At 37.6% G+C, this 65,000-nt stretch overlaps 1 long non-coding RNA gene across 1 annotated transcript; it reads right to left on the bottom strand.

Moving 5' to 3' along the window:
* Positions 1-13,559: 13,559 nt before the first annotated feature.
* Positions 13,560-27,160, bottom strand: LOC118767418. Its single transcript, XR_005003337.1, has 3 exons — positions 27,021-27,160; positions 18,660-18,662; positions 13,560-13,569 (listed from the first exon to the last, which is right to left on the bottom strand). It is a non-coding gene; the product is annotated as an uncharacterized LOC118767418 (long non-coding RNA).
* Positions 27,161-65,000: the final 37,840 nt, after the last annotated feature.

Below are 65,000 nucleotides of genomic sequence, written 5' to 3'. Positions count from 1 at the left end.
TAAATCGTTTAGTGGCTAGAGATCTATCTATCTATCTATCTATCTATCTATCTATCTATCTATCTATCTATCTATCTATCTATCTATCTATCTATCTATCTATCTATATATATATATATATATATATATTATATATATGTATGTATATATGTATGTATGTATGTATGTATGTATGTGGTATGTATGTTTGTGTATGTATGTATTTATGTATGTATGTATGTATCTTATCTATCTATCTATCTATCTATATATATATATATATATATTATATATATATATATATATATATGTATGTATGTATATATTTCTGACACAAATAAAAGATGAAAGATGAAGAATATAATATATACAACCTAGCTTCATGCGTGTGAGTCGGATTTTGGTGTGTACAAATTATGCTTTGGTGTATACAAAATTGCTCTACTTCTATATAAATACCTAAATGTGTGTATGTGTGTGTGTTTTTGTAGACACACAGTAAGATGTTATATAAATCTGTGGCTAAACGCAAATATATCGCTCCATTTCACCCAACTCTACCATCCTACATCTGCAGGAGTGTGATGGCTTAGGAGGTCTTTATTATGTCCACTTAGCCACACTTATGCAAACACACGCACACTCAGTCGCATATACTATCAACAATTCTGTAGTGTCTTTTACTTTTCGTAGCATAAAGAAGTAAGTAAATTAAAATATCCGTGTAATTAATTTGCACAGTTATTTGACACGACGTCTACTTGTTATGTTGGGTAGCGTACGTTGATCAATTAGAAAGCCATCACAAGTTCTTGCCAGCTGTATTTGTTTCCGTCTCCATCTCATTCTCTCTGAATTTCTCTTCCGCCTCCCTCTTTTTCCCTCCTTCTCTTTCTCTCTGTGTCTGTTTTTGAGGACCTCTTACCGACTTGAGAAACGTCGTCTCTGTTTTTCTCTTATTATCAATAAGTCTGGTAGCAGACAAATCCTTTTGAAATTTCCTCTTTTCATCGTTCAGTTCTACGTCTTGTAGTTAATTGTACTTATCACTTCCTTTGTAAAGCTGTCGCTTTGTCTGAGTCGTCGTCCAACTATGTAAAATATATTGGTTTGTACCACATAACACACCACAACAACAACGACAAACGCTTTAAGATAAACCCCCGCCTTGCTAACGCAAGATGTGTTTCTTTACTACCCACAAGGGGCTAAACGAAGAGGGGACAAACAAGGACAGACAAATGGATTAAGTCGATTACATCGACCCCAGTGCGTAACTAGTACTTAACTTATCGACCCCGAAAGGATGAAAGGCTAAGTCGACCTCGGCGGAATTTGAACTCAGAACGTAGCGGCAGACGAAATACCTATTTCTTTACTACCCACAAGGGGCGAAACACAGAGAGGACAAACAAGGACAGACAAACGGATTAAGTCGATTACATCGACCCCAGTGCGTAACTGGTACTTAACTTATCGACCCCGAAAGGATGAAAGGCAAAGTCGACCTCGGCAGAATTTGAACTCAGAACGTAGCAGCAGACGAAATACGGCTGCGTATTTCGCCCGGTGTGCCAACGTCTCTGGTTAGCTTTGTAGACCCCATGATATTCATCCCGATTTTTTTGGTGCTTATCCTGGTTCCTCTTTCGAGACACTATTCTTCATCCTTCCAGCCGCCAAAATTATTAGTTTCCTCCTATGAGACAGAAAAAAATCTGGGTGACTATTTATATGTGATATATATACAAGAAAAAGCGCTACAAGGATAGTCTCATGGTCTCTCTCAAATACTTCTCCATCGGAACAGAGACCTGGGAGACACTTGCTGCCAACCGCTCATCCTGGCGCAGCGCAATCACCGTGGGAGCAGGGACAGCCGAGGAGGGACGGATTCGGTCAGCGGAGCAGAAACGTCAGATGCGTAAAGCCAGAGCCGCCTGCACCAGTAGCACGGCCCCTACCCACTTCTGCCCCACCTGTGGGAGGGGCTTCCTTGCCCGGATTGGCCTCACCAGCCACCTCCGGTCTCATGGCGCCAGTTCAATCAGATGATGTCAGTTGGTCATCTTCGAACCGAAGGACGAACATTATTATAGATACAAGATCACACATATAGGATAGAAATAGACGCGTAGCTGAAGATAAGTTAAGTTAAGTTAATTTTTTTGGCTCAAAAAGCAAAAAGCAAGGCCATGTAGGGAGACATGGAGTTATGTACAGGGAGGATGTTCATGCAAAGAGTTCAGGCCATTTCTGGTCAAGAGAGACTTTGAACCGAGCGGTCGTCGGCATCTTCACTATCTCGTCCAGCAGCTTATTCCACGGATCCACAACCCGGACGGAGGAAGCCCCTCTCCTTCGATTGAGCTGAAATCGTCGCAGATAGAGCTTTTCGGAGCGACCCCGCAGCCGACGCTCTGGAGCATTAAGTTAAGATACCTTTCTTTCACTGCTCATGTGTTTACGACCCAGACCTAGCCTATACTTGACTTGCTTTTTATACTTTCCGTCTGACGTGGCATAGTTCTAGGCGTACATGGTCTAGTAATACTGCTATTGTCCTGATTCTCATCCATTAATTATCTCCAACTGTCAGGTAACGTTCTGTTGGAAGAGAGTCACACACTTAATCTCAAGTAAAAACATTCAGGGGATTACTCTTCTGTTCTTTTACTTGTTTCAGTAATTTGACTGTGGCCATGCTGGAGCACCGCCTTTTAGTCGAGCAAATCGACCCCAGCACTTATTCTTTGTAAGCCTAGTACTTACTCTATCGGTCTCTTTTGCCGAACGTCTAAGTTACTGGGACGCAAATACACCAGCATTGGTTGTCAAGCGATGTTGGGGTAATAAACACAGACACACAAACATATACACACACATACATACACATATACATATATACGACGGGTTTCTTTCAGTTTCTGTCTACCAAATCCACTCACAAGGCTTTCGTCGGCCCGGGGCTATGGTAGAAGACACTTACCCAAGGTGCCACGCAGTGGGACTAAACCCGGAACTACGTGATTGGTAAGCAAGCTACTTACCACACAGCCACTCCTGAAATATGTATGGCATTTTGCTTGTAGTTTTTGTCAGAGGGGGAAGGATAATGGACATGGCCCTTAATATTTTCATTCAGCTCGGGCTTGAAATAGCTCAATTTTATATTTTGTTGTTTAATATGTGGTGCCATATCTAGTTTAGTTATTGCAGGCCTCCCAGTGCTTTTCGAATGCGGAAACCCTTTTGTGAGTTGATAATGTGTGCGCCAAGATATTTGAAGTGTTTTACCCTGTTTACGATGTTGACGGATAGTGACCTCCATTCAAGCTCTAGTTGATCAAATTTTGATGTGTGGAGCAGAAACGTAGACATAAACAACTGGATGGTACATTCACCAGCTTCTTTTTCAGAGCACAAACCATACACTAGAGTGATCATAACACACCCATAACAAATATATGGAAAGCTGAAGTCACTATGTATGCGTCTCTGTCAGAGATACCTAGAATTAGTTACTCTTACTCTTTTACTCTTTTACTTGTTTCGGTCATTTGACTGCGGTCATGCTGGAGCACCGCCTTTAGTCGAGCAAATCGACCCCCGGGACTTATTCTTTTGTAAGCCCAGTACTTATTCTATCAGTCTGTTTTGCCGAACTGCTAAGTAACGGGGACATAAGCACACCAGCATCGGTTGTCAAGCAATGCTAGGGGGAACAAACACAGACACACAAACACACACACACACACACACACACACACACACCACACACACACACACACACACATATATATATATAAACATATATACGACAGGCTTCTTTCAGTTTCCGTCTACCAAATCCACTCACAAGGCATTGGTCGACCCGGGGCTATAGCAGAAGACACTTGCCCAAGATGCCACGCAGTGGGACTGAACCCGGAACCATGTAGTTGGTAAGCAAGCTACTTACCACACAGCCACTCCTGCGTCTAGTTGGTTATTTTTTATTTTATTTTATTTTTATTTTTTTATTTATCTAGGTTCAGTTCACGATCTGTGACCATGCTGGGGCACCGCCATTAAAGAAGTCAAGGGTCCCTACTAAGCACAGACCATAGTAGCTAAAGCCCATGCAGTAGAACAGTGTCTTCAAGTAAGTCAGTGTGAGAAGTACACGTAAGCCTATGCTATCGTAATACAGCAGTATTACAAAAGCCTTAGAGTGCCTTTAGTAAATTAGAAGAGGTACACCAAGGGAAGATGAAAGAGGCTAAATCGGCTTAGCAGGAACGGACTTAGCAAACGGAAAGATAATTTCATCATACACTTATTGAGGCCGACAGGGTCTTCCAAAAACAAACTGGCTTTCGTAGGGATTTGGCTTCCTTAGTTATTGTGCATAACTCATAAATTGCCATCAATGATCTTGGAGTTGCGATGAAAGATCGAGAGGTGTGGAAATCGATCGAACTAGGAAACGCGACTGGTTGAGATTGGTTGTTCAACCAGGTGGAAAAATGATGATGATGATATTTTCATGGCCTCTGATGCTGATAAGAAGAAAGATCAATGTTATCGTTAAACTTCAGTCATTGCCCAAGTGTTTGCCAGAGTGGGAATAAATAAGATATGCAGAACCAAAGATCACGCAATTAATGGTAAACACTAACCTCACTACCACCAGACCAACCACGAAATAATAAGGAGGGTATTGATAAAAATATGAGAAGGAAGAATGGGCATATGAGATAAAGTGGATATGAATAATTCAGTGAAAACAAGAATCGTAATTATCGTTGCTGCTGCTACTGCTGCCGCTGTTGCTGCTTTTGTCCTTGTTATTGTTGTTTAAGAGATATACCCTTCAATATTTACGGATGTGGGATGCACCACATTATTATTAAACCTAGGCGCAGGAGTGGCTGTGTGGTAAGTAGCTTGCTTACCTATTTCTTTATTACCCACAAGGGGCTAAACACGGAGGGGACAAACAAGGACAGACATAGGTATTAAGTCGATTACATCGACGCCAGTGCGTAACTGGTACTTAATTCATCGACCCCGAAAGGATGAAAGGCAAAGTCGACCTCGGCGGAATTTGAACTCACAACGTAACGCAGACGAAATACCGCTCAGCATTTCGCCCGGCGCGCTAACGTTTCTGCCAGTTCACCGCTTACCAGCTTACCACCGCTCACAGCTCACCAGCTTACCAACCACATTGTTCCGGATTCAGTCCCACTGCATGGCACCTTGGGCAAGTGTCTTCTACTATAGCCCCGGGCCGACCAAAGCCTTGTGAGTGGATTTGGTACACGGAAACTGAAAGAAGCCCGTCGTATATATGTATATATATATATGTTTGTGTTTCTGTGTTTGCTCCTCCCCTAACATCGCTTGACAACCGATGCTAGTGTGTTTACGTCCCCGTAATGTAGCAGTTCGGCAAAAGAGACCGATAGAATAAGTACTAGGCTTACAAAAGAATAAGTCCTGGGATCGATTTGCTCGACTAAAGGCGGTGCTCCAGCATGGCCACAGTCAAGTGACTGAAACAAGTAAAATGGAAAAGGGAAAGGGAATATATGCACACATATGCGCTTGTAGGTTCTGATGAGAGGGAGAGCATGCACTTGACAAAAAGCACATCAGTGATAATGCGAGTCCAACCCGACTGTTAAAAAAATCTAACGTAGAAACTTAATGATGATGACGAAGAATATTGTGATAATGATACATAGATACTCATGCACCTACAGATATATATGTATACTCACATAATATATGTGTGTATGCATACATAGATACATACATACATACATATATACATACAGGCGGCGGGCTGGCAGAAACGTTAGCGCGCCGGGTGAAATGCTAAGCGGTATTTCGTCTGTCGTTACGTTCTGAGTTCAAATTCCGCCGAGGTCGACTTTGCCTTTCATCCTTTTGGGGTCGATAAATAAAGTACCAGTTACGCACTGGGGTCGATGTAATCGACTTAATGTCTGTCCTTGTTTGTCTCCTCTGTGTTTAGCCCCTTGTGGGTAGTAAAGAAATATATATACATACACATCAAGTGAAAGTACAAAAGGCAAGATATCATTGTGTGGGATCACAAAAAAGATGATGTACTATTATGAAAATCAGTCGCCCTCTGGATGCGAATGGGGTTAGAAAAATATAAGAGAAAGATGACATCTATAGGCCACTGATGAGGAATTTGCACGTCCAGTACCCAAGATACCCTTTCAGTTTCAAACCTAATATTATTGAAGCATGCATTCATACATTCATCTTTGAAGCACTCCGTCGGTTACGACGACGAGGGTTCCGGTTGATCCGATCAACGGAACAGCCTGCTCGTGAAATTAACGTGTAAGTGGCTGAGCATTCCACAGACACGTGTACCCTTAATGTAGTTCTCGGGGATATTCAGCGTGACACAGAGAGTGACAAGGCCGGCCCTTTGAAATACAGGTACAACAGAAACATGAAGTAAGAGTGAGAGAAAGTTGTGGTGAAAGAGTACAGCAGGGATCACCACCATCCCCTGCCGGAGCCTCGTGGAGCTTTTAGGTGTTTTCGCTCAATAAACACTCACAACGCCCGGTCTGCGAATCGAATCCGCGATCCTATGACCGCGAGTCCGCTGCCCTAACCACTGGGCCATTGCGCATCCACTCATTCGTCTTACACACAAGAAGAAATCATTTACGTTCAGGCCGAGGCTTCCTCTAGAATTCGCAAATAATTTCACCAGAACCTAAGGAGTCATCAAAAGTATCACAGAAATATACGAACTCAGACAATCAGACATACAAACACACACACACACACACACACACACATAAGCTCACACACACATATAAGCACACACACACATATATAAGCACACACACACACATATAAGCACACCGGTATAAGCAAGCACACATATAAGGACACACACACATATAAGCACACACAGACATATAAGCACACACACACATATAAGCACACACACACACATATAAGCACACACACACACATATAAGCACACACATATAAGCAATCACACATATAAGCAAACACACACATATAAGCACACACACACATATAAGCACACACACACACATAGAAGCAAACACACACATATAAGCACACACACACATATATAAGCACACACACATATAAGCACGCACACACACACACACACGCACAAATATATGTATATACACCATTATAGGCGCAGGAGTGGCTGTGTGGTAAGTAGCTTGCTAACCAACCACATTGTTGCGGGTTCAGTCCCACTGCGTGGCATCTTGGACAAGTGTCTTCTACTATAGCCCCGGGCCGACCAATGCCTTGTGAGTGGATTTGGTAGACGGAAACTGAAAGAAGCCTGTCGTATATATGTATATATATATATATATGTGTGTGTGTATGTTTGTGTGTCTGTGTTTGTGCCCCTAGCATTGCTTGACAACCGATGCTGGTGTGTTTACGTCACCGTCACTTAGCGGTTCGGCAAAAAGAGACCGATAGAATAAGTACTGGGCTTACAAAGTATAAGTCTCGGGGTCGATTTGATCGACTAAAGGCGGTGCTCCAGCATGGCCGCAGTCAAATGACTGAAACAAGTAAAAGAGTAAAAGAGTAAAGAGTATTACATTCCGCTATGGTAGACAACATTTATCGTAGGTAAAGTTTAATGAGATCGAACCCGGAACCCTGTGAGAGCGATGTTAGTTTTCCAGATAGTATAATATACCTGATTTCTATGCAGAAATCTATAGAAATAATCAAATTACTGTAAACACTGCAGTTGATATCTGCGCCAACGAGCCAACTGCTCTGAATATAAAAAAAAAAAAATACTACAAGATAATCAATTAGACAAGTATCTCACACAATCTAAAATAATTACGGAAGAAATCTATAAAACTCTCGTTATTGAAATTAATTAACTTTGAAATAGCAAAGTATTCATGCAAACTATGAAAACAAGGAAGTGTAATGAAGAAGTAGGACTGTTAAGTTTGATTAATTGTACAATGTTTATAGGTGTGTGTGTGTGTGTGTGTGTGTGTATGTATATATGTATGTGAGTTTACATATGAGTATGTATGCAATAAATACATGTAAATATGTAAATATATGTATTTATATATATCTATATGTATAGATACACACATATATACACAGCTATGTACATATATAAATACACACAGATATGTATATCTACATATGCATATGCATTTATATATATACACACACATATATATATATATATATATAATATATATATATATATATATATATATATATGTATATATATATATTCAAACGCACACATATATATGTATATTAATATATATATGTATATATATATACTATGTTTTTATAGATACATATGTATATATATATATAAACATAGTATATATATACATATATATACATATATATATACTATGTGTATATATATATATGTGTATACATATATATATATTTATATTTCTACCTTTATACACACCTAAACAAAAGATATATACAGGTATGTCCGTATGTGTGCATATATATGCGTGTGTGTGCATGTGCGCGTGTTTCAGTGTGTGTGTGTTTGAGATCTGTGTAAGTGTTGTGACTGTTGTGAGTGTGTGTGTGTGTGCGAATGTGCTTTTGTACATAGTTGCGTATTTAAACACACATCTTATTGTCAGAAATGTTCTCCGAGACCAACTCCTGCAGTGAATGTCATTCGTGATCAATTGTGAATCAACATGTTCAAAAAAATGTATCCAACATTATTGTTATCTTCTCAGCTTCCTGTCCTCATGTTAGATTGGTTTGCTTGAATACACAGATGCAACTACTATACTTTTCCTACATACAACATAACTTCATGCCTAGCTCCAAATGACCTAGGTGTTATATGTCACTGAGGAGTTGAAATACAACGAAACTCCGCGTATCCTTGTTCGCTGACACCATTTGAAACCTCTTGTATATTTGCACGAATTTTCTATAGAGAAATTTGATAACTGAGGCAAAAGCACACCGCAAATTACATCCAAGGCTGTCTCCAATTGACCTAAGTGATATGTACCACTGAAGAGGCATTAGTACATCAAAACACTGTGCCTATTGTTTCGCTGTCTTTGTTTGAAACTGCTTGCGTATTTACACAAATGTCCTATCATCTCGCAGAAAATTGCAGTCATGCCTGTCTACAAATAAACTAATGATATGTACTTCTGAAGAGGCGAAAGTATGCCGAGACACCGTATTTAGTTGTTCGCTGGCATTGCTTGAAACTTCCTGTGTATTTCTAGAAATTTGCTTACCGTGGCAAAAGGAAGCAGCAATTTGTTTTTACGAATTAGTTTGAAGGAAAATGTTATGAATAAATTAATGATCAATGTTTTTTGTTCACGCTTCTTCGTGTGCTTCTTACCGAATATACATACATACATATATGGAGAGATAGTTAAAAAATATATATGTAGATGGATAGATAGACAGACAGCTAGGTAGACAGGTACGTAGAGAGATAAATAGATAGATATGAGTGTGCGTATGTGGATAAGTAGAATAATTTAGAAGTTATGCAGACAGCTTCTTATGATGACGTTCCAAATCCAGAGAAGTCATGTAAGTCTCACACCCATCATCAGGAAGAAAATTGTTATTGTCCCGTTTAACTGCTCAATGTTATGTGCTAGGCAAATGAGAGATTTTCTGTTAATTATATTGCTTGAATTTCATTAATGCATTAGCACTTTAATGATTTGATGTTTTGATAGATAAACACAAGCACACACACACACACCACACACACACACACACACACACACACACACACAAAAAACACACACACACACACACTCGTGCATATATGTTGTAACAATTGATTCTAAAAAGTTGATCAAATAGAATAATGAAAAGTGACGCTGAAAATAGAGAGTAAAGTTTATTGCGAGAGACAAATACAAATTTTGTAACTTCGAAGTTTTCTTCTCACATTCAATTTATTCAGGTAACTTAAACGAAAACTATTCAGATAATAGGGAATGCATTTTTGTACGAACTTTTGTAACTCCTCGTTTAATCCAATCTCTCGTCCATGATCTTTAGCATATCGTTCCAGAATAGAACTGAACGATGGTGTTCAACCCAAACTGTACATGCGATTGTCATCTAATGGTTTTATAACGAGACACGTTCCGCTTACACAATGCAAACAAGAAATATTCCCTGCACTTTGAATTATTTGGGAACTGGGGAGCAATGTGCGACGGTAGCTGGCAGAAACGTTAGCACGCTGGGCGAAATGCCTAGCAGTATTTCGTCTGCCGTTACGTTGTGAGTTCAAATTCCGCCGAGGTCGACTTTGCCTTTCATCCTTTCGGAGTCGATAAATTAAGTACCAGTCACGCACTGGGGTCGATGTAATCGGCTTAATCCGTTTGTCTGTCCTTGTTTGTCCTCTCTGTATTTAGCTCCTTGTGGGCAGTAAAGAAATAGGTAGCTTGTCATATACGAGGGGTTAACCAAAAGTAACCGGAAACGTTCCCTGTGAGACAAGCCCGTTGTAGTTTAGGCTTCTGCCACTAGAAACCACTTGATGCGACCTTCAGGCATTAGTCTACCGACCGGCGTTGTTCAATGAGGTCACGCTGCCACGTGGTACATCTGTGTTTTGCAGTGCTTCTTCCCTGTTCGTCGATTTTTGTGATAGATGAAAGGAAGGAACAACATGCTTCCGCGAATCTCTGCTTTCTGCTAGAGAAAGCGCCGGCCGAAACAGTTGTCATGCTTCAAACAGCTTTCAAGGACGGTGCTACGAGGAAAACACAAGTTTATGAGTGGTTTCCACGCTTTGGGAATGGTCACGCGTCGCTTGAAGACTAAAACCTCGTTCAGAGCGAGCGTCGACCCCACGAACGAATAAAAACATAAAAATTCATGAAGGGATCTTGGAGAACCGTCACCAAACGCTTGACGACTTATTAAAATTATTGGTGTGTCCTGGTACTACTGCCAACGAATTTTGAGCGAAGAATTAAGAATGAGACGAGTTGCAGCGAAATTTATGCCTCGCTTACTCACGGAATATTAAAAGCAGTCTCAACTGAATGCCTGTCGTGAACTGAAAGTTGATCTGGATCTGTTTTCTAAGGTCATCCCTGGTAACGAAAGCTGGTGCTATGGAATTTGCAGATATGGAAGTGGTGAAGGTAAAAACAAAATGATGGAGGCGTTAAAAGGCATCACTTCACAAAAGTTTCGACATTGCTTCGAACTGTAGAAAACGCGTCTGGACCGATGCATTTGCTTCAAATGGGGAATACTTTGAAGATGATAAAAGTATAAACATGTAGACCTAAGTGAATGAAATAGCATTGCAAAATTCTGGTTTCTCTTGGGTAACCTGCTTTAATATTGGGTACCCTGCTGCAATAAGGTCCATACTCGATTTTGCGCTTGCTTACAAACATAATAACAGCTGCAAACAAGCTGAGTTGTCTGTTTTATTTAACCGAAATAATATTAGAGTGGATGTGTGGTAAGGAGCTAGTTTACCAACCACATGGTTCCGGTTTCAGTCCCACTGCATGACACCTTGAGCAAGTGTCTTCTGCTATAGCCCCGGGCTGATCAAAGCCTTGTGAGTAGATTTGGTAGACGGAAAGTGACAGAAGCCCGTTATATATATATATATATATGCGTGTGTGTGTTTGTGTGTCTGTTTTTCCCCCTCCCTAGCATTGCTTGACAACCGATGCTGGTGTGTTTATGTTCCCGTTACCTAGCGGTTCGGAAAAAGAGACCGATAAAATAAGTACTGGGCTTACAAAAGAATAAGTCCCGGGGCCGAGTTGCTCGATTAAAGGCGGTGCTTCAGCATGGCCGCAGTCAAATGACTGAAACAAGTAAAAGAGTAAAAGAGAGAGAGAGTAATCATAATCTAATGGAAGCACTTTCAATTCAAGGACTGATTTTCATGTAATTATTTGCATCAGCCGAAATATTCTATAAGTAAAGTTTCCAAAATGTTCCACCATTGGAAATGACATTGCTAATTTCCTCACTGTTTATGTACATGATGTATGACTTTCCGAATGCAGAACAATATCTGACCAGACTATTTATGTCGGTGATTTATGATTTTATGAATACAGAGCGATTTCTGACCAACGTTTGGAAGTTATAGCTATTTTTTCCCCACTATTTTGCAACTCGTTTTTCAACATTCTAAACTTTTTTTCTTTAATACTTTTTCCTTCTCTGCATTTTTTTTCTAATGTGGTAAGCGTGAATGGTGCTTTGTAAATAGACGGAAATATCTGCATCTAATATGATCGAATTATAAACGTTATTTGTTAAATTTTTATTCGTTCGTTCTTTAATCAGCTCATTGCATCTGCATGTATTTATTTCAATGAATATTTTTCAATTTATCTTTACATACGCAGCCAAATAAGTGCTTCGTTCTTTTGGTTCTGCTATCTGACGGCTTCATCTTTCACTCAACAATTCCAATTGAATTGTCAAGTACGGGAAACACAGAATCATGGAATTTACCCTTTCCTGGTCGCTCACTACTAATCAGGAAAACCTATAATTACTTAAAAAACGTAAACGGTACATTACCGCTATCAAGTTTATCAGTTTATATAGGATCATCTAAGGCGGCGAGCTGGCAGAAACGTTAGCACGCCGGGCGAAATGCATAGCCGTATTTCGTCTGTCGTGACGTTCCGAGTTCAAATTCCGCCGAGGTCAACTTTACCTTTCATCCTTTCGGGGTCGATAAATTAAGTACCAGTTACGCACTGGAGTCGATGTAATCGGCTTAATCCGTTTGTCTGTCCTTGTTTGTCCTCTCTGTGTTTAGCCCCTAGTGGGTAGTAAAGAAATACGTATTTCGTCCGTCGTTACGTCCCGAGTTCAAGTTCCGCCCAGGTCAACTTTGCCTTTCATCGTTTCGGGGTCGATAAATTAAGTACCAGTTACGCACTGGGGTCGATGTAATCGACTTAATCCGTTTGTCTGTCCTTGTTTGTCCCCTCTGTATTTAGCCCCATGTGGGTTGTAAAGAAATATATATAGGAGCATCTGAAATGCTCAAGGGCGCCGACAGTTTCTCTAGGCCAGAAAAGTAAGTACACACACGCGTACACACACACATACACACACATATGCGCACACACATTTAATGTAACGTCACACACCCATCTTCTCATTGCTACCCCGTAATTGTAGGAATTTATTTCGTGCGACGTCTCTTTCTTTCTCGTGCTCTCCCTCTCTCTCCCCTTCACTCTCTCACCACTCTCTGCTGCTTTTTTGATCTCTGTTCGTTTTCGTCACTGACTTCCGTCTTCGCTCATTCTTCCCAGCAGGTTTTTTGCTGTTGACGCTACAAACAATGCACAGTATCTCTCTATATATAAACGGCAAAATCTGTGTGTGTGTGTGTGTGTGTGTCCTTTATACAAATCCACAATTTTTCAGTTAGAGAGCTCGCACTTTCTATGGTCATTCAAAACCGTCCAAGGGTAGTCGTGTACAGCTTTACATTAAAAAATCAATAGAAGTGACTTTTTTGTGAATTTTCTTTCCAAAACACAATCAAAACGCCCGAAACTTGATACGCCAATTGAATGCCATCTAGCTGTATGTGATTGGTCGGAGATTTGGACAGTACTCGCGTGTGTGCACACACGCGCAGCTGTATATGCATGCATTAGCACTAAAACCCGGTGTGGCCGGGTCATAGTACTAGTTATTGTTAAAAGTGTGAAATTGTGATGATTTTTGGGATGGCAACTGCCGAGGAAAGGTCGTATCCATATCTTGCGTTTGAAGTTTTGAAATTTAATTTACACACCACACACACACACACACACACACACACACACACACACACATATATATATATACATATATATACATTATTGACCGAGGTTACCGCGGTCTTCTCCGTTGGCTTTTCTTTCCACGGATAAACCTGATCTGCTTCCTCCTTTAAACTTTACATCATGACGTTTCTCTGATACACGATCCCTATTGATCGTTTTCTTCTTTTCTTTCCCTTTTACGATCCCTTTTGATCGACCCCCCCCCCCGTTTTTTCTCTCCCCCAAAAGAAAAGCTCTACTTTGTAATCTGTCCCGTCTGTGTGCAGCCCTGTGTGGCTAATAAGAAACATATATATAATATATATATATATATATATATATATATATATATATATATATACATATATGAACAGACGTAAAACGTGTCACAATTTCCCGCAACCATTTATGATAAGTATTATCAACTTCAAAGAAGTGCTTCGACATCGTACACAGGAATCTCAATCGATGTATCGTTGCTTTATTGAAAATGCCTTCCCGTTATATCAGCGTTATGTAATCACTTTACCGGATAACAAGTTGCTGGTTCTGAAAACAAAAGTATGAATATTTCGGAATTCCACATCATCACTGGGGTGTGCCAGGGATGTACAGTGACTGCTTTGTTATTCTTTCGGTGGAGGACAAATTAGAAAAAGTAGCTTTAGTGTTGGAGAAGACTTTTACGGATTCCATGGACAGCGAGGCTCACCAATGGAGAAGTTCTTAAGCAGATCAAGCCGAAAATGTCGCTAGAAACTAGGATCACCAAGCGTTAATTGGCATATTTCGGTCATATTATGCGGAGAAAATCCCTGGGGAAGGACATCATGCTCGGAATGGTCAGTGGCAAGAGAGGAAGCGGCCGACCAAGAACCCGCTGGCTTGACACCATCAGGAGTGATACCGGAATGGACATGGCCAATCTGAAAGAAGCGGCCCAGGATAGAACTGACTGGAGGATACTGGTTCAGCGAGTAACTGAGAGTCGACTTCGACTGAGCGGATAGAGATAGATAGAAAGTTATAATATATATGATATAAAGAACGGGATAGATTAGGCTTTTCACTAAAGATATATCTTCATAAAAAACAATAACAACAGTATTAATGAAAATAAAGCATACGTGAAACGCATCTAACAGTAGATTTAATTGTTCACTTGCTTCTCTTCCAAAAACCTTACGCAAAACTGTGGCAAACGTGGCTGTAGTAATGGAAGGCGGTTATTTCAACAAGCAACAAGCATTATAAAGCCTATTCTTTTGCGTGGGTCAGTTAGATTTAAAGTAGTCTCTCTTGGGGATCGGTGAACAATGGCCTGAACTTTCTAGCGGCCACAATAGAATAGGTCAGCATATCTACTTACGGATAACGCAGACAGCTGCAGTATGTACAGCTTGCCATGGAGCCAGTTCTATCATTATTGACTGAGTCTTGCATCCCGAAGCTGCTATATATGAGTCCTTACTTAATTCGTCTCAGCTGTGTTCTAACGTAGAGCAGTCTCTCAGATTGTATCTTAGCAAACATATTCATTGCACACTAGTTAACAAGAGTTCGACACATCGCCCGGTTCAGGAATCGAAGCAACTTTCTTATGATCATGAGTGTAACATCTTAACTACTAAGCCTATAATCAACTACACACTCATACACAAACAAGCAGAGATGAAAACACACATACTCAAAATATATATATATATATACATATATATATATATATATATATATATATATATATATATATATACATATATATATATATTACATATATATATATATACATATATATATATATAATAATATATATATATTATACATATATATATATATATATATACATATAATATATATATATATACATATATAATATATATATATATATAATATATACATACATATATATATATATATACACACATATATATATATATATATAATATATATATATACATATATATATATATATATATATATTATATACATATATATATTATATATATATATATATATGATATATATATATGTATATACATATATATATATATATATATATATATATATATATATATATATATATATATATGTATATACATACATATATATATAATGTATATATATATATATATATGTATATATATTCATAAGATACATATATAGTTATTGAGGCCGGTTACTGATGAGAATTCGCCTGGTGAATAATATTGTTTTGCTAAATTACCTATTAAAGGATGGCAAATAATCTTATTTGTAAAGAAATTCGAAACCATGGTATAACCGCTAATAAAAATAACAAGGTAAAAGATTTTATTTTTCGTTTACTTCGAAAATTGCTATTACATCGTGGTTTTGGCAGTGTTGGTTGCAATTTCTAGCATGTAAAAATTACTTGTTAAAGGGTAGTTTTCTTTTGCGTCTAAATACACACTATTTTAATATATGTATATATATGTATATACATACATACACACACACACACACACACACACACACACACACACGCACACACACATATATATATATTAGATGGTTTGGAGATGATGTACAGATATTTTATATTAGAAGAAATGAGGTACTCAGAAATTCGGATGGTTTTATATTTACAGATATTTATTTGTATATTAACATTAGCGCTTTCGTCCATTCTGGTGGATTTTTCAACTTGCGTCCACACTGGTGGATTTTTCAAATATATATATATATATGACACACACACATATATATATATAATATATATATATATGTATATGTGTAGTGTGTGTGTGTAGGTATGTATGGGGAAGTGGTTGAAGAGAGACTGATATATAGATACGAATTTAGATATACGTATATTTGTGTGTGTGTATGTGTGTGTGGTTGTATGGTCAACTTAACGTCTAATGTTGGGTAGCATCTCAATGAATAGTTAAAACGATCGACACTTGAGAAGATATGAATAGAGTGCAATTGCTGTCTACATTGATTTTAGTTGTCATTTGTTATATTTGATAACCAAGTTATTTGTATTATCACAACATTTATTCATACGCTTATCGAAAAACACAAAAATATATTTGCATTGTTGAAGTGTGTGTATGAAGTTGCTTCTAATACGGCAGCCATTTCAGTCAGAGGGAAATTGTAATGATTGGATTTTTGCATCTGTGCTCACGCCGTGCAAAAACACTGGCGCAGCAGATTTGTGCGAATATATGCAGGTAAATGTACATGATATATACGTTAATAGTGAACAATGAGAATGAGTGTTCAACACTCAAATCCCCTACTAAACAAGGTTTTTGAAACCTGTCTCTGTCTGTACACATACATAATCCCCACCCATTACCGAAAGCTGAACAGTTATCTCCCTTACCCAAAATACCCAAAACAATAACAATAATAACGACAGCCAATTACCTCCCTTTATTTATCTACTTGTGAAGTCATTCACTCGTGAATTTCATCACACACAACATGGACCAAATTTCTTCGTAAGAAAAAAATATTTATTCAAGTAAGTAAAACATAATATCATGAATAGCGATAGCGAAACCGGTCGATATATTAAAAATTATATTAAAACTATGTAAGTGTGCGTATTTTCCTTGTTTAATTTCTTATATACATTACAACTCACCACGTGGGGATAATCGAAATTCCTCTTTTCTGTTACTACTACTACTACTATATATATATATATATATATATATCTTATTATAAAAGGCAGATTTTATCTGCCTCCCTTTGTAAGTTATAGAAATCTACAATATAGGATTTCTTCAATTACAATTTACCTAGCATTTTTAAGAGTAGAATGCATCGGGTCATGCCAGGTCCAGTTTTTAAAATTTAAACTCCAATTAAGCAAAATTTACAGAAAACTCACATTCTGGTGTGTATGTCAAATGCTTTTCTTAGTCTGGTTTACAGCACACGCAAACGCACACACACAGTGTGCAACGAATAAAATGAAAGTAAATAGCGACAAAGTGATTTGAGGAAGACTAAACTGAAAGTATTTAAACCACTACTCAAAAAATAAAAAAACACAGCAAACAGAAACAAATAAATACATAACGATTTACTCCTCACACAATTTCTTCAATTAGAATTTACCTAAGATTTTTCAAAGTACTCCATTCACTCATGCCATAATATATTTCTTTCAATTTCACCCCCAATTAAGACAAAATTCGAGAAAACTCAATATTTTAACATTTCACTCCGAAAGCATTGATGTACATGTGTGCGTGCGTGAGTGTGTGTGTGTGTGTGTTTGATGGGTTGTGCGACACAGAAAGTGTGGTGTGTAAGTGAAGTGCTTTTGTTAGTGTGTGTAAAGAGACAGACAGAGTGAAAGACAGAAATAACTGAAGTTTTCACTATGATATCATCACGTGCGAAAAAATTCGAAGGGTTTTGAACAATTGAGATACAGATGTCACGCCTGTATTGAAACCATTGCTAAGCTGCCGTAATTGCTTAATTAAGACTTTGTTTAAATTGAAAGGGGCAAATATGTGACGAGGTTGAAAAAAAATACCCCAGAAAAAAATGTACTGCTGGTATTTATATAATTCACTACTATTTTGCTACAATGTCATGAAAAAGAAAAAATTTAGGTATGTAAATCGAATTCACCAACCCCTTTTCCCCGTTCGCGTTTGTGTAAAAAAAATTATTTACTTTGTTCAAAAAATATTAATATTAATTAATTTTCAAAAATTATTTAATTTTATTCTGTAAAATAGTAATTAATTCATTTATCTGTAAATCCGCGAGGTTGTTACTCAGGCACCTACAATGGTAACCTTCAACTAACACTATCTCCTCCGAGACCCTGCGGCGCAAGTTGACCAAAATTGAGAGTATGGTAGAAGAAGGGTTGCTCTTCCTTCCGTAGAACATAAAATTCAAATCGGACCATGGTAACACCAAAAATTATTTACATCAAAAAGATGCTTTTTTCTATGAAAATCCTTATTTTTTACGATTTTTTCACTGCTGTGTCGCCACTTTTCGGTGTATTTCGACCAGAAAAATGTTCACAAAATTTTTACTTTTCAAAATTACAATTCCAGCGGGTCGAAACAAACCCGAGCAACGCCGGGCGATACTGCTAGTATATATATATATATATATATATAGAAAACTATGTGTGTGTACGCTTGCGTCTGTGTTTGTCCCCACTCCCGGTCGCCAACCGGTGATGATGTGCTTACGTCCCATAACTTAGCACTTCGCGAAAGGGTCCCATAGAATAAGTACCAAGCTTAAAAAATTGATTAGTTCTGGGGTAGATTCATTCAACTAAAAATTCTTCAAGGCAGTACTCCAGCTTGGCCGCAGTGTAATGACTGAAACCAGTAAAAGATGAAAGATAAAAATATGATTTTAGACTACAAGAACACCGCTGCATAATTGAACATTTTTGCAAGAAACTAGCTTTAAAAGATGAGAGAAATGAGTTTTAACATCAAAAGTGGATACGATGGAATAAAAGAGTTAAGAGAAGCTTTGATAGTCGTTATATAAACGATTGATCTGGAGATATGAGGCGCGTAGCTCTATGAGCAATGTGGCAATGAGATAAATAGATAACTGGGAAAAAAATTTAGGAGATACAATGAGATAAATTGCTAAAAGAAACATTGATAACAATTGTATAAACGGCTGATGTTGAGATAGAATTTAGCAGCTGTAAGAATAAGGTACCACTGAGATGGAAAGATTACAATTAAAAGAACGCTGACACCTAAGTCCCCGATTTGTATTATAAGATGTAAACTTGTAATTTGAGGATTATTTAGGCTACCAGAATAGAAATCGTCCTCGGCCCGCTTAAAGAAGTTTTCTATATTTCAATTCAGGTGTTACGATTCCAGTTCTTTTAAAGTCTGACCAGCTACGTGCGTGCGACCTGGCACAAACGATAACTGCAGACACATGGAGATGAAGATGGGAAGATGCTGATAATGCGAGCAAAACTAACACGATTATTGGATTTGTGCCTCTCAGGCTCGAATTATACATAAATTATACAATGGAGAATAGAAATATAAGATAATATAAGAATTACACCACAATAACTATACATCGAGTAATAACTCACATTTCTACGACTGCATATCACAGATGCAGACACAAAACACTGCTAAAACTCTATAACGTTTATTCATAGAAGTTTAAATAAGATCTTAAGAAATAAGAACTATGCATTGCGGAAAAGTGAGATAATAATAAGGTTGTGTAAATATAATTTAGACTGGAAGAGTAGAGTACTTAAAAGAGAGATGGGTTGATAGGAGATAATAAGTAAATGTAACATTGTTAACAACTATATAAAGCATTGATGCGGAAGTAAAAGATAGCAGCATCAAGAACAATCGAGCAATAAGGAAAAAAAAAACTGACGATAAAAGTTAAATGAACGATGAAGAGTTTAAAGATAGCAAATGTAATACTCAAATACCAAGATAAAAGCTATATATTTATAACACCTAACTCCTATTAAATGTAAGAAGATACAAATTCATAGCACCTAACTTCGATTAAATATAATATGTAAATTTATAGCACCTAACTCATATTAAATATAAACAAGATGCAAATTGATAAGTGAAAGATTGTTTATATTCCCAGAATAGATGCTGTCCGTGGTTTCTTCTTTCAAGCGCGTATTTTTATGGTAAATATGCCAACAAAAATTCAGTTGCAGACACAGAAGAAGATATTTCTGAATCATACCAGTTTCAGTCTCTAAACAGACACACGAAGCCCAGAAAAGGATGATTAATTGAAAGAATGTGAGAAAATCGATGGAATTCTGCACTAAGGCCTGCCATCATTGATGCATTTTACAAAGAGGGTAATGAATAAAAAAATATTTTATTACATGACAAAATCCACCAACAGACAAGCAGCCCTCACTTTCATAACTACATAGTACACGCATGCATGTACACATACAGATCTCTCTTTTCGAAGATAACATATACAGTTATACATAAAGGCGCAGGAGTGGCTGTGTGGTAAGTAGCTTGCTAACCAACCACATGTTTCCGGGTTCAGTCCCACTGCGTGGCATCTTGGGCAAGTGTCTTCTGCTACAGCCCCGGGCCGACCAATGCCTTGTGAGTGGATTTAGTAGACAGAAACTGAAAGAAGCCCGTCGTATATATGTATATATGTATGTGTGCATGTATGTTTGTGTATCTGTGTGTGTCCCCCTAGCATTGCTTGACAACCGATGCTGGTGAGTTTACGTCCCCGTTACTTAGCGGTTCGGCAAAAGAGACCGATAGAATAAGTACTGGGCTTACAAAAGAATAAGTCCCGGGGTCGATTTGCTCGACCAAAGGCGGTGCTCCAGCATAGCCGCAGTCAAAATGACTGAAACAAGTAAAAGAGTAAAAGAGTAAAGAGAGTTACTAAAACGGGAAAATTAGAAATAAGCGCTGATCCTCATGCCGGCTGAGAAAGGTTTTCGAAGACACCATGTAACCAGCAAAACCAATAACCAAGTACTATAATATGCTTTAGAACTTTAGGATGGTACTTCAAAGTTCACATTAGAACAATACAAGCTTGAGAATAGAATTGTGACAAGCTGAACAATCTCAGTCGTCCTATTTGACGTTAATGTATTTGGCGATATGGATATCGTACTAAATTCAACGGGGGTAACGTACCAAGAAGCTCAGACAAATCTTTACATTACTCTTTTACTCTTTTACTTGTTTCAGTCATTTGACTGCGGCCATGCTGGAGCACCGCCTTTAATCGAGCAAATCGACCCCGGGACTTATTCTTTGCAAGCCCAGTACTTATTCTATCGGTCTCTTTTGCCGAACCGCTAAGTGACGGGGACGTAAACACACCAGCATCGGTTGTCAAGCAATGCTAGGGGACAAACACAGACATACAAACACACACACACATACATATATATATATATTATATATATATATATATATATAATATATATATATATATATATATATACATATATACGACGGGCTTCTTTCAGTTTCCGTCTACCAAATCCACTCACAAGGCATTGGTCGGCCCGGGGCTATGGCAGAAGGCACTTGCCCAAGATGCCACTCAGTGGGTCTGAACCCGGAACCATGTGGCTGGTTAGAAAGCTACTTACCACACAGCCACTCCTGCGCCTAGATCAAAGAATAAGAACTTTTATCAATGATCTGACACAACATCACAGCTGCTAGATATAGCTGGGTTCAACAAAGACTTGTGAACCTCATGTCTTGGATAAACTTTAACATTCACCCATGAAATTCAAAGTTTGTTGACTGACTAAATAGTAATGGGTAAAAAAGATCCGTTCGTTATCATCGAAACTATCATATCAACATTAAAAAAAAATTAAGAACGGGAGATTTTGAATGCAACCTGTGTAAGACAGTTGCCATCCGAAATAAAAACAGGGTAAACCTTGAAAACTGCTGTATAAATGTTTATATCGGTTCTCTCTCAAAAAAGAAAAAAAAAAACTTTTCTGTGACTTAGGATAAAAAGGACAGGCCTATGATCAATTGCCGACGGAAATGGAATAATTAATTAAGTTGCCGTCGGAGATGGAAGCGTGGCTGGGTGAACTGGACGGAGGTGTCAGATTTTGAAAAAAACGAACACCCCCTTGACTCCCAAGGACATGACTAATCACGAGTTCTGATGCACTCAAGAAATGTCTTGAAATATCAAGTTAGAAGACAACAGAACAATACATAAAATATGGTTAAAAGAAGCATTATTTTAAGCAAAAAAAAATGAAAATGGCAGAGAACAGTAAAAGCAATCGATATACCACAGTTAGTACAATGGGATAAAATATTGATAGCAATTATATAAGAGTCTTATGTGTAGATTACAGACAGAACTTACAACAATAATATAGCAACGAGATGAAAAGATAATAGAGATGAGACGTATGAAGATTTGAAAGAGAACAAATATAATAACAATCTCCAGAAATATGGAAAGAGAGAGAAATATCGGAAGAGAAAAACATGATCATACTGTTAGAACAGATATTGATGTTATAACAATATTTCATTGGAAATATAACAAGGTGAATATTTATATTAAATCCAGCTCTTGTTAAACAGAAACCAGTGTAATATATATAATACCATCGGATTTTTGTTATATACATCAAGTAAATTTTTCGATATCCCACATTTAATTCAAGTAATCCTATTAAATTCAACACGGCATAAAAACCTATAACACTTAACTTCTGTTAAATGTGATCTACATACGCACGCACACACACACATACACGCAAATACAAACTCACACACATGTATATATATATATATATATATATATATATATATATATATATTATGGCTGCCCCCTCGTTATCGAGTATGGCCATTGCACGAAGCTTAACTGTTACTCGTGCTGTGATCGAATGTGACTTTTTAGCCCAGCTAAAGATCTACAATGTCTTGTACAGAATTGGCAACTAAAACCTTTACCGGTAATAGCTGGCTGTAGTTGTAACTGGGCTTCATGTACCTTTGCATGTCGTTTAAGTCCTCCTGCCGAATTACACTCTCTTCCACATGGTGTGACAGATATGATTAGCATGGTATGTTACACCAGCACCAGTGGCCAGGTTGTCACTCATCTGTCTCGTTTTATGACTACGAAGATGACTCTTGAGTCCAGCTTTATATATATGTGTGTGTGCATACATACATGTATATGTATATATGTATATGTATATGTATATATATATATATATATATATATATACATATATATATATATATATATATATATAATATATATATATATATATATATATATATATAATATATATACATACAAATAAATGAAAGAATGGAGTTGAACGACGAATTAACAAAATTCCTTTATTTTATTTTCGACATATGTTTCGAAGGCTGCATATTCCTAATTTCGAAGGAATAAGGGGTGCATTATGCCGCCTTCTTATCAGGAAAAGCAAGGAACTTATGTCAGCATCAAGTTCCTTGCTTTTCCTGATGAGAAGGCGGCATAATGCACCCCTTATTCCTTCGAAATTAGGAATATGCAGCCTTCGAAACATGTGTCGAAAATAAAATAAAGGAATTTTGTTAATTCGTCGTTCAACTCCATTCTTTCATTTATTTGTATTTAAAAAAACACACAAATTTTCACACGATAGCACTTGATCTCTGCCCTAGGCATGTAGCTTCAACCGTGTTTTTCTGACGTGAACTTGCTACCCAGGTATCGGTTAACCGAATTATCCATAATTAGATATTTCATTCAACTACTCAATTATATATATATATATATATATATATATACACACATATATATATATATACACACGTATGTATGTATTATGTATGTATAATCCAAAGATGATTTATACTACCAGAACAGAAACGTAGTCATTTCACATGCTCACGTTTAGAAATTCATATTTTTCGTAACAAATATCACAATTCTAATTCACAAGTTAAAAGAATTCGTTGGCTAAAGTTAATTATTTGTTAAGACTTTGAAAACATTTCAAAATTGGATGGAAACTTTCCTGAATGTGACCTCGTTCAAATACTGTCCTATGGAAACTCTAAACACTCTGATAATGTGAAAAAAAAATAACAAGATCTCTGGATTTCTGTCTTTCACTCTGGTATTATTGATAAAGTATACAACGGAATGCTAAAGAATAAAAATATTTTTATCTCTTACACAATTACAACAACATTATACCAACAACGTGAAGACGCGTGGCTTAGTGGTTAGGGCATTCGACTCACGATTGTAAGGTCGTGAGTTCGATTCCCGGCGACGCGTTGTGTCCTCGAGCAAGACACTTTATTTCACGTTGCTCCAGTTTGCTCAGCTGGCAAAAATGAGTAGTACCTGTATTTGTGTCACGCTGAATCTCCCTGAGAACTACGTTAGGGGTACGCGTGTCTGTGGATTGCTCAGTCACTTGCACGTTAATTTCACGAGCAGACTGTTCCGTTGATCGTTGTCAGCTGGGACCCTCGTCGTCGTAACCGACGGAGTGCTCCTATATCAACAACACCGTTTACAAGTCTAAAATACACAGGAATACTATGGACGGAAGTTTTAATATAAAATTACGTAATCCAGAAATCAGAAATTGTAATAAAAGAAAAGTTTAAAGATTTTTACCCGTTCTTCGTTCTTACATGTCTATTTGTTGGTTCAATTTTACGGCGAAAAGGCCGTGAGTGAACAAACATTTATCGAAACAACTCCGGTAGCGATATAAACAAGAGCACTTTGAACCCAAAAGCCAACATGGCGCAGGAGTGGCTGTGTGGTAAGTAGCTTGCTAACCAACCACATGGTCCCGGGTTCAGTCCCACTGCGTGGCATCTTGGGCAAGTGTCTTCTGCTATAGCCCCGGGCCGACCAATGCCTTGTGAGTGGATCTGGTAGACGGAAACTGAAAGAAGCCCGTCGTATATATGTATGTGTATATATGTGTATGTGTGTGTATGTGTTTGTGTGTCTGTGTTTGTTCCCCCTAGCATTGCTTGACAACTGATGCTGGTGTGTTTACGTCCCCTTCACTTAGCGGTTCGGCAAAAGAGACCGATAGAATAAGTACTGGGCTTACGAAGAATAAGTCCCGGGGTCGATTTGCTCGACTAAAGGCGGTGCTCCAGCATGGCCGCAGTCAAATGACTGAAACAAGTAAAAGAGTAAAAGAGTAAAAGAGAAAAATAGTATGAGAGTTTCCTTCACGGTATCTTCCACAGTATAGTTTCTTCTATATATACATATATTGCGTGTTCGTTTCTTTTTTGCATCTGGGATTTTATTTTTGTTATTCTATGTAAATGAAGATATTTCCTTCGATTTTCTGCTTTTCTTACTACGAATTGAGAAGATACATTGCAGAACTGTTATTTTAACGAGCTGTGTCTATTTATCACCCGACGAGACACATCTGCACCGCCGGATGCTAATGAACCATTTGTTAAATGCCCTACCCGTGAGGGATCGATGCTAGATGTGTCGAAATAATTATCGTGATTAATAATATATTCTTGTATATTTCATCTATATAAATTAGAAAAAAACACGTTTTATCAATTCAAAATGAACAATTAAATTACACCATCTAGAAAATTACATATAATACAAATATTAAGATTAAAATAACAAAAAATACCAATAATTAAGTAAATTGCAAAAAAATAATAAAAACGTATATAATTGGTAAAATACCAATAAAAACGTATATAATTGGTAGAATAACAATAAAATCGTATAAAATTGGTAGAATAAATTTGATTTAGTATTTCTAAATTGAATTTTTTCCCTGTAAGTTTGGATTAATATTCAAATAATTATATATATATACATATATATATGTATATATATATATATATATATATATATAATATATATATATATATATATATATATATAAGTATAGGAAAGAATGGAGCTGAACGAAGATTTAACAAAATCCCTTTATTTTATTTTCGACATATGTTTCGAAGTCTGCAAAATCCCTAATTCCGAATGAATAAGGAGTCCATTTTGCAGCTTTCTCTTCAGGAAAGTCCAGGAACTTCTTTTGCCAACAAAATGCACAACAAGTTTTTAGATGACTGCTCACGAGTAGCCCATAGCGATATATATATATATATATATATAATATACATACAGGGTGCCCCAAAATAAAAGAAACTAAATGTTTTCAATTTTGCCACAGAAAAATATTGTTATATGTCGGGTCCGAGAGTTGCGATGCAATGGCAAAGGAAGCACAGTTGTGACACCATCACATTTATTTGATATGACCACCTCTGTTTCGAATCACAGGCTTAAGTTTAGGCGTGAATGCTTTGCACGTGACACGCAGCTGCTGGGCTCCTTGAGGGTCATAAATCTATGCCTATGGACGACAGAATATTTTTCTGAATCCAGTATTGTGTCTGTTTAGAGCTGTGTGACGGGGCCAAGTCCTGTTCAAAGTGCGCCCCGAAAGTTTTCATTCGCCTATGGAAGCATTTCAGCTTCCAGAATGTCATTAATGTATCACTGGGCATTAAGTTTTACACCTGAGGGCACAAGAACGAAGGGAGACCTTCCAGCGGCTGCAAGAGTCGCCCAAACCATAGCTGACTGTGGATTTTGACGTCCATTTACGTATCTACTCTCAACGGAGCCAGATACATTCCAAAAGTCGATCATTCTGATGGTTTACTGTCTGTTCGATGTCAAATTTGTTTTTATTAGTGAACACCCGGTTGGGCAGCATGCCTTCAGCAATCTGACAGAGGATAAGACGATTCCTCTCCAGTCTTATAGCGTTATAAACTTTTGTGAGTTCATGACGACGGTTCATTTTCTAGGGGTGGGTCCTGAGATCCTCCGTCAGCACTCGATACATCGATGTTCGGTTATTTTTGCTTTAGCAGCCAGTTTTCAGACAGAACGACGAGGATTTCACCGTATATTTTCTCTGGTACTTTTGATAAGCTGAGGGGCCCGCACACTAGTTTTTAGGCCGCGCTCAGGCCGATCAATGGTGGAACCAATCCTTTGAAATGCCTCGACAATTTTAACTGACTGTTGTTCGGTTAATTTAAAGCCTTTTAAGGTTTTTATTATAGAGGTATTCCTTTCACCTCCTTTATGGAGGGTTATGATTGTTTTTCGGTCTAATTTATAAATCTGAATTTATTTAGTCTGAAACAAAAATAAGCTTTTATAATGATGTATAATTTTATATCAGTTACCTTAATTTTAGGACAGTCTCTCACTCTCTCTCTCTCTCTCTCTGTAAATACACACACATCTATCTATCTATCTATCTATCTATCTATCTATCTATCTATCTATCTATCTATCTATAAAATATCAGAAAAAAACACCTTTTATCAATTCAAAAGGAATAATTAAATTACACCATCTAAATGGTGTAATTTAATTATTCATTTTGAATTGATAAAAGGTGGATGTTTTTCTAATATTTTATATATATATTATTTTGTGTGGAATTTGATTTAGTATGTCTAAATTGAATTCTTTTTCCTTGTAAGTTTGGATTTTATTCCCTCAAATAATAATTATGTATATATATATATATATATATATATATTGGTAAAAACGGTGAGATAACAAAAGAAAGAAAGAGACCTCAATACTATGTAAATAGAGGAAATTTATCTATAAAATAATATGTTACATTACTCAATAGTCAAGATAAAACTCTGAGTTTCAGATGCCGAAGTGGAAATCCACAACACCATCTCTTCGGTTCTTCAGATGGCCAGATAACCGAAGAGATGGTGTTGTGGATTTCCACTTCGGCATCTGAAACTCAGAGTTTTATCTTGACTATTGAGTAATGTAACATATTCTTATATACAACAACACACCACCACACACAATATATATATATTATATATATATATATATATATATATTATATATATATATATATATATATATTATATATATTAAGGTGAGGACCGAAATCCTTCAAAGCGATGTCAAACATAAAAGTCCACCAGTACAGTCCAAGTAAAGAATATATATAAAAAAATAAATATTCAGTGTTTGCAAAAACAATAAATGAAGCGTAAGGAAAGGAAAAAAATGTAGGTGTAGACGATCTTTAATTCATAATCCAGGTTGTTACAGATCCAATATAAATTCTGCACATTGTTTCGGAGTCTAATTAATTCCAAAGACGAAAACGAAAAACTCTTCTTGAAATAAAAAAAATTAGTTTCTTCGTCAGGAATGACAGGAATTACATATTGCTATGAATAATTACTACGAACAAAAATATACAAAGACCTTTCATAGCCCAAATGGGAACGAAGAAATAATCATTATTTGTTCGTTCCCGTCTGTTCTTGGTCGTAATTATTCATGGCAATATATAACTCCTGACGAATAATGTATATTTCATTTCAAGAAGAGTATTTGGTTTTTGTCTTTGGAATTAATTAGACTCTGAAACAATTTGTAGAATTTATATCGGATCTGTACCAACCGGGATATATATTATATATATATATATATATATATATATATATATATATATATATATATATATATATATATATATATATATACACTTTTCTCTCTTTTACTCTTTTACTTGTTTCAGTCATTTGACTGCGGCCATGCTGGAGCACCGCCTTTAATCGAGCAGCACGATCCCGGGACTTATTCTTTGTAAGCCCAGTACTTTTATCCTATTGGTCTCTTTTGCCGAACCACTAGGTGACGGGGACATAAGCACACCAGCATCGGTTGTCAAGCAATACTAGGGGGACAAACAGAGACACACGAACACATATACACACACACATATATATATACATATATACGACAGGCTTCTTTCAGTTTCCGTCTACCAAATCCACTCACAAGGCATTGGTCGGCCCGGGGCTATAGCAGAAGACACTTGCCCAAGATGCCACGCAGTGGGACTGAACCCGGAACCATGTGGTTGGTAAACAAGCTACTTACCACACAGCCACTCTTGCGCCTATATATATATAGGCGCAGGATCCTGGATTTCTACCTTTGCTTCAAATAAGCTCTGCCTTCATCAGTTGAATATATCAGATGGGCACATAAATACAAATTTATATATACAGAACAAGCGTTATACTTACATATACGATCGTCCATACATACATATACATATTTTTTTTTGCTAGCCTATTTTGTCCCTCTGTCTTATCTCATGGTGCGATATGAACATTTAAGGTGGTTCTTAGAGTCAGGGATTTGACTGCTATTTCGGCATGGTGGTGACTCTCAGACACCCTTATTTTTAGTTGTAAAAAATTATTACCTTTGTATGGTATTTATTCCCATGCTGGCCACATGATAATACCGATATTTAAATATCGATATCATATATATATATATATATATATATATAACGGGAAGGTTTACGAAAATAAACAAAAGACGAAGGCAGGTGGAGTACAAACAAACAATGTATTAGTATGGCGCTCAGGAATAGAAATAAAACAAGTCTTTTACGTTTCGAGCCAACGCTCTTCAACAGAAAGATACACAGAAAAGAAACAAGGAGAGAAACATGGAGAGAAAAAAATTGCGTGTAGGGGCTAACTGCGGCCATGCCTGATGCACCACCATGAAGAGATTTTACTCGAATGAATCGACACCAGTACTATTTTCCAAAGCCTGGGACTTATTCTTTCGGTCCCTTTAAGTTACGGCGGTAGGACCAAGCACGGAAGCAAAGATACATACAGCAGACACTTGCTCAAGGTGCCATGCAATGTGACGGAACCCAGCACTTAGCACAGAGCCATACATACCTACATACATACATACATACATACATAATACATGATGGCTGCCCCCTCGTTATCGAGTATGGCCATTGCACGAAGCTTAACTCTTATTGGTGTTGTGATCGAATGTGACGTTTTTGGGTTAGGGTTAATACATACATACACACATACCCACATACATTCATACATGGTGGCTGCCCCCTCGTTATCGAGTACGGCCATTGCACGAAGCTTAATCAATGTTGTTATCGTGCAATGCCTGTGCAAGAAGATTTTTTTTAAAGTGAGGAAAGGCTGTGCACTGAGTCAATCCCACTCACTAAGCAACAGCAGCCATAATCCGAAAAGAAGAAGAAGTCAACATCATCGGTAACCACTGAGCCGCAGGTTTTATGTCGGAGTTATCCCAGTTACCTGAGTTACTTTCTCCCAGAAGGATGCCCTAACAAAGGCTAGGAGTGCTTCACTCCCAATGGTTTAACCGTACGATCGGGTATTCAGTCCGATTATTTCTGTGTCACCTTGTATGATACAGCCTTAAGACATTTATTGGATGGCCGTTGACTCTCAAGAGTTCCTCCGCCCTTTGACGGGTTTTGTTTTTCATCCCACCGAGTGTCCAATAAACACCCTCCTCACCCAGAGTGCTTGGTGGGGTTGCACATACCTACATACATTCATACATAAACATACATATATAATACATATGTATATATAGATATATATATAAATACTCTGTTTTCTTCAAATAGCTATATATTCTTAGCAGTTACGTACAGACCTACTCGCATTCAGAACATTGTATAGAATTGTACACATAGGCGCAGGAGTGGCTGTGTGGTAAGTAGCTTGTTTACCAACCATATGGTTCCGGGTTCAGTCGCACTGCGTGGCACCTTGGGCAAGTGTCCTCTACTATAGCCTCGGGCTGACCAAATCCTTGTGAGTGGATTTGGTAGACGGAAACTGAAAGAAGTTCGTCGTATATATGTATATATATATATATATATATATATATATGTGTGTGTGTGTGTGGTGTGTGTGTGTGTGTGTGTGTGTGTGTGTGTGTGAGTGCGTGTATGTTTGTATGTGTGTGCTTGTCCCCGTCACTTGGCGGTTCGGCAAAATAGACCAATAGAATAAGTACTGGGCTTACAAAGAATAAGTCCCGGGGTCGAGTTGCTCGATTAAAGGCGGTGCTCCAGCATGGCCGCAGTCAAATGACTGAAACAAGTAAAAGAGAAAAAAAGAGAGTAAAGTCGATCGTTCTGGCTTTCTGTTTCACTCCTTCTTACCTTTGCCCTCTTTTTCACTGTCTCATTCTTTTCCATCCACGCCCACCACCACTCGTAAATTGTATCGCATTTATAAAACATACAACATCACACAACTTGGCAATGACATAACCGTGTTTGATTTTTTTGCATTTCATGTGTACCTTGTTAAAATAAATAACCATTTGTTCATAGAGTTATATCGATAAAAACAATGATATCGCCAGCAATAGTAACAACAATAACCAAAGTAGGAGCTATGAATGCAGCAATCACAGCGGAATTACCTCTGTTGACAGAAGAAACAGATCTAAAGCTAAAATCTGAGGAAAGCTAATATTTATAATTACTTAATTGAATTTTATGGCTCAATGAAGTCTCTCAGAAGAACAGACGTTCTTATCACAGCAGAAAATCACCGTGAGTGTGTATTATCTTCCCCCACTCCCATATTATACTCTTACGGGAAATAGCAAGTAAATCCGATCAAAATTATACTTTGGTGTCTTACGAAAGTGAAGGATATATAAGGCAAAATGTAATCCGAGGTAAAATGGATGGAAGCACTCCGTCGGTTACGACGACGAGGGTTCCGGTTGATCCGAATCAACGGAACAGCCTGCTCGTGAAATTAACGTGTAAGTGGCTGAGCACTCCACAGACACGCGCACCCTTAACGTAGTTCTCGGGGATATTCAGCGTGACACAGAGAGTGACAAGGCCGGCCCTTTGAAATACAGGTACAACAGAAACAGGAAGTAAGAGTGAGAGAAATTGTGGTGAAAGAGTACAGCAGGGATCACCACCATCCCTGCCGGAGCCTCGTGGAGCTTTTAGGTGTTTTCACTCAATAAACACTCACAACGCCCGGTCCGGGAATCGAACCCTAGCATTGCTTGACAACCGATGCTGTTGTGTTTACGTCCCCGTCAACTAGCGGTTCGGCAAAAGAGACCAATAGAATAAGTACTGGGCTTACAAAGGAATAAGTCCCACTGGGCCATTGCGCCTCCCCGAGGTAAAATATGCTTGTGAAGAAAGATGGTTCAGTCATGGTTAGGATGAACTAAACAGCAGCAGCAGCAATTACAACAACAACAACAACTTATATGTTCCCCTCTCAGGGATGCTGTCTCCTGGCCTATCATAATCCACTGCAACATTCGCACGTACAAAAATACGTTAATAAATTCACGCACAGCTACAGATATAGACACAGGAGTGGCTGTGTGGTACGTAGCTTGTTTACCAACCACATTGTTCCGGGTTCAGTCCCACTGCATGGCACCTTGGGCAAGTGTCTTCTACTATAGCCCCGGACCGACCAAAGCCCTGTGAGTGGATTTGGTAGACGGAAACTGAAAGAAGCCTGTCGTATATATGTATATATATACGTGTGTGCGTGTATGTGTTTGTGCCCCTAGCATTGCTTGACAACCGATGCTGGTGTGTCTACGTCCCCGTTACTTAGCGGTTCGGCAAATGAGACCGATAGAATAAGTACTGGGCTTACAAAGAATAAGTCCCGGGGTCGATTTGCTCGACTAAAGGCGGTGCTCCAGCATGGCCGGAGTCTAATGACTGAAACAAGTAAAAGAGAAAAGAAAAGGGAGAGATGTATCTATATACAAATGTAAATAAATTTATAATCAATACGGATTATAAGGAAGTATCTAAGTGGTTCTTTACCGAGCTAGAAATAGTAACAATATTACGATCAAAAGATAAGGTGGTGAAGGCAGAAGTAGCACACCAGATAAAATGTTTAGCAGCGTTTCATCCGTTTCTACGTCTTAACGTTCAAATTCTGCTTAGCTTGACTTTCTCTTTCATCCTCTCTCTCTCTGTCTCTGTCTTACCTGCTTCAGTCATTTGACTGCGGCCATGCTGGAGCACCGCCTTTAATCGAGCAATTCGACAGAAAGAAGGAGAGAAAAAAAATGCGAGCAGTAACTAACGAATCAACATGGCGATCTGATTTCGGCCAGAGGTCAAAGATCAAACATGAGACGCGAGAGCGAAATAAGGGGAGATAATAGGGTTGAATGACCCTAGGATAGGTCTGGACAGGCGTATGTATGGGGCTGGTGTATGTATTAGTATGTATTAGTATGTATTAGTACGTATTAGTATGTATAAGTGTGTGTGTGTGTGTATGAGAGAGTATAAGTGCGTATGAGGGGTCTGGACCCTAGGAATGACCCTAGGATAGGTCTGGACAGGCGTATGTATAGGGTTGGTGTATGTATTAGTATGTATTAGTATGTATTAGTACGTATTAGTATGTATTAGTTGGTGTATGTATTAGTATGGCACATCATATATGATGTGATGTGTAAAGTCATATATATACATATATACGACGGGCTTACTCTTTTACTTGTTTCAGTCATTTGACTGCGCCCATGCTGGAGCACCGCCTTTAGTCGAGCAAATCGACCCCGGGACTTATTCTTTGTAAGCCCAGTACTTATTCTATCAGTCTCTTTTGCCGAACCGCTAAGTGATGGGGACGTAAACACACCAGCATCAGTTGTCAAGCAATGCTAGGGGGACAAACACAGACACACAAACACACACATATATATACATATATACGACAGGCTTCTTTCAGTTTCCGTCTACCAAATCCACTCACAAGGCATTGATTGGTCGGCCCGGGGCTATAGCAGAAGACACTTGCCCAAGATGCCACGCAGTGGGACTGAAACCCGGAACCATGTTGTTGGTTAGCAAGCTACTTACCACACAGCCACTCCTGCGCCATAGAATATATCTGAAATAAATGATAACGGTTACGATTGGAATGAATTTAATAATCTTTCTTCTCACTTAGATTGATTAAAAGCTGAATAGCAGCAACATGTGTGCACTCAGACAGATATGCATAACTGCCCTTCCACATTTTCAGTCATATTTATTATATGCGCAGGAGTGGCTGTGTGGTAAGTAGCTTGTTTACCAACCACATGGTTCCGGGTTCAGTCCCACTGCGTGGCACCTTGGACAAGTGTCTTCTGCTAAAGCCCCAGACCGACCAAAGCCTTGTGAGTGGATTTGGTAGATGGAAACTGAAAGAATCCCATCGTATATATGTATAAATATGTATATGTGTGTGTGCGTGTGTGTGTGTGTTTGTTTGTGTGTCTGTGTTTGTCCCCCTAGCATTGCTTGACAACCGATGCTGTTGTGTTTACGTCCCCGTCACCTAGCGGTCCCGCAAAAGAGACCAATAGAATAAGTACTGGGCTTACAAAGAATAAGTCCTGGGGTCGAGTTACTCGACTAAAGGCGGTGCTCCAGCATGGCCGCAGTTAAATGACTGAAACAAGTAAAAGAGTAAAAGAGTATTTCCTTTTGGGGGGTTAAATGTAACTACATCTTAACATTGTCGCTTGGCTCCTGTCTATCTATAGAAGGTCATTGTTGTTTAGAAGTATTCACGCCAGGCCTTGCTGTAAAGAATAACTTCTTGCTATTATCCTACTACTCGTCGAACTGGCCGAATCGTTAGCACGCCCGATAAAATGCTTAGCAGCATTTCGTCTGAGTTCAAATTACGCTGATATCGGTTTTACCTTTCATCCCTTTCAGGGTCGATAAGATGGTACTGCCATGCGTTAAGATAAGCTCCGATGTTTTATTCAAAGTCCTTTATGAACTTATGTTTTAGGAAATTCAGACAACAGATTAATAAAATCGTCATCGAGCTGTGGGGTCGATTTAAGCCACTTAGCTCCTCCCCATCACCGAAATTGCTGACCTTCTGCTAAAATTTGAAATCAATATTCCACTTATCAAAGGTAGCCAACTTGCAGAATGGTTAGCACGCCGGACCAAATGCTTCGCGATATTTCCTCTGTAAGGCGGCGAGCTGGCAGAAACGTTAGCACGCCGGGCGAAATGCTTAGCGCTATTTCGTCTGTGTTACGTTGTGAGTTCAAATTCCGCCGAGGTCGACTTTGCCTTTCATCCTTTCGGGGTCGATAAATTAAATACCAGTTACGCACTGGGGTCGATGTAATCGACTTAATACCTATGTCTGTCCTTGTTTGTCCTCTCTGTGTTTAGCCCCTTGTGGGTAATAAAGAAATAGATATTTTCTCTGTCTTTAGATTGTGAGTTCAAATTTTATTCATTCGGATTCAGTAAAAATACCTATCAAATAATTGGGTTAATGTTATCAACTAGACTTTCCCCTAAAGCTTCAGGGCTTGTGCCTATTGTAGAAAGGGTTATCCCACTAGTTTCAGAGGGCCTAAAATACGTTTCCTCCGCTGATTAAGCCTTAAAGAATTTAAAGCAACTTCTCTCGCTAGATAAATTCCGCTTATATATATAAAAAAAGATAAATAAATAATCCCAAATTGTTACAACAAAATTATTTTACAATAAAGAGACAGAAATGATAACCTTATCAATCTGTTGTCAACATTTGCTAAAACAGTGAATTAAATACGCAAAACACAAGTTGATAAATGACTTTGAATAAAAGATCGGAGCTTATCTTTACGCATCGCAGTATCACTTTGGCTTGAATCACTTGAACTTATTCACTTCAATACAAAAACAAAATAGGATCTGTTATTTCTTTCCAAATTCAAAACGAAAGTATTTGATCGATTGTGCATTGTCAAATATTTGTGATGTACTTATTGGCAAACATACAAGCCTTTTAATTAACGTCGTTTCTGTTGAATGATGAAGCCAGTTACGGAAATGTGGCATATGGCTTCTTCACTAGGATAGAGCATAAAATAACAAGGTGTTATCATTCAAATTTAAGTCATAGTTTAGGGGAGCACTCTGTCGGTTACGACGATGAGGGTCCCAGCTGATACGATCAATGGAACAGCTTGCTCGGGGAATTAACGTGCAAGTGGCTGAACATTCCACAGACACGTTCACCCTTAACGTAGTTCTCGAGGAGATTCAGCGTGACACAGAGTGTGATAAGGCTGGCCCTTTGAAATACAGGTACAACAGAAACAGGAAGAAAGAGTGAGATTAAGTTGTGGTGAAACAGTACAGCAGGGTTCACCACCACCCCCTGCAGGAGCCTTGTGAAGCTTTAGGTGTTTTCGCTCAATAAACACTCACAATGCCCGGTCTGGGAATCGAAACCGCGATCCCACGACCGCGAGTCCGCTACCCTAACCACTGGGCCATTGCGCCTCCACCATAGTTTAAGAGGTCAGAGCAGAGTAGATTCTGCTTACGGCACTCGAGACAGTTGAGGTTTTTCAAGGCAGGCGAAGACTAAGGCTACCAAACAAGAACGTGTGTAGTGTAGCAGCACAAATTTTGTCTATTCATTTTCACTAGTAATGTTGCATGAAACGAAAATGTTTTTTTTATAAAATCATCAGCAAGCAAAATTGGTCTCCACACAAATGTGAAGTAAACATTGTACATGTCCTCCAACCAAAAACAAAGATCCTCATCTATGAACAATGCTTGTTTATTGTTTTAAATTAATAAAGAATCACCTCATAGCTTCGAGATTTCAATAATGTTATCGTTTATGTTTAGAACGATATGATAGGGCGCGTTTGAGGGGCTCGCTCTAACCTGTTTGATTATAAAACTAGTAGGTGCAGACATAGTTACGTGGTAAGAAGTTTGCTTTGCAACCACATGGTTGCGGGTTCGGTTTCACTGCGTGGCATATTGCCTCCCGCCCACAAACCCTTGCTAGTAGATTTAGTAGACGAAAACTGTAGGAACCCGTAGTATATATATTTACATATATATATATACTCTACGGAGAGCTTGCTAGGGGTACTAGGTCTGTGGGTAGACCGATCTTACGTTACAAGGATGTTTGCAAAAGGGACATGAAGGCCTGCAACATCAATATTAGCGGTTGGGAGGCAGTTGCCGGCAACCGTGGGGAATGGCGACGTACCGTAAAAGAGGGAATACAAAGGAGTGACAGAGAGAGAGAGGAGAAATGGAAAGAAAAGAAGAGACGTCAACAAGAGACTATGGCATTACAACCAGCCAGGAACAGTCTTCGCTACATTTGCGGTACCTGCCAGAGGGAGTGTTTGTCCAGGATAGGACTACACAGCCACAGCAGGAAATGTATCAGGACATGAAATATAAAAGCCGGAGTAGACTACTTCATGCGCAACTCCATTGTCTCCCGAGACAGAAAGGATGCCAATGCAATACAATATATATATGTATGTATATATGTATGTATATATATATATATAAAAAATGTATGATAGATTGCAGTCAATTCATTCTCTCTTACCTGTTTGTGTCTGCCTTCCAAATGCTGTTTTTACTGAGATCTCCCTTTTTAGTAGAAGAAATAGCTATAACCCTTTGACTGCTATTTCTAAATTCGGTATGTGGTAAGGCAACTCGTTGCTAAACCCTTATTGCTTAGTATATATTATATATATATATATATACACACTTACATATGTATGTATATATATATATATTATATATATATATATATATATATAAATACACTTACATATGTATATCTATGTGTGTGTGTTTTTCTGTCTGTTTGTCTCGCTTCCACAACTTGACAACCGTTGCTAGTGTGTTTTACATACCCGTAATCTAGAGTTTCGTCAAAAGGGAACGATAGAAAAAGGCTTAAAAATGAAGAATGGGGATCGAATCATACGACTAAAAATTCTTCAAGGCGGTGATCCAGTATGGCCGCAGTCTAATGACTGAAACAAGTAAAAGGGTAAAAAAAATAAAACATAGAATATTTGGGCTGGATAGAACTTGTTTGAACGTGAAAGGGTCAAAGGATCTCCTTTACACGAACTAAAATTTCACTGTTCATGTATGCACCTATCAACTATATACAAGCTTGTGTGTATATGTGTGTCTGTGTGTATGGGATTTTTTTTATATTGTAGCATACGCATAGGCGCAGCAGTGGCTGTGTGGTAAGTAGCTTGCTAACCAACCACATGGTTCCGGGTTCAGTCCCACTGCGTGGCATCTTGGGTAAGTGTCTTCTGCTATAGCCCCGGGCCGACCAATGCCTTGTGAGTGGATTTGGTAGACGTAAACTGAAAGATGCCTGTCGTATATATGTATATATATATATATGTATATGTGTGTGTGTGTGTGTTTGTGTGTCTGTGTTTGTCCCCCTAGCATTGCTTGACAACCGATGCTGGTGTGTTTACGTCCCCGTTACTTAGCGGTTCGGCAAAAGAGACCGATAGAATAAGTACTGGGCTTACAAAAGAATAAGTCCCGGGGTCGATTTGCTCGACTAAAGGCGGTGCTCCAGCATGGCCGCAGTCAAAATGACTGAAACAAGTAAAAGAGTAAAGAGTATACACAAAATAAACCGTAAATGCTATCCATTGTTACTCGCTAGGTTTTGTTTACTTCACTTCTATTCATTGTTCCTATAGACTTTCTCTTGTGTGTGTATATTTTATATTTTATTTTCCTCTTGCTACTTGCTATTATTAGCGGTGCCATGATCATGAAATGCTCAATTTATTTGTGTCTGTTTCTGCTGCCTGCAAAGCAATTTTAATGGTGCGAGATTTGTCACATAGCAGACTATGGTATTAAAGCTGAGAAAAGATAAACATATACACAAAAGACATTTATCAGCAGGAAGGCACACAGATCCTGCACCAATAAATCTTCAATAGTTCTCAGTTGTGAATATACGCTCTTATACATAAATGTATATCTATATACATACCCACATACCTACATTCTGAATTCAAACACATAGACACACACATAACTACATATACACGGCTATATATATATATGTACATATATATATATATATACTCTTTTACTCTTTTACTTGTTTTAGTCATTCACTGCGGCCATGCTGCAGCACCGCCTGTAGTCGAGCATATCGACCCCGGGACTTATTCTTTGTAAGCCCAGTACCTATTCTATCGGTCACTTTTACAAACCGTTAAGTGACGGGGACGTAAACACACCACCATCGGTTGTCAAGCAATGCTAGGGAGACAAACACAGACGCACAAACACATACACACACATACATATATATATATATATATATATATATATATATATATATATACAATATACGACAAGCTTCTTTCAGTTTCCGTCTACCAAATCCACTCAAAGGCATTGGTCGGCCCGGGGCTATAGCAGAAGACACTGCCCAAGATGCCACGCAGTGGGACTGAACCCGGAAACATGTGGCTGGGTAGCAAGCTACGTACCACACATCCACTCCTGCACCTATATATATATTATATACAAGCAGTATCGCCCGCGTTGCTCGGGTTTGTTTCGAACCACTGGAATTGTAATTTTGAAAAGTAAAAATTTTTGTGAACATTTTTCTGATCGAAATACACCGAAAAGTGGCGACACAGCAGGTGAAAAAATCGTAAAAATAGGGATTTTCATAGAAAAAGCAGCTTTTTGATGTAAATAATTTTTGGTGTTAACATGGTCCGATTTGAATTTTATGTTCTACGGAAGGAAGAGACAACCCTTCTATCATACTCTCAATTTTGGTCAACTTGCGCCGCAGGGTCTCGGAGGATATAGTGTTAGTTGAAGGTTACCAAACGTGGCGCACACAGACAACTTTAGCTTTATAGAGATAACACACACACATTAATACACATACATGACACCACACACATGTATGTATGGATGTATATATGGGTACTTGTATCGCAGAGGTTCCCGGTTGCGCACACGCGGATTCGCGCGTGCGCGCGAGCCAGACGTAGGTACTCGATACTCGATCGCCCTTAAATAATTACTTTTTTTTACAGAAACGCGAACGTATATAACGCGCAAAATTATTCCGTAGAATTTATCAAATTAAATACGCAAAATTAATATATTTTTTGAAATTGCAAATTATTTAGAATATAAAAATCTGGCTGCTATTTCTAGGTGTGCCTAGTAACAACCTCGCGGATTACAGATAAATGAATTAATTACTATTTACAGAATAAAATTAATGAATTAATTATATAAATTAAATAATTCTTGAAAATTAATTAATATTAATATTTTTGAACAAAGTAAATAATTTTTAAAACTTAAATGATAATTTTTTTTTACACAAACGCGAACGGGGAAAAGAGGGTGGCGAATTCGATTTTTTTAATTTTCGTTGAATGAATTGAATGAATAGAAAAAATGTATAATATATGTTGTAAAATAAATATAAGAGAGTGGTCACTATATGGCTCACTCTAGCACCAGTTAATCCAAAAGGTTTCAACCACAAAAATACATGTTTCCCATGAAAGTCAGTACGATTGTTAGCTCACACGGACAGGGCAAATAAAAAATAACAAAAATACAGATTATTTTGGGACAATTGTTTCGCTATTAATGAATTAAATGTAATTTTACTTACAAAAAAATCCACTTGTAGCTCCTCAGCCAAAACTATCTGGATGAAATCCACTCAATCACACGCCAGATTTTACCATAACGATAAATACGCGTGTGGTTCAATTGATTACATCCGACGTTATAATTCAAATTATCTCCCTTACACCGGAAGAAATCACTCACTACCTCCCCTTATTTAGAAATCTCCTGAAAATAAATACAACGATAACTCCATGCAATATAACATAACGTCACAAGAAATTTGAAAGCTACACGCGAAACCGGTAATTTCTTTAAAAATTTTAAATTATGTCATTTTAAGGAAAGGAAAAAAATTTTTCCAATATTCTCCAGACATTGACACACAAATATATATTTTTTAAGATTTAAGCCTTCTGTCGTTTTTTCACACTTTACTATTTTCTTATATATTCACCCACGTGCTTTACCAAACAAACTTTCTTATCTATATATATATATATATATATATATATATATATATTGATAGATAGATATGCATATATATATATATATATATATATATATATATTGATAGATAGATATGCATATATATATATTTATATAGGATTATTCAAATCGAATGGACCGATTCCTTACGCAATATTTTAAATAAGGAAAAGCAATATAAAACTCCAATCAAGACACAGGCATTTACTCACAATCAACTTTTATTTCCTATCTTACAAGTGTTCAATTTGGCTACCACCTGCAGCATAGGCAACATCAACGCGAGAAAAGAATTCCTCTCAGACGCGTAATCAGCATATCACGATCTAATGAGTTGATCGCTGTTGCTATTCGATGCTTAAGGTCATCGAGGTTAATGGGTAGCGGTAGAAAATAATCGCGATCTTTTACATATTCCCACAAGAAGAAAAAAATCACACGGGGTGAGGGCTGAGGATCTCGCAGGCCAGGCAGATACCCGTCTGGGAGGAATTCTCTTATCGCATTGATATTGCCCGTGATGCAGGTGGTGGCCACATTGAACACTTGTAAGACTTTTGACTTACCTGGAGTTCTCTATTGCTTTTCCTTATCAAGATATTGCGAAATGAAATCGGTTCATTCGCTTTGAATAACCCAGTATTGGAGACAATGAGCAGGAAAAGAAGACAGAATGGGAGGCACAAGTTTTAATAAATATATTAACCTAACGCTTGAAAACAAGGGATAAAGTTTTGATGCTTCGGATGCAAGTCATTTATCCCAAGAAAGATCAAAAGAAGAGAAATTGAATATAAGAGAAATATGGTTTAAAAGTACACACACACACATGCATAAACACAAACATATGTATACATGTATGAGTATATATACGCGGATATATATATATATATATATAATATATATATATATATATATTATATATATACAATATATATATACATCTTTATATACAGTTTATAAGGCTTTACCTAATACATAATAAATCCACCAGTGCACCCTCAGGCTATTTATCGTATTGTTATTATTATTAACGGATCAAAGTTAAAAGTGCAAATTGTAAGTCAAATTAAATAGAAAAATAAGAATATGAATACAATATAAAAAAAATATAATAAAAATATATACATCACAATTTAACTTTTTTTAAAATTTAAAATTGAACAACTTGAAAAAGCATTTAAAAATTTATACAAATTTTTAAGAAATTAAAAACTAAACAACTTTAAAAAGATTAAAAAATAAACACCTAAAATTACAATACTGATATATATATATATATATATAATATATATATATACCATCAATTAATCAATTTAGGGTAGCAAAAAATTCAATAGAAATTATTTTGCCACCACGGTCTAGTGAGAAAGAGGAAATAGAGACAAATAAATTCAACAATAATTGAGGAACGACCACAATAGGCCGTTCGACCCACTAGAAAGAGCAGCCAGGTCTCCAACCGCAAATAGTAGTAATTCTGAAATTTAAGGAAAAATTAAAAAACATTTACCCTGTATCTTTAGACAATGTATCTTAAAAAAACGCCGAAACAATGCATTGTCTAAAGATACAGGGTAAATGTTTTTTAATTTTTCCTTAAATTTCGGAATTACTACTATTTGCGGTTGGAGCCCTAGCTGCTCTTTCTAGTGGGTCGAACGGTCTATTGTGGTCGTTCCTCAATTATTGTTGAATATATATATAGAAAATGCTAAATCTAAGAAAACACTCAACGACTATATTATAAACTTATAAAATCCTACAATCTATCTATATAATCATTACAGGAATTAATAATTTAGGGTAATATGTACCCTTATCTATACAAGTATAAATTGCCATTTTTTATGTCAAACGTAAGTTAATAGTATTTAAATAGATTATTTAGTAAAAACCACTATATGCGTTATAAATTTATTGAATAAAATTAGTAAAAATCTTGTTAATATACTAACAAAGGAAGAATACTAATGGGCATATTGTTTATTCCTTCTCATTCTTGTATAAATGGCTGGTCTCTCTGTCGTGCGCTAAGTATTATGGGAATTAACATAAATAAAATAAAATAGTCTGAAAAATTCTCTAAGACTAATTATATTAGAGAGGTTGAATTCAAGGGAAGGTAATAACTAGAAATAAGTTATACTTTTAAATCTATGGCCTGTATATATGTACATGCTTACATATAGATAAATAGATATGTATATGTATGTATGTATGTATGTATGTATGTATCTATGTATGTATGTATGTAGGTATGTATGTATGTATTTATATATTATATATATATATCCAATTTTCGGATCCCGAGGTGGAAATCCACAACACCATCTCTTGGGTCAGATAACCGAAGAGATGGTGTTGTGGATTTCCACCTCGGCATCCGAACTCAGAGATTTATCTTGGCTATTGAATAATTGTCACATATTTTACGGATAATTTCCTCTATTTACATAATATTGAGGTCTCTTTCTTTCTTTTGTTATATTACCGCTTTTACCAATATATATATATATATATATATATATATATATATATATATATACATATAATAAAATATTAGGGAATAAATCCAAACTTACAGGGAAAAATCGTATTTAGGATTAAATCCAATTTATAGTAAAACATTATATTATACTAAATTAGAGATAAAACCACTATTAGGCAAATCATACAATGAAAAACTTAAGCCAATACATAAGATTAATTAATTAATATTATTTTAAATATATATCAAAATTATTAAAAAGAGATAATTAGTATACTAATTATCTTTTTTTAATAATTTTGATATATATTTAAAATAATATAAATTAATTAATCTTATGTATTGGCTTAAGTTACTCTAATTTAATATATGTATATACATATATATTTATATGAGTATTTAATTCAATATTTCAATATTTAACCGACCGCAGTGAATTATGTACAAAGCACCGACCGCAGTGAATTATTTACTGCAGCCCTTCGCCTCAGAAATATTGAAATAAATACATATATATTTATATATATTTGGAGACAATGGACACAAGCGGAAGACATAATGGGAGGCACAAGTTTTAATAAATATATTTGTCTAACGCTTGAAAACAAGGGATAGTGGCTTGACGTTTCGGATACAAGACATTTATCCGAAGAAAGATAAAAAAGGAAGAAATAGAGAAATATGGTTTGAAAATGCACACACACACACTCTCACACACACATATGCGTGTGCTCGTAATTACACATTTATGCACATGCTGTTTTTGCTATTGTTTATCAGCTCTAAGTGAACACTGAAAATGTAGTGTTATGACAAAAAGTGTGCTAAAACATGTCCATGAAGAAATTATTTCATGTATCAGAAACATTTTTTAATAGATCCTTCATTTATGGGGTCGTTGTATTAGACTTAATACCTTTCAAATTCTGCCGAGGTCGACTTTGCCTTTCCCACTTTCGGGGTCGATTAATTAAGTACCAGTTACGCTCTGCGGTCGATGTAATCGACTTTGTCCGTTTGTCTGTCCTTGTTTGTCCCCTCCATGTTTAGCCCCTTGTGGGCAATAAATAAATAAGAAAATGCTTCCTACTATCTGTTCTTTTATTATCCGGCTTTTCGTATTCTGGAAAACGCTTTTTTTTATTTCTTACTTTCGGTTACTTTTGTCAGCAAGGTGTGTCTGAGACAGCAATGCCACTGATACGTTTTAACGGAGAGGACAACTAGAGCAGTTAACCATTTCAGCATGTTACTATATACAGCATCCAATATATAAGCACAGGCGCGCGCACACACCCAGATGCACACGCGTATATATACGTATATATATATGTATATATATATATATATGTATGTATGTATGTATTTCAAATATCGAAGAAATCACAGATTAACCTGAGATGAAGTGTTTTGTGAAAGAATAACGTAACACCCGGCCCGGAATCGAACACACGATCTTACGATCATGAATCATGAATACAACTTCCTAACCACCAGGCCACGTGCTTCAGTTATATGTATAATATAATATATATATATATATATATATATATATATATATATATATATATTATATATATATATATATATATATTATATATATATATATATATATAAATGCATTGTATATATGCGTGGGTATAAATATATCTATATATATATACGTATTCACATAAACATGCACACAATATATGTATGTACACGACCAGATATTGATTGATTTTCATTGCTTTAATCTCTTGCCTGTGTGAGTAAACTTCAAGTATTTTGGCTTCTCTGGGAGACCCTTTTTAAAGTAGAAGAAATAGCTAAGATTTTTGGCTGCTATTTCTAAACTTCGGTGTGTGGTGAAGCAAATCTTTGCTGACCCTTTTATTAGTATATATACATATATATATGTACATGTATGTGTGTGTATATATGTATATATATATATGTATATATATATATATAATATATATATATATATATATATATATACATACATACATACTTATAAATATACATACCTACATACACACACACACACACCACACGAACACACACACACACACGAACACACACACACACACACACACACACATATATATATATATATACATACGCATGTACATGCACATAAACGCACAGAAATATTATAAGATAGTTGGAAGTTAATAGAGAGCTATGAAATACATAATTTCCTTTCGAATTGTATTTTCTTTATTCTTTTGATATTTTTCATGGTATAAAGTCCATAATGGTAGCATTGAAGATACAATCTTCGAGAAAACATATTTGAAAACTATGTTCTCTGCGCAGTTGTTATCTCTTTCTACCTCGAGAGTTTTATCTATTATTTTTATATTTACGTCAAGAAGTAAGCAATCTCATATATGGAACCAAATTGAAGATATCGTTTATCTATAAACGTTATTCTGTTACCGTACAACTACGCAAGGTCTCAACAGAACTCAATCCGATGTAATACGTTCTTGTATTGATATCAGAGAAACGTGTATCGCGATGGTCGTGAACCTACAATCCCCGTGAAGGATGTTAAATATAAACGATATCACAGAAATATAGTAAAATGTGATATACATGCACGTGCGTACACGCTCACGCACATAGATATTTATGTATACAAGCATACATGTAGCTATATATATATATTATATATATATATAGCTACATGTATGCTTGTATGTGTGTGTGTGTATAATATATATATGCATATGTATGAATATATACGTGTGCATATATACAAATATGAGAGAGAATCCACTATGTGGACGCTCTTACGCTAGATATAGATCTGCGAGGGTCTGAACCACGAAGAATTGTTCTCAAGAAAAATTTAGCACACTAAGAACGTAAGCAAGCAGGACAAATGAAAAATAACAAAAATATAGATTAACCCCATACAATTGTTTCACTGTTAATAAATTATGCAATTTTACTTACATAATTATCCTCAGATCATCGGTGAGGTACGTCATAAAATATAATTTGTCGGACTGCACGCTATATATCAACACGAGGTCAAAGAGACGAGTAGTTCGGCCTATTATATTCACAGTTATATTCAAATTCCCTCATTCTAGCGCGTTATGCAGTGTTCATTTTACGTGTATCTATCTATCTATCTATCTATCTATCTATCTATCTATCTATCTATCTATCTATCTATCTATCTATGTATCTATCTATCTATCTATCTATCTATCTATCTATCTATCTATCTATCTATATAAATATATATATATATACCTATACACATATACATGCACACAATAAATATATGTTATATGTATATACATATATATGTATATATGTATATATATATACACATATATATATATGCATATGTATATATATATGTGTGTGTGTGTGTGTATGTATATATATATATATATATTTATACATACATATATATGTATATATGTATATATATATACACATATATATATGCATATGTATATATATATATATATATATATATGTGTGTGTGTATATATATATATATATAGGTATATATATATATACATACATGTATACGCAGATATGAATATATATATATATATATATATGCACACAAATATAGATATGTGAGTGTGTGTGCGTGTGTGTGTTCGTGTGTGTTTGTGTGCTTTCATGTGTAAATAAGTAAAAATAATTATTCTCTAGTCGAATGTCTAACGAAACATACATAATCTGTGGCTATAATAGATAACGTGGTCGATTTCTTACCACAAATAAAGCGATATTTACCTAACCTTGAAGAGAATATTACATATACAATTATCCTTGAAGCTCAAACTCCTACCAGCTAAAATAATTACGATAGAACTACTGTATGCGTGTAGAATTTTGCGCATGAATACGCAAGGAAATTTAGCCTATGATAAAAAACGATGTTGTATATTACCAATGCTAATTTGTTTGGAATATCTTCCTTAAGGAGGGAAAAAATTCGGATGATAATTTCAAGGGCCTAACACCCAGAGCAGTGGTTTACAGCCATTTCTTACCCATGGCCCTCTTTGATTCAGATTTTACTCAGACGGACCCTCATAAACATCATTTGATGTTTAAAAATCCCATTGTGGTTTTAGAATTAAATTTCATTAGGAATTGTATTAGAAAGTTGTTAATATATTTTATACATTGTTCTACAATGTATAAAATATATTAAAATATATAAAATATATAGTATGGCCATTTTATTTATATAAATTTTAACAAAATATAACATGGATCCTCAAGAGTCATACGGAATCACAAGGGCCATACGAACCCCCAGCCGAGAACAACAGATCTATAGGAATGTATACATTATCCTGGAAATGAATGAGATGTATTAATATCACAATTCAGGTGTGGCTAAGAGTACTTTATGTGTAGAATTGAATGAATGGTACTGGTTTTAGGCTTAAGGAATCCTCAGTATTCATTTGGCTAAGCTACCGGGTTTATATGTCTGAGATACATCCATTATATTGGTTTCAGATTTTGGCGCAAGGCCAGCAATTTAGGGCGGGCTGGGGTGGAGTTAAGTCGATTATAGTGACCCCAAGTGATCAACTGGTAAGGCGGCGAGCAGGCAGAACCGTTAGCACGTCAGGCGAAAGGCGTAGCCGTATTTCGTCTGCCGTTACGTTCTGAGTTCAAATTCTGCCGAGGTCGATTTTGCCTTTCATCCTTTCGGGGTCGATGAATTAAGTACCAATTATGCACTGGGCTCGATGTAATCGACTTAATTCGTATGTCTGTCCTTGTTTGTCCCCTCTATGTTTAGCCCCTTGTGTGTAGTAAAATAATGGGTATTCATTTTATTGACCTCGAAAGGATGAAAGGCAAAGTTGACTGCGGCAGCATTTGAACTCAGAACGTAATGACGAATGAAATGCTACTAAACATTTTGTCCAGCATGCAAACAATTCTACCAACCTACTGCCTTAGATACATCCACCATATTGTTAATATTCAGCGACATTTGGCTGGATAGAGTGCATGCACGGTAGAGACACAACTAGTCTGCCATTAAATTGTAGTAACCATAGAAGTAAGGTGCAATGGCTATATTTGTTAAGCAGCAATTCAATGCACTTTGAGCTCGGTTACAGAAGTTTTGTAGATAAGATTCGATGGCCAGCTAACACGGGCCGTCCATATACTCTGACACATTGACTAAAGGTATCCCAAAATATTATATACTAGCGGGACCAGTGATTATTTCACAGCATTAATGGTAAACGTGTTGGGTTATTTCTGAAAACTTTATTCAAAAGCCCTGAAAGCGTAGCCTGTGTTGTGTTTGTATAAAAAGATATTCACTCATCTGAAAAGAGAAGGAAACTGGAATACGATGATTACTTAATGCTCTTTATATATACACTTTATGTACTTTATACACAGTTTTATAGGCTCAATACACATCACTCTCCCTCTTTCTCTCTCCCTCTTCACCTTACTCTCTTTTTCTCTCTCTTTTCTTTCCCTCTTTTTCTTTCCCAATTCGCTTTCCCATTCAGGTAATCACGTAAAAGCATTACAGACAAGCTAAGTAATGAAGGAAAAAAACTTAGTTTACAAAAGAATTACACATTTCTCTCTCAGCATAATTAACAGAGGTCAGCATTTTAACAGTAAAAATATTATTGGAGCATAACTTGAGTTTAGCTACACAAGTGAATGTGCGAAAAGTGAAATAGGAAATTTGAAAGCATTATCTATAAAACTAGTTTCTTTTATACACGGAATGACTACGGAAATAAAATACGAACCAAAGTTGGTTGATAAGTAAAAATCGGTTTGGTAACCACTGCACTAAACGCTTTAACAATAAATTATTGCTGTTGAATTACTTGCACATAGTTCAAGAACTTTCTCATACACGACATCATCGAGCTTGGTGACCTGCACAAATGGTGCATCACCAGTTGTGCACAATACCATGTTACTGAAAGAAATATTTCCATCTTAATGGCAACTTTTTAAAACATCCATAATTATTTTTTGGTGTTATTTTGTATCTATTTTGAGCGATTTACCGAAAAAAAATTCTTCACAGATTTTCACTCTTTTAACCAAATGCACATAAGCCACGGATAAAGAAAGCTTCGCTGCAACGTACAGGTAGTTGGTTTGTTATTGCCGTATACTAAATTTCGACCTTCTAAGTTTTATGCACAACTGATTTTCAATATCTTCACTCATTTCATCAATCTGGTAAGTGACAGAGAGTTATTACTAAAAGGAACCGATTTTAAGGTATCTGTAGCTACTTTAAGAACGACGGTGAAAAATATTTCAGAAACTGAAATATCGTTTCCTACATTTATCTATCAGTTGTGATATCTTGCATGAAGCAATAACACGATTGCCATGTTTTTGGATTATGTTTGTTAGACATATCTAGAGTAGGGTATCTTTCAAATGTTTTCTTTTTGTAACTAATATATCACATAAATATTTTTTTCTGGGTACTTTCTCGAAAAGTCCTCTTGTAGAGGCGATAATTTCATAGCTTCATGTCATAAAATATTTTCACAAAAAAAGCCACGTAGGTCAACGTTGAGTTAAAGGTAGAGAGATAAATCCATACTTCAGGTCGTTTACATTATATTGGCTGACGTTGGTTTTACTTTCTATCTGTATTTTTTATGGGCAGAACTACTTGTGCAAGTTACATCATTTTCCCACTTGCTTATAAGAGTAAGAAATATCTAAAATTTAAGGGCAAAAGATTTTTCGAGTTACAAACACGAAAAAAAAATCCATAATTTCTAATACTTTGTATAGCTGAATTCTGATCGAAACACACCATATATCTGTCAGCAACATTTTTTTCTTTATTTTTTCGACTATATTTCGGATTTATTTATTTTTCCCTGTGTTATGTTTTGATTCTGTCTGCGAAAACATACGAAATGCCAATTTTGTTTTAGTTCTTTCTTTTTTTTTTTTGTTAAATTGCCTGTCTTTCTTTTTGAACTTTTCCTTGTTTTATTTTAAATTTATGTTTGAAAAATCCGACAGTATGATTCGGCAAAAAATATTTTTCTTTCAAAATTTTAATATAAATTTTGAAATAAAAAATGGCAAAAACAAAAACAAAAAAAAATGCGCATAATTTCGCGCATTCGCGTGAACCGACATAAATTATGACAGCTTCTTCGATTAGTTTGTGTGTGTATACCAAATATGAGAACTTCTTTCTTTCTGTATGTCTGTGTGTGTGCGCGTATGTGTGTGTAAGTGCTGTGTGAAGGTGTGATATTACATTTTATTTGACATACAACTTATTGAAAGAGATAGAAATTATTGAATAAAAAGGAAGCGTAGAAAATTTATTGATGAAAATGTTAATAAAGACTTGTTGTTTAGCTTACTGGGCGTGGATCAAAAGACGGTGCGTTGTCATGCTACATACCTCCTCGCTTTTCCAATGTTATCTACATTTTTCCTACAAGCGTATAAAGCGAAAGAATTTTCCATAATCTGCCAAATTTTCCATAATCCGGCAGACAAAATACCTATTTCTTTACTACCCAGAAGGGGCTAAACACAGAGAGGACAAACAAGGACAGACAAACGGATTAAGTCGATTACATTGACTCCAGTGCGTAACTGGTACTTAATTTATCGACCCCGAAAGGATGAAGGCAAAGTCGACCTCTGCGGAATTTGAACTCAGAACGTAACGGCGGACGAAATACCCATTTCTTTACTACCCACAAGCGGCTAAACACAGAGAGGACAAACAAGGACAGACAAACGGATTAAGTCGATTACATTAACTCCAGTGCGTAACTGGTACTTAATTTATCGACCCCGAAAGGATGAAAGGCAAAGTCGACCTCTGCGGAATTTGAACTCAGAACGTAACGGCGGACGAAATACCCATTTCTTTACTACCCACAAGCGGCTAAACACAGAGAGGACAAACAAGGACAGACAAACGGATTAAGTAGATTACATCGACCCCAGTGCGTAACTGGTACTTAATTTATCGACCCCGAAAGGATGAAAGACAAAGTCGACCTCGGCGGAATGTGAACTCAGAACGTAGCGGTAGTCGAAATACCTATTTCTTTACTACCCACAAGGGGCTAAACACAGAGAGGACAAACAAGGACAGACAAACGGATTAAGTCGATTACCTCGACCCCAGTGCGTAACTAGTACTTAACTTATCGACCCCGAAAGGATGAAAGGCAAAGTCAACCTCGGCAGAATTTGAACTCAGAACGTAACGGCAGACGAAATACGAATTTCTTTATTGCCCACCGGGGGCCAAACATAGATATGGACAGTACAACTGATGGGATCAGTGAATCGATATGATTTTACATAAATGTGACATCAAAAATAAAATACAATACATAAAAATCGAATGGAATACACAGTACAAAAACAATACAAATGAAGCGATGATCAAGTTACGCTCCGATCCCACAAGCCCCGATCTACCGCTGATACCTTTTTATTTTTCCTTTTTTTTTTTTTTTCTCGTCTATTCACACGGTTCCTTGCACGCACAACACTCGTGCAACATACTTCCATCTCTTTTGGAACGTACACTCTGACAGACACCTCTTCTCCAGCCACAGTTTCCTTTTCAAATGAAAAGAAAAAAAGGATCGTAAATTGTCACCAGAGATAAAGTTGCCTGTCTTAATTCCTTTTATCCTAGTATTCCATACAGCCTCTTTTGCTATTGCTACAACCGTGAGAAAACAATTCTTACCTTCGTTCGTTAGAACTCCCGGTGGGTCAATTTTTATAATTGACTCAGTCGACAGCCGTACTCTTCCTTCGCCGGACAACAGATGTTCAGCATAAGCCCACATTTCAGTTATCTCCGGACACTGAACAATAGCGTGAGGGACGGTTTCCCTGTCCCCACCGCATCTTGGACAGGTCGGCGACTGACGTTTACCATGTCTTGCGAGCTTATCCCAAACGGGCAAGGCACCTCTGTAGCATTGCCAGGTTAAGGACTTTTGGAAGTTGTCCAACGTTCTCAACCCGAATGTACGATGAAACAAGCTGTCCAGTTGAATAAATCCGAGACCTAGAGTCGACCCCAGGCCATCGTCGCATTCAGACTCTACCAACCCACTATATAAAATCCGTGTGGAACCCCCACCGCTGGCGTTGCCCGAGCGCCGGAACAGCAAGAGGGCCTTACGGCACTCTTTATGCCACTCACTCGACCTCGGTCTACGAGAACACCAGGCTTCCTGTTCGCAAAAACTCTTGAACTCAGGGAACATTTGTCTGGCCAGCGGAGACCACACCCGTTCACTATCCAGGAGAATCCAGAGGTGCCTCAACCTCAACGCATGTCTGCGCATCATTAACCAAGGCATCCCTAAACCTCCATTTAAAGGCTTTTGACAGCAGACAGAGCGTTTCACAAGTGGCGACCTGCCCTTCCACAAAAAGCGAAAGAGCTGTCTCTCCAACCTGATCAACCACGAATCCGGACAGGGCACGACAGTCAGGCGGTAGGTAATGACCGATGCGATAAACACATTGGCCACTTCCGCCCTCCCTTTCAGGGATAGCCACCGCCAAGACCAAGTCTTGACTACTGCAGCCACCCTGCTCAATACCTCCGTCCAGTTCTTCTCTATCTGGAGGCCTGGTCCAAACCAGACTCCCAGCAACTTAACCGGTCCCTCCGTCCAGCGCCTAACAACACTGTCTGAAGGCATCGACTTGCCAACCCAGGTGCCGAGCTGCAAGCCGACCGACTTTTCCCGGTTAATCTTTGCTCCTGCTACCTCCTCGTAAGCCTCAATAGTCTTACCTACTTCACGTAGGCGTACCACTGTGGTTACACTGATAGTGATATCATCCGCGAAAGCCGTAACAAACTCCTCTAGTCCTGGTTCTCTCGGGATGCCACTCAACCTTTGCAGTAATGGCTCGAGAGCCATCACATACAAAAGTGGTGAAAGCGGACATCCTTGACGAACCGAGCGTCTGATGCAGAACGGCTTCGAAAGGAAACCGTTCACCCGAACTATCGAGTCAATGTTGTGGTACAAAGCGATAAACCACCTGAGGAAGCCAAGGCCCAGGCCAAACCGCGCAAGTACAGTCGCTAGGTATCGATGGTCAACCCTATCAAAAGCTTTAGACTGGTCCAAATGCACCAATGCCCCACCTTTGCCAGATTTATTACCAAACCTCTCTATGGTATAGCGAATAAGATGGAGGGTATCCTGAATGGTTCTGCCTGGGATGGCACATGTCTGTGCCTCCCCGACTATACCATTCGCGACACGCGCCAACCTTTTTGCTAGAACCTTGGCCAAAATCTTCACTTCTGCGTTTAACAGAGTGATGGGCCTGAAATTCTCTAGAACGTCCCCCTTGTCCGGGTCCTTTCTGACCAACGTCACTACTCCCCGGCGCACAGATCTGGGGATAAACCCATTCTGTTTCCAGTTCGCGTACACGTCAGTCAGTAGTTGCCCGAACAAGTCTGGCATACATTTATACAGCTCGTACGGAAGACCATCAAGTCCCGGCGACTTACCCGCTTTACAATCGGCCAAAGCCTCCATCACCTCCTCCAGTGTGATTGGCCCTTCGCAAGACTCCGCATCCGACCCCGAGAGGCACGGCAGCCCGGTAAGAAAGTCCTCGAGGGCTCTCCCACCACCAGGACCGCCGTCACCCCCGAACAGCTGGGCGAAGTACTCCCGAAAGACCTCACACATTTTCTCGGGTTCGTTTATCAAGACACCATTTTGATTCGTCAAAGACCGAATAGAGGAACTATTTCCTTGCCGAGCTTCCACCACTCGGGCCCATCCAGCGGCTTTGATTCCTTCACTTCCCATTGCACGTAACTTAGCTCTGGTAATACTTCCCATGTGGTGGGCTTCAAGATGCTGGTTTAACTCCAGTCTTTTCACCCTCGCTTGGTCTGTATTACCAGTCCTCCAGGCTTCTTCTAGTTCCTTAACTAGACCATCTCCTATTTTACGTCCCTTCTTAGCTAAACTTATGCTAAACCTAATAGACTCATATTTGATGGCTCTTTTTAGGGCGTACCACCATTTGTTATTAATGATGGTACCTGTTAATGCCCTCTGTATTAACATCTTGATCCGCTTTCTGTACTCCTCAATCGCCAAAAGGGACGTATTGAGTTTCCAGTAGCCAGATCCCTGTCTATGCAACTTATCTACCGTCAGTTTACAGGTAACCATCTTGTGGTCACTGTAGCTGACTAGAAAAAACTGTGGACACTCAACTATGGACTTATCTTTTTCTCTAATTAAAATCCTATCTAGATATGTTCTGGTAGACCCGTCACTATTTGACCACGTCCACTGTGGAGTGTTCGGGTGCTCCAACCTATATGGATCTGCTAGCTGAAATTGACTTAGCAGATCCCGAAAGCCTGTGTTACATTTTCTGTTCATGTTCGAGTTTGAGCCAACACAATCTGTGTGTGCTGCACATATTGTATTAGAGTCTCCTAACACTACTAGTGAATGCGACGTGGCTAGGAACTTTCCTAGGCCACGAAAATATTCAGTTTGCGGGCCAATAATGTTTGGTGCATAAATAGCGACCAGCCTGATTGTCTTGCCACAACTGAATGTCAAGTCGAGAACGACCAGCCTGCCTTCTGGGTCAGAAAAAACCAACTTTTTCTCGGCTACCCGGTTTCTTTTTAGTAGGACCAACACCCCACCCCCACCTCCCGCCCGACTCGGAGAAACGTATTTCTCGTAGCCGTTCAGGAGGGGGAGCAGATCTCTTGGCCCCTTCACCCGGGTTTCCGTTGCAACAATTACATCCAAATTTCTCGACCTGATGTCATTCAGAAAGCGTCCTTGCTTCCAGCTTGACAACAGGCCATGAACATTTAAACAACCAATGTGAATAGCCATCACTTACCTGTTTAATTAGGATTGTCCGGTGGAGGGGGACCCTCCACCTTTTTTTTATCCAGGGTCGGAGGTGGACGGTCTTGGGAAATAGATTTGTCAAAATCCCGTCTCACCACCGACACAGAATTATCAGGTGGAGGGGGAATCTCCACCTTTTCCTTTTCTCGCGGGATCGGAGCTGGTAATCCATGAAATATCGACTTGTTAAAATCTAATCTCAATGAAGATACAGTCTTTCTGTACTTATTTTGTAGAATTCTATAAGTCTTATTTGAGACTTCATATATGTCGTAATTGATAAATTCCTCTGAAAGGTTATCAATTTTTTTTACAGTCTTTATGAGTTGAATGTCTCTCATGAGCTCAGTATCTTTAGTGTATACGGCTATTATGCCTTTTTCTTCTTTTTCTCTTCTGGCAGTCTTTTTTGGTCGTTGTTCTGTAGTAGTCGCCGCTCTCGGCTGGGTTGCTGGTTGTATTTTTCTTTTGTTTGTTGTTTTTTTCTCATCTGTTTCTTCTTTATCTTCTTCCTCTTTGTCTTTTTTCTCCTCTTCCTCCTCTTCTTCATTTTCCTTGCAGTTCCTTCGAATGTGGCCTAATTGACCACATAAAAAACATCGAGGTTTTCGGCCCTCAACAAACACCACGAGGTTCTCCTCCCCTACCTCAATTGTCTCAGGAATTGTTTGAATTATTTTAGGGTCCGCTTGAATGAGAAGATTAATTGTTTTACCATCCCAGCGTGGGTTTTCCGTAGCGGTAGCCTGGAGGAGAGTAATTTTTTCTACCTCTTTGATTAGGACTGCCGCCAACAACCACATAGGTTCGACCTCTGGCGGGACCCTTGTAATTTTTATTCGCGACGTCCTCATCCCCATATAATAGGGTATTAACTCCACGTCGTTCGTTTTCAACGTTTCCACTGAGTTCTTGTGTGCTATTTCTTTATTGGTGAACCTTACTTCCACCGTTCCGAATTTTTTTCCTCTTCTCAGAAATACTACGTCGCCCAATATTGGCTTTAAGCACTTTTCTATTTTCTCTTCTGACATTCTTTCAATTTTTCTATTTTGTAGACAATATGTTTTGAAAATTATTGTTTTTTGCTTTTCTTCCTGTAATAACTTTTGCGGAGGTTCAATTTTCACACTGTTGTCATTTATTTCCATCATTTTGCTGTATTTCATAATTTCGCTTTTATTCGTCGACAGTATCTGGGTTCCACCCCCAGCAGCCAACGCAAAACTTTTTTTTCCATTTTTTGGTTCTATCTGGATGCTAGGCACATCAATTATTCTCTTCGACACAATGCCTTTGTTCTCTGGCAAAGTCGGAAACTCTTCTGGTGAAAGTTCTGACGAGCTCTCAGACACATCTCCAAAAATATCAAATATATTATCCTCTCTGCTATTCCTTCTTGTAGCGGGGGAAACCCCTATTTCCTTGTCTGTAGTTGGCTCCTCGCCGGACATGTATTTCCTCCTCTCAACAGGAGAAACAAGTATTTCTGCTCCAACGGTAGGCTCCATGCTAGACGACATTCTTCCCCCCAAAGGGGGAATGAACAACGCGTGCTACCACAAGCACTAAGTGTTTTCAATTGAAAACTCCAACAGTTAAGTTATTCAACAGTTTAACAAGAAACAACAGTTGTTAACAATATTAACACCACGAAACAGCAATTCTTACTTCACGAACACATGTGCGGCAGACGAAATACGGCTACGCATTTCACCCGGCGTGCTAACATTTCTGCCAGCTCGCTGCCCCTACACTAAAGTAACATTTGTAATGTATTAGCAATTAAGATGCATGGTACAGTGGTTAAAGCATTGAGCGCACAATCATAAGGTATTGAGTTCGATTCCAGGACTGGGTTGAGTGTTGTGTTCTTGAGCAAGACACTTTATTTCACGTTGCTCCAGTCCACTCAGCTGTAGAAATGAGTTGCAGTAACGCTGATGCCGAGCCTCATAGGCGTCTTTGCCTTTCCCTTTTTCAACATTGGTGGCGGAGAGAGGGGAGGCTGGTATGTATAGATGATTGCTGGTCTTCCATAAACAACCTTGCCCGAACTTGTGTCCAGGAGGGTAACTTTCTTGGTGCAATCCCATGGTCATTCATGACCGAATGAGTTCTTTACATTATGCAATGACTAGTATTTTAATTCCACGCCATAGAAATGTTTCTAGTAACTTATTAACAAACGAAAAAAAAAGAAAGAACCGTGTAGCGAAGAAAGCTCTGTGGCCAAATATATCAAACATGCTGAAACCTATTTCTTTACTACCCACAAGGGGCTAAACCCAGAGAGGACAAACAAAGACAGACAAACGGATTAAGTGCGTAACTGGTACTTAATTTATCGACCCCGAAAGGATGAAAGGCAAAGTCGACCTCGGCGGAATTTGAACTCAGAACGTAACGACAGACGAAATACCTATTTCTTTACTACACACAAGGGGCTAAACACAGAGAGGACAGACAAACGGATTAAGTCGATTACATCGACCACAGTGCGTAACTGGTACTTAATTTATCGACCCCGAAAGGATGAAAGGCAAAGTCGACCTCGGCGGAATTTGAACTCGGAACGTAACGACAGACGAAATACGGCTACGCATTACGCCCGGCGCGCGAGCGTTTCTGCCAGCTCGCCGCCTTCAAACATGCTGAAACCGGGCTTATTGTTTAAATACAATGAGACGATTCTATAAGGCGGCGGCTTATTGATTAACACGTCTCTGTGCTTAATGTTATCAACAACGAAAGTGTGAAAAGCATAAATGACTTATATGTTTGACTTTTGCTTTATATTTGTACAAGTTGGCTCCAAGTCTCACCCAGAGACCTCAAGAGACAACAGGTTGGAAGTTCACGTTGTTGTTATGCCTAGTGTGCAATTGAACTGTTGGGAAAAAGAGCCGGAACAAATACTGTACGTCTTTTTGTCCGGCGTTCTCATAATTATGAAATTAATTAATTTAAAATTATCTCAAAAAGTCTTAATTTCTCGGCATGTTGCAATTCGTTATATTTTGAAGATTAACCCTTTTCTTTTTCTAGTGTATACAATGATTAATTGATATATTGACTTGAATCTTTTTTCAAGATATAAGAGATGATATGGATGCAACAGGCTTAGACGCTCCATCTCCAATATTTATAAAAAAATAAGAAAGGAAATTATCCATGGGCATTTAACTTGCAAGAAAGAGCAGCCAGAGTACCCTCGAACCACACAGGCGTATCTTTAAAATGATAGAATACATTAGATGATGTCATTTTCAAAGGACTGTCAACCGAAAAATTTCGATAATAGCTTTTATCAAATTGTTAAATAACAACCACGCTTAAAATTAAAAGCTTCTAATTGGAGACCTGACAATTGCATTTCTAGCTTTGCCTTGAAGGAAGCTTTCATGGACTCACGTTTCTGTGCGCAACGATCTTGTTAAAATCCCGTTAATAGCACCATATGCAGGTCCTTTCCGTTTTCTTTCACGCTTGGAAAAATTTCTCCCTATAGACCTTAATGGTTGTAAAGACACTATATCAGTCGATAGACTAAAAGTGGCCTTCATAGAGAAAACTGTCCTTGTTCCAACTGCAGATGACACACACACTGTATTACAAACACGGTCAGCACACCCACCTTTACATTCCATGACTTCCATTGGGATCGATCAAGTACTGGACAAGAATTCTAGATTATATTTCCGTTTGTTTTCTTTTTTTACTTAATATTTGAAAGCAGTCGGGTTCATTTATAATATTCTCATTTGTGAGAGGAGTCGAATTTATTTCAGATATTCTCATTTAAAAGATTTTAAAATTATCTTCAGCTAATCTTTGCGAGGTCGTTGGTGTTGCCATGGCGGAAGCTTGCGATCTCTGAGTGCTCTTGTTGTTGCTGCTGTTCTTGTTATTATCATTATTATTATTATTATTATTATTATTATATTATTATTATTATTATTATTATTATATTATTTAGTGAGTGAGCAGTGCATGCCATCAAAATGACACTGGGGTACAAATATGCGAAACCCAATACATCCATCATGACTTCCCGTCTGATAAGGGTACACCAGGCACATGCATCACAACCATATGCGCACAACAGGGTGATCTCATATCAAGATAAACAGCGCATGACCTTCCAGGTGGGGCCCAGTTAGAATTTAGCAGCATTTAAGCCGTCCTCACGTTCTGAGTTCAAATTCCGCCGAGGTTGACTTTTTCTTTTATCTTTTCGGGGCCCAACGAAATAAGTACCAGTTGAGTACTGGGGTCACTGTAATCGACTTGCCCAATATTTCAGGCCTTGTATCTTGAAATACATGCATATGTACACTTACACACACACACACACACACACACACACACACCACACACACACACACACACAGATAATTAATTAATGAATAGCTAAATGTACATAACTTTGTCTGCGAAGGTGGTTTATAAATACTTAGACCTATAGACTTAGAGAGAATTATATTTATTATTGTTCTTTTTGTTGTTATTGTTATCATCAACACCACCACCATCATCATGAAGCTGATGACAGATATGTTTATTAAAGCGACTATAGAAGCACTCTGTCGGTTACGACGACGAGGGTTCCGGTTGATCCGAATCAACGGAACAGCCTGCTCGTGAAATTAACGTGTAAGTGGCTGAGCACTCCACAGACACGTGTACCCTTAACGTAGTTCTCGGGGATATTCAGCGTGACACAGAGAGTGACAAGGCCGGCCCTTTGAAATACAGGTACAACAGAAACAGGAAGTAAGAGTGAGAGAAAATTGTGGTGAAAGAGTACAGCAAGGATCACCACCATCCCCTGCCGGAGCCTCGTGGAGCTTTAGGTGTTTTCGCTCAATAAACACTCACATCGCCCGGTCTGGGAATCGAAACCGCGATTCTATGACCGATAGTCCGCTGCCCTAATCACTGGGCCATTGCGCCTCCACTTAAAGCGATCATATTGGTGTTAATTACAATGATAGAGATGGAAGCCATGGTGAAAGAGACGATGGTCTTGCTTGCATTAGTGACTGGCAATATGCGGTGAAGTATTAATAATTCAATCATCATAAGGCTTATAATAGCAACAATGCTGGCATTAATAGCAGTTTAAGAGTAAACGATGATGATGACGACGACGACGACGACGGTGGTGGTGGTGGTGTTGGTTGTCATCATAGTGCTAATGATTATGATATTCACACCAAATTAATTAATGAACAGCTAAATGCGCATATCCTTCTCTGCGAAGCTGGTTTATTGATATGAGACCTACATCCTTTGAAACCAATCAGATGAAAGTTGAGAAGCGGCACATTTAATGCTGTCGATGTGTTAATTCATACATATGTGCAACAAATCCTACTTACATAGATACACAGGCGTTGCAATGGTACTCCGTCGGTTGCGACGACGTGTATCCCAGCTGATCCAAGCAACAAAATACAGTCCCCTCGTGAAATTAACGTGCAAGTGGCTGAGTACACTTGCTAACAACACCCAATCCAAGAAACACAAATGTTTACAATAATATCCACCAGAACATTCCACTACCAAACCAAGACCCAAGAATGAAACAAGCATTCGAAATACACAAAAATAATCAATAGTAAAAGACAATCAAAGTGTCTCCAAAAATTCCTCACAAGTGCTAAATTACCTTCCACAATTCCTACACCAACAGTGGAAAAGAGGTGCCGCCCCAACCGCAGGACATGCATCAACTTTATTGAGAACATAACATAGGAATTCAAATCAGGACAGATTTTACCGTAAAAAAATCACTTGACATGTTCTTCAAGGAATTGAATATACGCTACCAAATGTCATGGATGTAATGAAGATTACATAGGTAAAACAGAGCTTACTCTAAGAAATAGAATAACCATTCATCAACAACAAATACGCGACCCCAGTACTAGAAAGATTCCCTTGAGTGGACACAGGTATATGTGCAAAAAATAAGTCCCCCAAATTCCTGATCTTCCCACAGATGAAACACTAATAAACAAAGTAAATATTTTTATACAAAAGTACAAACCACAACTTTACGAACTTTAACAGAGTACATATATTAGAAAACTAATTTAATAAATTATACATAAAAATAAAACTAATAGATACTAATATATGGCATATTCATGAATATCTATAACTTACCTCTTAGATACACTTATTATATATAGCGTTTAACTTCTTAAACACACTAATACTCTATATGCATCCTTCAAAGTAAAAATGATAACCGAAGTTCTATAAGCTCATAATAACCCTAATGGAGTTATTTTTAAAATATGATACTTTTTTTTAGCATTTAACCAAATGCTTAGAATTTCTTATCAACTATGGGATAGTACTGAAACATATATGTAGGTTCTTTTATTTTTTCGAGCTTTATCACTTGTAATCATTTTATTTGTACTGTAATGTTTTTTAAAAGAAATTTTTAACATTTTATAACATACAAATAAATTATTCATACATCCATTTGCTTCTCCATTTTCTTTTCCCTCAATATATATAATTGAACATTTCAGGCCCGAGGCAAAGTGTGCCGTGTTTGATCTCTGAGGGGAAAATATCCACATAGACTTTTGTCATTAGACCTACACTTAATTACAAGATCAGAGAAACAATGAAATGTAACACATCAGTAAATACCTATCACTCAACTAGGAAATCACACGTTCATTAGAATTAAACCAAATATATGCATATTCCTTTGATATTACCGTATCTAAGATATCCATTATATCTTATATGTATCTTTTTTATTATTCCTCCACTTATGTTTTTGTTAATACTGATTTTATGTATAAAAACATAAATGTAAATATAAAATACACACATACACATTTAATTCCCAGAGACTGCTTTCAGAGAGCCAGCTCTTTCATGTATTTTAACAATGTCGTATTTACATTTTAATGAATATAAATTCAATGCATGCTTTATAAGCATATCTACTCATTCAAGCATGTGAATGAAAATTTATGACAAGCTTGCCCAATTATATTTGTTAATGGAAACAATAAATATTGCCTTTTGATAGAATATTTCATATTTTAGAAGACACTTTTCCATACACGTACGGATCCTTTCGTGAAAATACTGAGAAGTCTGTAAGCTTATTTCGAAACTTGTAAGGCTTAATATTAGAATAGACATTTTCTGAAATATTAGAATAGACATTTTCTTCCCGATTCTCTTAAAACAATATGAATTCTAAAGAGAATCAAGACTATTGAAAAGGTTGCAAGACGCAACGAAAATTTAAGGAAAATAAAAATGAAAAATAAGTGGAAATTTTACCGAGGCACAAAAAGAAAATGACTCTCGCCAGACACAACAGAACATGCTTCAACACACGAACTCATATAAAGAATCTTGCACACCAAATCCAAAAACGAAAAATAATTCTAAAGAATATTTCCATGTATATCTTTCAGAACAATGAAGTTAGCGACTAGGCAGAATCTTTAGACAGTCGGACAAAATGCTTTGCCGTATGTCTTTCGACTAAATATATCCTGGTTTTAAATTCTGCTCACGTCAACTTCGATTTTATCCCTTCGGATCGATAAAATAAAGTACCAATCAAGCACAAAGGCATCGAAGTTACAGACTTGTTCCCAAATTTGTCCCGAAACCCCTCTAGAAAATACGTTTTGAATTCTATATTTTCCAGTTATTTCCATTCTGGTGTCGAACTTTCCATACCTTCATGATTAAAAATTTAATTCTCATTAAGATCGCTTATACTTACCTCCCAGATCCCTTGCCTTTCCCTTCCAATTTTTTCAACCAAAGAAAGAGTTCGTGGGACCGCGATTTGATGAGGCATGGAATAATAATGGCTGAGAAGAAGCTAGTGGAATAGTTAACGGCAAAAAGACTGATAAAATAAGTTCTAGACTAAATGTATAAGTCCTCGAGTCAATTTGCTTGAATTAAAGCCCTTCAAGGCGGTGCCCCAGCGTGGCCGCAGTCAAATAACTGAAACAAGTCAAAGAATGAAAGTACATGTCCCTTAATAAAAAAGGTATGCCCACTCTTGGTATAACCCGTGTGTAGGTTCATTATATAAGTATTTTTGCGTACGTGCCCCTATGTGTGTATGCCTCTGTGTGTGTGTGTTTGTGTGGGAGTGTGCGCGAGTATGTGTGTGAGTGTGTGTGTGTGCATGCGCGTGTGTGTGTGTTAAAAGAAGATGAATCTTATTTAGCTTTTGTTCATCTAAGCGAAGGATATTGCGAGTCAGTTGTTCGCATTCATTTAAGTCACAAATATATAAACTCATAGCCCCGACTACTGGATAAGTCTTTAAAAGACTTATCCAGTAGTCTGGGCTATGAGTTTATATATTTGTGACTTAAATGAATGCGAACAACTGACTCGCAATATACCTATTTCTTTACTACCCACAAGGGGCTAAACACAGAGGGAACAAACAAGGATAGACATAGGTATTAAGTCGATTACATCGACCCCAGTTCGTAACTGGTACTTAATTTATCGACCCTGAATGGACGAAAGGCAAAGTCGACCTCGGCGGAATTTGAACTCACAACGTAACGCAGACGAAATACCTATTTATTTATTTATTACCCACAAGGGGCTAAACACAGAGGGGACAAACAAGGACAGACATAGGTATTAAGTCGATTACATCGACCCCAGTGCGTAACTGGTACTTAATTTATCGACCCCGAAAGGATGAAAGGCAAAGTCGACCTCGGCGGAATTTGAACTCACAACGTAACGCAGACGAAATACCGCTAAGCATTTCGCCCGGCGTGCTAACGTTTCTGCTAGCTCGCCGCATAAATAAATGACTGGATATTTACCAGTGGATACATCGCGGGATATCTAGATATTTTAGCTAGCATACACATTGCTAATTGCTTTTAAAGTAGACAGAGCTGTTGGCGAGCAAATCGAACACACAGTGACCAAGGAAGGAAGTGATTACTTATTTTTCGAATATATTATGTCAGCGATAAATAAAAACTGCGTTATAAAGGTAGTGAAAATTTCCGGTATCGTGTTGTAATGAAACAATATAATAAATTTGGATGGCTACCTGTATGCTGAGAGTTAGTTGGCGGAATCGTTATCATGCCGGGCAAAATGCTTTGCAGCGTTTCATCCGTCTTCATGTTTTGAGTTCAAATTCTGCGTAGGTCGTCTTTACATTTTATCCTTTCGGGGGTCAATAAAACAAATATACGGGATGTGAATATATCCCACTTAACACCTCCTCAGAAATCCTTGTCCTTTTCCTAAAATATGAACCTACTATCACTCGT

The sequence above is a fragment of the Octopus sinensis genome, linkage group LG21 (assembly GCF_006345805.1).
Source record: "Octopus sinensis linkage group LG21, ASM634580v1, whole genome shotgun sequence".
Classification (NCBI taxonomy): domain Eukaryota; kingdom Metazoa; phylum Mollusca; class Cephalopoda; order Octopoda; family Octopodidae; genus Octopus; species Octopus sinensis.
This window is presented reverse-complemented; position numbering and strand designations above follow the sequence as displayed.